The sequence below is a fragment of the Lissotriton vulgaris genome, chromosome 9, assembly GCF_964263255.1.
Source record: "Lissotriton vulgaris chromosome 9, aLisVul1.2, whole genome shotgun sequence".
NCBI lineage: Eukaryota > Metazoa > Chordata > Amphibia > Caudata > Salamandridae > Lissotriton > Lissotriton vulgaris.
In genome coordinates, this window is record NC_141697.1 from 1,102,365,295 (window position 1) to 1,102,426,242 (window position 60,948).

General features: G+C 41.7%; 1 protein-coding gene across 1 annotated transcript; it reads left to right on the forward strand.

Moving 5' to 3' along the window:
• Window positions 1-22,529: 22,529 nt before the first annotated feature.
• SNTN (sentan, cilia apical structure protein) lies at window positions 22,530-59,008 on the forward strand. The gene is made up of 4 exons (XM_086939083.1): window positions 22,530-22,682; window positions 30,418-30,458; window positions 33,410-33,549; window positions 58,757-59,008. Exons 1-4 carry the CDS (start codon window positions 22,672-22,674, stop codon window positions 58,913-58,915), a joined length of 351 nt encoding a protein of 116 aa, XP_086795209.1. The 5' UTR covers window positions 22,530-22,671; the 3' UTR covers window positions 58,916-59,008.
• The last annotated feature ends 1,940 nt before the right edge of the window (window positions 59,009-60,948 follow it).

The window sequence follows — 60,948 nt, forward strand, 5'->3', positions numbered from 1 at the left end:
AGGCAGGGTGGTCCTAAACAAATTGCAAACATGGGCAAGCGATAATAATATCCTAAGCCCTGTCCAATATGGTTTTAGGGAGGGGATGGGCACTGTGGAGAAGCTCCTTAATTTTGTGCTGATACAAGGGAAATATACCAGGGCAAAGAGAGAATGTTTATACGCCATATTTGTTGATATCACAGCCGCGTTTGACTGTGTGGATCATGCGAAGCTGTGGCAAACCCTGGAAGAAATCAGTGTGGAACCTGTTATAGTACAATTCCTCCGACAGTTGTACTCAGGTGCAACTGCCAAGGTGAGACATGGGCTGAAGGGAAAATGTACTGCGCCTTTTCACATAGAGAAGGGTGTTAGACAGGGCTGCGTGCTGGCCCCATTCCTCTTCTCCATTTATACAAACGCCTTGGAGGGGGAATTGGAGGCCAGTACAGTTGATTCTCCTAGATATGGTAATAAGCAGGCTGTCTCCCTCCTCTCTGCGGATGGCGCAGTGTTTATGGCCCGAACTAGGATAGGCGCCCAAAGGGCACTCTCGAAATATAAGGACTTTATGGTAACAAGGGGTCTAAAAATGAATGCCAAGAAATCATTTATTATGATGTGTGGGAAAGGACGGGCTAAATGTAGGGCTATCCAGGTGGATGGCCTTTTAATAGAACATACTAAAGCCTTTTCCTACTTGGGGGTTTTGCTTGATGGCTCTGGTTCATGGGCTCCAGCAGTTAAGAGTAGGACTTTACTATTTAAACGCTCTATAGCGGCACTAATGAATTTTTCCAAACAACTGGTTAAAAGACCGCCTGATATTCTTTTAAAAATATGTATGGCTAAATGTAAGAGTATTGCCCTATACGGGGCTGGCATTTGGGGCATCCAAAATGTAGCACCTATTCAAATAGTCGAAAATTGTTTTTTAAAATCTTTGTTAGCGCTTCCCCAGGGTACATCAGTATTCAATTGTCATGCAGAATTAGGCATGGAGTTTATTTCCGACCTAATAAAACTACAACCAATTTTGCTCTGGCACAGAGTTTGGACTGTAGAAGCCTTGGGCCTTAACCGGGATATTATAAAGGATGTAATGGCCCTGGATAATGTAAAACACATCCCATGGCTGGCATATGTTAGGAAAACCTTTACTGATTTGCAAAGACCAGAACTGTATAATGTCCCGGAATCAATCAGTGGGCTATCTAGAAAGGAATTAAAACGTATTTGTATGAATCATTTTGAATTGTTAACATCTTCAGGCGAATTTACCAAAATTACTGTAATTCACCACCAAATTACTTTGGCCTGTTATGAGATCCAACCCTATTTATCTATTTGCATCGTAGGTTTTGACCGTTTTATTTTGACTAGGTTTAGATTCGAATTATTTCATCGCCTAGTCACTTTTCCATTAAAAAATGATTGGTCAAGAACTATGGAATTTTGCCCATGCGATGGCTTATCCTCGCAATCCACTTTCCATGTGATTTTATTCTGTAAGTATTATGACAAGGAACGAAGAAGGTGGATTAAACAATATTTGAAACAGGGCTATTGGCGAAAATGTCGACCAGCGTATCTGAACTTACAGCAATTGGAAAATGGGAAATGTATCATGGTCATGACTGGTTTCTTACAAAGTATCCTTATGAAGCGGAATTTAATGATTATTGATGAATGACTAATGTATTGCTTAGTGAAATTCTTAATATGTAAATGCTTTACTCTGATAATGTACCTTTTTAATACTATTTTAATGCTTTTAATGATTGACTGTTATTTATTTACTATGAAATGGTGTATATATCTTTGTCGCTTTAATGATTTTATTACTGTTAAAATCGAATAAAAAATGTGCTGATTCTGATTCTGATTCTGACAAATGACAGTCATTATTCCATCATGGCAAAACTGATCAATCCATCAGGTGGCAGTTAACTATCTGCCGAATTTAGGGTTTGACCTCACAGACTGCCATCTGTCCTGACGGATGAAGGACCATCGGTGAGCTTCAGTCATCTGTTGCCAGTCACCCAGTCTGACACTGCTTTGCAAAATTTGGTATGGCTTACAGCCCTCTGCCATACTTAGAGAGGGATGGGGTATCCTCAGGATGGAGGATGGAATTGGTGGATAGCACTACGCACATGTCTATCAACACTGACGACAGGTCAGTCAACACAAACTTGCTCAGAAGCAATACAGCGGTGCAAAAGGGGGCGGTGATGAACGGAGCATCCAGTCAACAGATCTGGGTTTAATCCATCACCGCTCTTGATCCCACTCTGCAAAAACAACCCACGTCTGGGCATCCCTAGTACACTTATAGCGGAATTGCAAAAACAACAGGTGATGGACCGAATGTGGATCAATGTCACACATTCAACCCAGTCAAAAGATCTGGGTCCTAATCCATCGTTTTTTTGCACTCCACACCACCCTGGGTAAGACAATGGCGATATGCAAATCAGCTCTGACCCTGTGCCCCATGGGAACAGTCCAGTCCGAACTACGAAAGCCATGTCCATCCCAGAACGGAATCAAGCATCCGAGGACCGGACCGGTTTCGAGGTAACACCTCTCATCAGCCCGGCTAGCTTGACTCCAGTGGTGTGGAGTGCCTGGGACCCACGTCTGGGCATCCCCAGTACACTTATAGCGGAATTGCAAAAACAACAGGTGATGGACCGAATGTGGATCAATGTCACACATTCAACCCAGTCAAAAGATCTGGGTCCAAATCCATCGTTTTTTTGCACTCCACACCACCCTGGGTTAGACAATGGCGATATGCAAATCAGCTCTGACCCTGTGCCCCATGGGAACAGTCCAGTCCGAACTACAAAAGCCATGTCCTTCCCAGAACGGAATCAAGCATCCGAGGACCGGACCGGTTTCGAGGTAACACCTCTCATCAGCCCGGCTAGCTTGACTCCAGTGTTGTGGAGTGCCTGGGACCCACGTCTGGGCATCCCCAGTACACTTATAGCAGAATTGCAAAAACAACAGGTGATGGACCGAATGTGGATCAATGTCACACATTCAACCCAGTCAAAAGATCTGGGTCCTAATCCATCGTTTTTTTTGCACTCCACACCACCCTGGGTTAGACAATGGCGATATGCAAATCAGCTGTGACCCTGTGCCCCATGGGAACAGTCCAGTCCGAACTACAAAAGCCATGTCCTTCCCAGAACGGAATCAAGCATCCGAGGACCGGACTGGTTTCGAGGTAACACCTCTCATCAGCCCGGCTAGCTTGACTCCAGTGGTGTGGAGTGCCTGGGACCCACGTCTGGACATCCCCAGTACACTTATAGCGGAATTGCAAAAACAACAGGTGATGGACCGAATGTGGATCAATGTCACACATTCAACCCAGTCAAAAGATCTGGGTCCTAATTCATCGTTTTTTTGCACTCCACACCACCCTGGGTTAGACAATGGTGATATGCAAATCAGCTCTGACCCTGTGCCCCATGGGAACAGTCCAGTCCGAACTACAAAAGCCATGTCCTTCCCAGAACGGAATCAAGCATCCGAGGACCGGACCGGTTTCGAGGTAATACCTCTCATCAGCCCGGCTAGCTTGACTCCAGTGGTGTGGAGTGCCTGGGACCCACGTCTGGGCATCCCCAGTACACTTATAGCGGAATTGCAAAAACAACAGGTGATGGACCGAATGTGGATCAATGTCACACATTCAACCCAGTCAAAAGATCTGGGTCCTAATCCATCGTTTTTTTGCACTCCACACCACCCTGGGTTAGACAATGGTGATATGCAAATCAGCTCTGACCCTGTGCCCCATGGGAACAGTCCAGTCCGAACTACAAAAGCCATGTCCTTCCCAGAACGGAATCAAGCATCCGAGGACCGGACCGGTTTCGAGGTAACACCTCTCATCAGCCCGGCTAGCTTGACTCCAGTGGTGTGGAGTTCCTGGGACCCACGTCTGGGCATCCCCAGTACACTTATAGCGGAATTGCAAAAACAACAGGTGATGGACCGAATGTGGATCAATGTCACACATTCAACCCAGTCAAAAGATCTGGGTCCTAATCCATCATTTTTTTGCACTCCACACCACCCTGGGTTAGACAATGGCGATATGCAAATCAGCTCTGACCCTGTGACCCATGGGAACAGTCCAGTCCGAACTACAAAAGCCATGTCCTTCCCAGGCACTCCACACCACTGGAGTCAAGCTAGCCGGGCTGATGAGAGGTGTTACCTCGAAACCGGTCCGGTCCTCGGATGCTTGATTCCGTTCTGGGAAGGACATGGCTTTTGTAGTTCGGACGGAACTGTTCCCATGGGGCAAAGGGTCAGAGCTGATTTGCATATCGCCATTGTCTAACCCAGGGTGGTGTGGAGTGCAAAAAAACGATGGATTAGGACCCAGATCTTTTGACTGGGTTGAATGTGTGACATTGATCCTCATTCGGTCCATCACCTGTTGTTTTTGCAATCTCGCTACAAGTGTACGGGGGATGCCCAGACGTGGGTCCCAGGCACTCCACACCACTGGAGTCAAGCTAGCCGGGCTGATGAGAGGTGTTACCTCGAAACCGGTCCGGTCCTCGGATGCTTGATTCCGTTCTGGGAAGGACATGGCTTTTGTAGTTCGGACTGAACTGTTCCCATGGGGCACAGGGTCAGAGCTGATTTGCATATCGCCATTGTCTAACCCAGGGTGGTGTGGAGTGCAAAAAAACGATGGATTAGGACCCAGATCTTTTGACTGGGTTGAATGTGTGACATTGATCCTCATTCGGTCCATCACCTGTTGTTTTTGCAATCTCGCTACAAGTGTACTGGGGATGCCCAGACGTGGGTCCCAGGCACTCCACACCCCTGGAGTCAAGCTAGCCGGGCTGATGAGAGGTGTCACCTCGAAACCGGTCCGGTCCTTGGATGCTTGATTCCGTTCTGGGAAGGACATGGCTTTTGTAGTTCGGACTGAACTGTTCCCATGGGGCACAGGGTCAGAGCTGATTTGCATATCGCCATTGTCTAACCCAGGGTGGTGTGGAGTGCAAAAAAACGATGGATTAGGACCCAGATCTTTTGACTGGTTTGAATGTGTGACATTGATCCTCATTCGGTCCATCACCTGTTGTTTTTGCAATCCCACTCTGCCACCCCAGTTCAGACATGGCCATATGCAAATCAGTCTGACCCTATGCCTCATGGGAACAGCCCAGCCCGAACCGCCAAGCCATGCCTTCCCTGAACCGAAAACAAGCTTCCTAGGACTGGTTTCTAGCATTACAGCCGTCTTCAGCGAGGCTTGCTTTAATCCAGTGGCAAAGTGAGCAAGGGACTCACATCTTAGCATACCCTGCCAACTTATGGTGAACAAAGAGGTACAAAAGGGGGTGGTGATGGACGGAGCATCTGAACCAATCAAACACTCACACCCAGTCAACAGATCTGGGTTTAATCCATCACCGTTCTTTAGCCCACTCAGCCACCCCAGTTCAGACATGGCGATATGCAAATCAGTCTGCCCCTGTGCCTCATGGGAACAGTCCAGCCCGATGTGCCAAGCCATGCCTTCCCTGGACCGGAAACAAGCTTCCTAGGACCGGTTTCTGGCATTACAGCAGTCTTCAGCCAGGCTTGCTTGAATCCAGTGGCAAAGTGAGCAAGGGACTCACATCTGAGCATACCCTGCCAACTTATAGCGAACAAAGCGGTACAAAAGGGGGTGGTGATGGACGGAGCATCTGAACCAATCAAACAATCACACCCAGTCAACAGATCTGGGTTTAATCCATCACCGTTCTTTAGCCCACTCTGCCACCCCAGTTCAGACATGGGCTTATGCAAATCAGTCTGACCCTGTGCCTCATGGGAACAGTCCAGCCCGAACTGCCAAGCCATGCCTTCCCTGGACCAGAAACAAGCTTCCTGGGACCGGTTTCTAGCATTACAGCCGTCTTCAGCCAGGCTTGCTTGAATCCAGTGGCGAAATGAGCAAGGGACTTACGTCTGAGTATACCCTGCCAACTTATGGCGAACAAAGCAGTACAAAAGGGGGTGGTGATGGACGGAGCATCTGAATCAAACACTCACACCCAGTCAACAGATCTTGGTTTAATCCATCACCATTCTTTAGCCCACTCTGCCACCCCAGTTCAGACATGGTCATATGCAAATCAGTCTGACCCTATGCCTCATGGCAACAGTCCAGCCCGAACTGCCAAGCCATGCCTTCCCTGGACCGGAAACAAGCTTCCTAGGACCGGTTTCTGGCATTACAGCTGTCTTCAGCCAGGCTTGCTTGAATCCAGTGGCAAAGTGAGCAAGGGACTCACGTCTGAGCATACCCTGCCAACTTATGGCGAACAAAGCTGTACAAAAGGGGTTGGTGATAGACGGAGCATCTGAACCAATCAAACACTCACACCCAGTCAACAGATCTGGGTTTAATCCATCACCGTTCTTTAGCCCACTCTTCCACCCCAGTTCAGACATGGCCATATGCAAATCAGTCTGACCCTGTGCCTCATGGGAACAGTCTGGCCCGAACTGCCAAGCCAAGCCTTCCCTGGACCAGAAACAAGCTTCCTAGGACCGGTTTCTGGCATTATAGCTGTCTTCAGCCAGGCTTGCTTGAATACAGTGGCAAAGTGAGCATGGGACTCACGTCTGAGCATACCCTGCCAACTTATGGCGAACAAAGCGGTACAAAAGGGGGTGGTTATGGACGGAGCATCTGAACCAATCAAACACTCACACCCAGTACAAGATCTGGGTTTAATCCATCACCGTTCTTTAGCCCACTCTGACACCCCAGTTCAGACATGGCCATATGCAAATCAGTCTGACCCTGTGCCACTGGATTCCTTTCACTATGCATTCCTTTCACTATGAATCAATACTTACTGTTTAAAATGCACAAGTTATTCTACTCAGACGTCACATAAAACATGAGAAAATAGAAAGTTCAGGACATTTAATTATCAAAATGTTGCTTATAAGATAATATATTTGCTAAACTGGAATATTCTGAAGTTAAGACAACATTTCTATGTCAATTTGTTGTCAAGCTTCCAATTCCTGTTGTGCACATTTCAGGAATATTAGGTTTGCTTCTAGTCAAAGGGAAATCCCTTCATAGCTTTTCTATTGCCTACACGGGTAACTATGACTGCATATTGTAAATTAGCAAATTTCAAATGGGTGCGTTTTCTACATTACATTTTATAGTTATCATTGCAGAGGCAAATATTAGATTAATTTATTTTTATGTAAGTAATTTGCCTTCTCAATTCAGATTTTTGACTTACCCATCACATTATCATGGTTTCACATGAGTTCTGTTCAAAGGGCACTCTCATTGTCTGTTCAATCACTTCTGTTTCTTTTTACACTATGACATTTCAGTGACTTCCTATAGATATCATTCTTTTCCCTTTTTTGTATATGTAACATCTACAGCCTTTAAATTAAAAAAACAAGCATAACAAACTAAGCCCCATTATTAGTACTGGTATGCGTATAGCCTATAAAATACCTCCCAATAAACAAAAGAAGAGTGTCTGGGAGGAAAATGAACCAATCTCGGAGCACAATAACAACCACACTAGGATGTTTAGGAAGGCCCTCACTCACCACCTAGTTATGACATGCTTCATCATCGGGCCCCACCAAAGAGACCGAATGTCTCTTTGGTGTGCTGCAACGCCAGGATTACTGCGGAGCTGGTTGGTGAGTTTAGGGCGTGTTGAGTGAAAATGAACATATAGTGAGTGATGAGGGTATTTTAAAATTGTCAGTAGTGTATCTGAAGTAGTTTTATTAAATGATCACTAAAGACAAAAGGTATAAAATGTATGTGAGGATCCAGTCCACTATTAATTGAATGGTGGGATCCTAGAGAGTAGTCAACATGTTTCTTGCCATCGAAACGGTGTTAATTTACCCGGCAATTCGTCAGGACTGGGTGTGATAAACCCTGGCGGTATGGGCACTCTAAGGCCCACCCTTACCTAGGGACGTGAGATGTGAAAATTATAAAAAAGTGGGTGAAAAAAGTGCAAAAAAATTAGGAATATTAGATTAATTCCTAATTACTCCTGGTTTAGGAGGCTTCTACTGATCGTTTCTGCACTTTTAAGGTGTTAGGAATAAACACCATAGGTCTCAGGAGGGGGGTGGGAGCGTATTCGGCATACCGCCCTCGACGCTCGGCACCCGTAGTGTACCTACGTCGCCCTCGAACCGGACCCCGAAGTGCAGAAACCCAGTCCTGACGAATTGCCGGGTAAATTAACACCGTTTCGATGGCAAGAAACATGTTGACTACTCTCTAGGATCCCACCATTCAATTAATAGTGGACTGGATCCTCACATACATTTTATACCTTTTGTCTTTAGTGATCATTTAATACAACTACTTCAGATACACTACGGACAATTTTAAAATACCCTCATCACTCACTATATGTTCATTTTCACTCAACACGCCCTAAACTCACCAACCAGCTCCGCAGTAATCCTGGCGTTGCAGCACACCAAAGAGACATTCGGTCTCTTTGGTGGGGCCCGATGATGAAGCATGTCATCACTAGGTGGTGAGTGAGGGCCTTCCTAAACATCCTAGTGTGGTTGTTATTGTGTTCCGAGATTGGTTCATTTTCCTCCCAGACACTCTTCTTTTGTTTATTGATACTTGACCGGGGAACAAGAGTGTCAGATACTCTCCCTACCTCTCTCCTTGATATTTCTTTTAAAATACCTCCTCCTGCTGTCACAATCCAATTCCCAATTGTGTGAATTTCTTTTTCAAACATTTCTAAGATACTAAGGGCGTCATTAGGATGGCTGGCAGACTTAGTCCGCCCACCATCCTATCGGTCATTGGGCCATAAGGGTGGGGGTCCCGTGGGGGGCATTAGGATGCGCCCGCCACTGTGGCAGGCGTATCCTGCATATTTAGCATTGTGGTGGGCTGGGCTCTCAGCCTTGACCGCCACAATGCTAAACATGCACGAATGCATTTGCATTAGCAAAGCGGCAGGCACCGCGCGGTGCCTGGCGCTATGTTAATGCAAATGCAGGGGGATACCACATGTACCCCCCCCTGTGTACACCCCACCTCTCCTTCACTCCGGAGGCCCGCAGGGGCCCCCCGAAGTGAAGACCGCATGCCTTTGCCGCCACGGAAATGCATCTATCCTGGGCCATCCTAATATGGCTGGCGGTGTCAAATAGAGACGGCCACCATGTTAGACCGTTTCCGCCCCTCGTGGAAAAGTGGAGGACGGTCTTTCCTTACTAATATGGCGGGGGCATTTAGCTGAGGATGACGGGCGGATTGCCCCAGCCAGGCCGGCGGAGGCTACCGCCAGCCTGGCAGGGGCAATCCGCCCACCATCCTAATGGGCCCCTTGGTGTTTCCAACTCTTCAAACTCAGGTTTCAGTCTGAAATGTTCTTTGCAAAATCCTCTACTTTCTTATGCTTATCAGGTATGTATGAACAACAATGGGTTAATTTAAGCATCTTGCAGACTCCGCCTTATTTGGTGAGTAATATGTCTAAAGCTAAGCGATCTTGCAAAACCATTGAACATATAGCAATCATCTCAGTATTTACAACTAGGAAAGCTCCCGGAGTACTGGTTGACAGCTTGTGGACAACAGTTGACAGTTTTCTAATCTATTCATCATTTAATATGACTCCTACAGGTATAATGATTGCTCCAAATATGTCTCTCCCTAATTGAGCTCCCTTCACTGCACTACAGGTTTCTCTGTGTGCTGGCGCTATGGTCAATGCATCTATACTAATTACTACTAGTGGTACTACTAAGTACCACTCCAAAATAACAGATTCCCTCCCAGTCAGCAGGTAACAGGAAATAAAAATTCTGCCCACAAACAAAATAAACTCCTAGAATTGCAGATTCTTCTCCCTGTACATTTTGCCATGTCCCTCCCATTAATCCAACTGTGTGTTCACAACTACTAATTCCCACATGTCTGGTTCATTTGGATGCCCTTCTTCTGTAAATGCAAACTTTACCTTTGTGTTGACTGCCTAATCTTCATTTCGGATATACCATTTTCATTCTAAATTCATCTTCCTCTTTCTTCCAAACATTTTCCGGACATCATTATGTTGTCTTAAGTACATGACATTTTAGTGTTTCCCTCTTATGATGACATAATACAAACTTGTTTTAATCATTGTATCAAACAGGTTAAATTATTCTGATAAGCTTGAACACTATCTATAGGTCTATGTGGCATAAAATAATATCAAGCTTTGTCCGTTCCTTTTCTTTGTGAGTGTAAATTCATGCTTTCTATCAAAGGCCCTCTAGAAAGTATTGAGGCATTGTAAGAATAGAAATATTCAAAGTGTTCTTGTCTATATGCAACTGTAAGTAATATACTAAATGAGATTCCATAAGATAACAGCATGTGGTAATATGTTACTTCTTCTATGTGCTGATGACAGTAAATGAGTGCAAACGTAACAGTCTTTGGCTCCCATGTCGTGTGTGTATCCATGTAGTATTCTAGAGTAAACTTTTGTTTAGTAATACTCCCTGTTGTAGGTGACAAATTAAGCTTTCAGTTGCTCTTCATCATTCAGACACATTTATTTTTGTTGTGTTTGTAGTTCTAAAATCTTTCTCCAGTGTTAAATAAAATACTACTAACACTGTGGTAATCATAATTACTATAATTACTGTAATTATGAAGATGTACACATAATATATTTGAATCTAGTTCTCTGGAAGCAGACTTATTGTAGTCAAGACAAAGTTCAATATGCAGACTTTGCAAATAGCTTCTTTAAAAGATTACTTTTCAAAAAAGCAATCTTCCTCTTAAACACTCCTTAATCCTATTCCTTGTTCATCTAAGAATGCTACCTCTACTCTTTTACTGCAGACTGGAGCCTAGGTTGATCATCTGTTAAATAAAAAAATTGGAATTTATCAGTGTCAGTGTTTTGTCTTTCGTATATCATCCTTTAAACTTTACAGAATATTTTGTAAATGCACAGTTTGCTTTTGTAAATTATCCTTTATCCAGCAGTGCTTATTGTAATGATGTCATGGGGGTTCAAACAATTCAGATCTCACATCACACAGGTCATCAATTGTGACATTGAGTACCCTGTCCAAATAGTAAAACCACTCAGGTGCTGAATACCCCCAACAAGGCTCTCCTATTCTTTTTGATCTTCTCAGTTTTTGTTGATTTTCTTCTGAATCACTTTCATCACTTGTCTCTGTTTCTTCTGGAATTGTAAATGAAATGCGATCAATTGATAAGATTTGTTTCAGTCTTCTTTGATTACAAGTCTGAGGCCATTTAACCTCATGGGTGACTACTCTCAGGCATTGTTTGTTCCTTCACATGAATCTTTTTGCTGTACTGGAACTGGTTCAGTCAGGTTTCCAACTTAAGGTTCAGCCTCTGCTTCTACTTCATTAGAGACTTCAATGCCACTTAGTGCAACAATAGGTACTTGAGTTGGTTCTATTTACTGCAGTTCTTCACCCCTTTCTTCTTCCTGCTGGTGTGATCCTGGTACCACTGCTCCACATTATCTCAGAGCTTGTGCAGTCACCAGTGCTCTTGGCTGATTGAAAGAGCTCAATTTCTTCTTCGGGATTTCTCACTTTCTTGGTGTGTGAAGCATGCACCAAGTTTAGAAGTCTGCCACACTTCACAGCAGTATAAGTCATTGAAATGACTTGGAAAAGGCTTCAGCTCCACTTTGGCTCAAAACAATTCATGGGAACAACCCAATCACAATGATTGAGGTTGTGGCGCTGTTCTGGGTGTGGATCTTTATTTGTATCTGGTAAGATGCAGAATGCACCACATCAGCCAATCCTTTGCAGTAGTTGTATATCATTTCAACTGTGATGTTCAATAATACAACTACAGGTAAAGCAGGCAACCTCATTTCCAGAACTGTGGTGGTGAAGTGATCTAAATAACGATGATGGATTCAACCCAGATCAGGGGGTGATTATCTGGAAAGTTTCAGTGATCCGTCCATCATCTCCCTGTGTTTGCTTTGTTCACCCTCATTGCCCATCCCATCAGTATTTCATAGGCAAAAGACCAGTCTTTCTATCAGGGATATTACGAATACACATCCGCACCAATAGTACAGTGTCTGGCCATTTCAGTGATGTTGAAGCACAAACATTTGCTAAACGAAACTTGATAGTCCCATTCATTCGCTTAACTATGACAGAATCCTCAAGTTGGTAGGTGCAATGTCGTCTTTGCTCAATTTGCAATGCTGTGCAAATCATCTTCAGGTCCTCATTATAGAAGTGGGGCCCCTATCTGATTCCAAAATAGGCAGCATGCTATATATACCTGTGTTTCAATTTGTGCAATAATAGTTTTGCTACCGTGAGACTGTCATTCATTTGGTTGGGCAGGCTTCCACCCATCTCGAAAACATACATATAAAATATATCTCAGCCGATTACAAACAGGCATTTTTATAAAGTCCATCTGCATGTTGTTGAAATGACGTGATCTCCCTATGTGACTCAGTGTGATGTGTGTGTTCTTTTTCCTGCATTCATTTGTTTACATGCCACACATTTATGACATGTTCCGCTAGTATCCGGAATCTGGGATTAAACCAGTTCTAATAAAAAAAGTATAGTCCATGGCATCCCTCCTAAGTGTGTGTATCCATGCAAATATCTAGTCATTGGACAACAAATTAACAGATAACACTGGCCTCGCATCAGCTGACATCCAAATGTCATTGGTGTGTTTTACACAACCTGTTTTAATCCAACTCTATTGTTCTGCTTCTGAAATATTGTATTGTACCCTTTTCAACTCATCCCAAGTGTATGTCAATTAGCATAGAAAATGAAGTGTCATCCTCAGACTCACATGTGAAAGCTCCATTACATGTGCAGGCCAACAAAGCGCAATAATATGCTACTGAGTCAGTATACCTATTTCCCATGGCTATGTAACCATTCCTACTCTGATGAGCTCAACATTTAACAACTGCAATTTTAACTGGCAACTGAAGAGCATTCAACAAATCTTTCACTTGCACCCCGTTTCTAATTGGCGTTCCAGAGGAGGTAATGAAACCTTTTTCTTACCATAATTAGCCAAAATCATGGATATCGCCAATGCCATACTGACCATCCATAATATAATTACTCTCAATGAGCAGTTAAACTGCATGCTCTTGTAAGGGCAATCAATTCTGCAACTTGTGCTGAGGTGACCCTTTTTACCCATGAAGCTTAAAAAACATAATTTATTGAACATACAGCATGAGCTGCTCTCGGGGTACCTTTGTTATTTCTCAAACATGATATGGATATTAATTGAAAACAGGAGAGTAATTAGGGATGCAAATTTGATTTGAATTGGAAAGTTCGATGTGAATGAGGAAATTAGGTTGCCCTCCTATCAATGAGTCAATTTTCTCTATTAGTTCCCTCAAAATTCCTTTCTGTATCATGTTTTCTATTGCAGGTGTAATTCCTGCAATTGTTTCTAGGGACAGATGATATTGTGGTATTCTTGCAAACAGCATGTTTGCTTTTACGGTAATCTGATCTGGTTCAACTCTTTTTTACTAATAAAATGTATTTTTCTGTGAAATCACACACTTATGGGTTCACAGTTTCTGTCAAGTCAGCAGGTAATTGTTCAATTGTCATTAATGGGAACAAACCAACATCTGTCTTTTGTTGAATCATTTTGAGTACCACATCTTCATCTTGTGTCTGTAATGTCACACTATCTGGTGTACAGTAGATTGAACAATCTAACTTGCACAACCTTGCATACCTCCTTGATTTCCTGCAAAAGTAGAATTCTGGAAACCTTTTTGAGCCAACCTCGTTTGAGCCAATATAAATTTCTCTTTAATCATTTTCTGCTTCATTTCTATTTTGTCAGTGTAATGCTTTGCATATTGCTGGATCTCATCAAGCGATATATTCAGCTAACAAATGACACTTTGTGCATATGGGAACTGTTCTGAGGTCTGAATCCAAAAAACAAACTGGGATACAAAAATCCCCATGTCCTTTTCTTCAGGATAGCCTCTTCCACCTGCAACAAATGTTCATAATACTTAGAACTGATCCTTTTGCATCTTGGGTGGTTTCATTCATTTTCCACCAATCTAAGGGGTAGATTAGGATTGCGGTTTTCCCGCATCCTCCGGGCCGGCGGACGCCACCGCCGGCCCGGAGGATGCGGGAAAACTGCTGCTGAGCCACAAAAGACCCACCGCCATATTAGGATGGCGGTGGGTCTGGAAATCTGTCCGCAGCTCTTCCGCAGCGGTCACCTTCCGACCACGGCGGAAAAGCTTTAACATGGTTGGCCATGTCTATCAGACACCACCAGCCATATTAGCATGGTGTAAGATGTATGCTTTTCCGCGGCAGCTTTTCCGCCATGGAAAAGCATACGGAGCTTCACTTCGGGGGCCTGTTGCGGGCCCCCTGGGTGAAGGGGGGGTGGGGGATGCACATGGGGGGTACCTATGGTACCCCACTGCATTTGCGTGAACAAAGCAGCAGGCACCGCGCGGCGCCTGCCGCTTTGTGCATGCAAATGCACAACTTACATTTTTAACATTGCGGCGGGCGCTGCTTGAAGCAGCACCCGCCGCAATGTTAAATATACAGGATGTGACCGTCAGGGTTGCGGTCACATCCTAACACCTTTGACATTTTCACAAATCGATCAATTTGTGCGTACCTCTGCACAGGTTTGTCTCTTAATTTTGGGAAATTGTTCATAAAGCTGCAAGGTCCCCTCTGCTCCAATGCACATGAACATACACTCCTCCCGCTGCTTCCCTAAGTGGATGCGTTAAGGAAAGACAGGGTTCAACCCACTAAAGTCATTGGGACCTGGGTAAGTTACAGTATGAAAGGAAGGGGTCCAAGACCAAAACAAATGATGCAAACTTAAATTACAATTAATATACAATAAACTCGGAGAGCAAAGCTATTGGATGCAAATTAAGGTATTTAGGTCCGACAAAGACAGGCATGTCCGACATTGACAAGCTAGTCTTCTTTCTATTTCCGATATCTCGGTTACGTAGCCACGCCCCCATGTTTAAATACGAACCAGGAAGTAACTGGAGATGACGCGGTCGGCGACATTACTCACTTTTGGACGCGGATTAAAACCGAGACGGGTGAAAACGCCCAGGTAAAACAATACTATATTTCCTTTTTCCCCTTGTCTCACCGCATTGAACGCGGCGCAAATGTGGCGCCCTAAACCAAAACCTGAATCGCCTTACCCTTTTTTTACAGGAGGCAGTCTAACCCATTTATGACCGTGCCCTCCTCCTAACAAATGACTACGTGGGTAGGTAAGCGACCCTACACAGTCGGCCTTATCCTTCCCGGAGCCCCCCGCCCCCTATTTTCTTTTAATCAAAACCGGCATGAATACTTACAATGCCTCCCTTGTTCTCTCTAGGCTTAACTTTAAAAATCACTTCCTTTTCAACTTGAGAACTGGCGATTTATTCCTCTCATGAAAGGTAATCGACAACAAGGTTGACTGCTAAGCTTTTTTGATATAAAATAATCGTAGACAATATGTAAATTTCTCCAAAAAATCTAAGTCTGTTTCTGTTTTATGTCCTTCATGTGCAGGCAAACCTATGTCACAATCCATTTTGAAACGTATGGTAATAAATATTCAAGCGCAAATATTGTGCTACATAAGAAGATCCCACCTTGTTTTATTTGTTAATAAGAATATTAGTGGTAAGTTCATATAACAGAAGTACGTTTTAACACCTAGAACCAATTTGTATATAATGTACCAATGATAATATCCTGTTTTCCTAGCTTAAGCGACCTGAACCATACGGTAAAAATTTCAAAGCACACTGTATGTGCTATATGAGAAGAAGCTACTCTGCCATTCTTGTTCAATAAGAGTATTAGTGGTAAGTCCACATAACAGGACTACGCTTTGCTATCTAGAATCAATATATATGCATCAATGCTAATACTCTGTTTCCCTATTTAAGGTGACAGTATTCATAAAGTTTTTATGAACCCAGTATTGAATTCCTCCAGTCCGTCCAGCTTTATCTCTAAAAGTACAAGTGGTAAGGCCTCGGATATACACTGCCTGTGTTGATTGTAATCATGTATCCGATGTATAACAACAAAGTTAAGAATATAGGCTAATAACCTGTCTGATTACTTTAGGTGATCGATCCACCACCTCCATGGTTTGGCTACTGGACCTCATGGGTGCTTGAGAACTTTCTGGGAACAGGGTGCAACATTGATCTGATGACTAATCAATTTCCATCATCCACCATCTCCCGACTCTTGAGATAGGTGAGCCTAAGACCAGATTCTGTACAATCTTTGACGTATAGGTACGTGCTTTAGGCACGACTTCACAACACGTTTTTAATTGATGAACTGTTTCTTCATCTTCCCCCCCTCCTTGTAATTAACTGACAGGTGGGGTGTTTTCTCTAATTTGGTTCTTCAACTATTCCCTAGGAGAAGCCCACCCACAACTTTCTCCGTCCTGACGAAGACCCGACCTGTAAGGAACACTATCCTACGTCTATTCCGGGTCGAAGCGTAGACCACGTAATCCTTGACCTACTCCGATCCCAAGCAAGACATTTACAGCTCCAACGGAGTTAGGCCTTTGTTTATCAGTAACACTCTCGGACTCTTTTTGAGCCTTCTGTGTGGCCTTCTATCTAAAGGACCACATGTACGCAGTTTTGAAAATTTAGAATGATGATTTGTCACTGAATGACACTGATTGCCCTTACCCTTTTGACACTCTCCTCACTCACACCCCTCCCCCTTCCTGTTGTGTATGTGGGCACGAACATTTAAACCTGTAATGTTTATAATATGATGTATTATGAATTATAACCTTTGATTAAGATGTACATGCAAATCCGAATTAAATTCATTTGCATCCAATAGCTTTGCTCCCTAAGTGGATAAGCCAAAGCTCCTTTCTCATCTGACTCCCTATTTTCCTTTCCTATTTCTGGCTGTTTCTTTTCCTTTTTATGTTTCTTTGTCCATTTGCTCTATATTTTTTCAAAATCACTCCATTTATTAATACATTTTATGAATTTGGTAATGTCAGCTCAAGTCAATCAGCTTTATTTGCATAAATGTAATAATCATAAAAGCACAATAAGACTTTATAGCACAATATAAACACACATCATAATATTCGTATAATAAAAGTACAGTCCAAATCCAGTAAAATGTGGGGGTTATAATTACACCATGATTGAATTCCTATAGGATGCCTGTTTTCAATTGCAACATCATCTAACTGTACCCTATAACTCTTCTAGTAAGAGAGCTTTTTAGAATATCAACATCATATTTCTGGCCAATTCAGTCAATTTCTCACGTGTAATTGCTGCTCATCTTGTAATTTCTTTACATAGGCAGATCAATTATTTTCTTGATATGTACTCAAAAATTCTAAATCCGATCATCCTCACATAATTTCCTCTAATTTAATTTATAATTTTACATTTTAAATGCCCTTTCTTTCTCAGGTTCGGGCTAGTCACTTGCAATGTGCTTTCTGTCTTTTTAATACCTACAGCTTCCTAAACCATGGTGGAAAAATTCCATCCTCAATCAAGTTCGTTTCCTCCTGGGTCACTGGTATCGTAAATGCAATTGTTCCCCCATCTCTTAGTGCTTGAACTGTTTGAGATGGTCTCCACACAACAATCTGTGACTTTTGACAAGGCTGGATGAACCCTATCACAGGCAAACCTCCTTAAGCTCCTTGTGTCTCTGGGGTCAAATTAAAATGTATTGGGGTGCTTCTGTACAGTTACTGTTTGCGGTGCTTGCACCAGTACATGCATAGCAGGTGGATTTACCACAGGTGGAGGAACAATCTGTCTCTCAGCAACTTGCGGTAGGGCAATCTCCAACATTTGAAGTGGTCTCTCAACTTGTACCACTCTAGTTTCTACAGGAGCTGTTGCTACTGTACTGCTTGCGGTGGCATTACTTCACGGACTACCAGCTGTAGTTGCATAAGGTTAGGGGTTGCGCAACTAACTTCCCTTCTAATATATCATCTCTTGAATCACTCTCTATCTTATTTTCATCCTCTTTTCCAGTCTTGTCTTTTTCTTTAGTATGTTTCTTCTTTCGTTTTTCCAGCATTTTGGGAGAAATTGCTGGACATAACCTAGTGCCTTCAACTATGACTTTCCACTATCTACGTTATTCTTCATCCCATCGATCATCTGCATAAATATGCATTGCTCTTTTGTCCTTTTTTGGTATTTTTCTCTCTCTTTGTCTCTTGCAGCCTTTTCCCACATGCTAAAAGCTTCAAATGATGTGGGTGCAGGTGGTGACTTCATCTCACATAATATTTCCCTTAATTTGTCAATAATTCTTGTTTCAAAATTTCCATATTTTGAAAACATGAATGGATCCTCTTTCTCAGTAATCTTGCACCATTGATAAGGTCATACACACATATTTAATCCCACTTCAGATAACATTAAATATGCAGGGATACTCTAGTAGGTGCCTCTTCACCTTTCAGTATTGGAACTGTAACTTCTCCTCTCAGAAAAGATGATGGCTCATTCAAGTGTCTTCCACCCTGGTCTCAATATCTATTAATATCGTAGGATCTTAGACTACACCAAGTCTGAAGTCATTAATCTCTTCACATAGAAACAGTAAACATCCCTCCACTCTCAACTCACTAATACAACAGTAAACATAATTACCATAGATATTGCATCCCCCTGTTAGTACTCACGTCTCCAAACAGCAACTACCTTCGAAAATCGCACCTTGTCAGCTCCTCAAGCTCTGGGCATTGGATTCCAGGATTCTGGTACTTTATTCTAACTTAGGTCATTATTTATAGCGCCTTGCTCCTAACATTAAACCCCACTCTACTACCAGAAAGTGATAGCCTTGGACTTGGCCCCAATCTTTTGAAAATGTTCGCTTAAACCCCATTGTATAGCTGTTCTTCTTCCTTCTGATGGATCTTGGAATGTTGTATTAGAAGTCAAGAAGAAAATTCAGCATCTCAAATTTCAATAGCATATACAGTTTTAAGTTCAGTCAATGAAGAGAGTTGGGATCATTTTCTAAAACGTTTATTCTCATTAAGAGATTAATAAAGCTATTTTCTTTATTTTATCTTTATTTCCGTTAGTTCATAAATGAAATAAGTTTACAGAAATCTCATCACATGAATGGTTAGAACAAAGCATCAAATATATCTTACATTAAGAGTGTACCATAAAGGAATAAACTCCCTATCCTAAAAAATCAGGGTTAGAATTTTAGATTTCAGGAACCCGAGAAAAGAGTGAGATCAGAGGAGCATAAAGCTTCAAAGCCAAATTAGAGTTGCAGAACTTCCCATAAAGAGTAGTTCATAAGACTCAGCCGAGTCTCAACAAATCCAAATTAATCAGCATAAGGTTGCAGAAGCAATCTGTCAATGATCAAATAGCAAAGGTAAGGCCAGAGAGGGAAAACAGTAGCAGCAGTAGTCACAACCGTAAAGGGTCTGGCGGCAATTCTGTTCTCAAATCCTCTAAAAACTAACTGGGAACATGCACTGATATAAAAGTCAAGATAACATGTCAAAAATATTGCATCAGGCTTCCTCCTTCGAGAACCAATAGAATCGCAGCCTTCCTCTGTAAGCAGATCAGCTCCTCATTTTCCATGAAAATACAGGTGGCTTTTACACTCTAGCTACAGTCAGTCTTCCGTAGTTATATACAGGAAACATTAGACTTGCATTAAAACATAGATCGACCTTCTCAATTTGTTTGACTGTGAGAACAAAGAACTATTAAATAAAAGCGATTAACCATTAGGTAATGTATTCCTTTTACTAACAATCAAACATTATTGTTTAAAATACACAAGTTATTTTATTAAAATGTTATATAAAACATGAGAAAATAGGAAGTTCTTGATGTTTATGTTGCTTATAAGATCATATTATTTGTTAAACCGAAACATTCTGCAGTTATGACAACATTTTTAAGCATGTCAATTTAAGGTCAAGCTTCTAATTCACACTGTGCACATTTCAGCAATGTTAGGTTTGCTTCTACTTAAAATTGCTTTGTACCTTTTAAATGGTCTACACGGTTAACTATGACATCCTATTATAAATCAGTACATTTCAAATGCATGTCTTTTCTGCATTAATTTTTACTTTTATCATAGCATATTCAACTACTAGATGAATTTATTTTTATATGAATTAATTTGCTTTATTGACTCCGTATCTGATCGCAATCGGCCAATACAAACATTACAAACTGCTGCATTCCTTCATATGTTCAAAAAGTAAAGCAATGCTTTTTTAAACTTTACAAGCTGCTTCGAGCGGTATGCCCACGCTATGATTCTCTTCTAATTTTCGTACCTACAAATGGGAAGCCATATATCTAACCGAACTGTGAGTCACTGTCAAAACTTTTTTCCTGACTTGCTGATGAAGATGTGTGCAATTGGTGAAGCGTGATAGCAAAACCTTTTTTTATGTTTGAGGACTGATTACTGGAATAACAAGTGTTTCAGTGTTGTTTAATTTAGTGGGTTAATTGAGGGGCTAATGAGTTCTGATAATATGTACGTGTTTGCTGCATCCTTACAATTACATGTAATTTCTATTCATCTGTTAGTCACAAGGACAGCACAAGAGCACTGAGACAGCTTAAGCATCTTCAAAAGACCGTGAATTATCTGACTAATGACAACTTGAAGTGGCAAATTAAAGACTGTCTGTTTTTTCTGGCATTGGTAATCCAAGAACAGCAAGATGGTGCGCATCATTACTTATCACCCTGCAATAAACTTGGCCTTGGTTAGATCAGGCTGCACTTTCTTCATGCCATCTGTTTGCAGCTCGTTTGAGCCCACTTGTTTATGTACATACTGTATTACATGTGCTATGTAGTTGTGAAATAAACACTCGGAGCAAAAGCACAATACCCTTAACAGAGTTAAATCATGTTTGAAAGCTACTAAAAATACACGTGTTGAATATGAAGCAGAATAAAAGAGACGTTTTACTCAGAGGTACAACAATAAATGTAAGTATATGTATTCAATCTCGTAAAAAACAAGGACCCCCTGAACAATAAATGAGTAGACTCCTAGGTCAGGGAAAATAATTTGAGAAAATAACAACCTAGGCAGTTTATAAGTGACATATTATTATTATTATAATTAATAAAAATGGAGGAGTTATATATAACTCCTCCTTTTTATTAATTATATGGTTTTTGTAATAATTGTCTTGTCTATGTTTACACTCGTTCTTTTATGAATACATTATTGTATGTTTTTTATTTAAACTTGTAATAAAAAGATGAGTTTTTAACCTATTTGTGTTTATGTTTTGACAATTTGAATACTGTGCCCTTTTATTTGTTCCCCTTTTTTGGTCCCTTATCTGTCTATTATAGACTAGACAAGCACTTATAAACTGCCTAGGTTGTTATTTTCTCAAACAGTATATGTATTCAAACTATTCACAAAATTAGGCTCTTTTCTAAACACGCATTGACAAAGCCAATAAGTCTATATTTGGCCAGCTTATAATGGTTATTTTGTGTTTGTGTATACCAATGCAATAAGCTGAGAATGGGATAAATATAAAACTAGAGAAGTGGTCCTGCAATCCAGGTACACCAGCCCTGCAATGAAGTTCACTCCTTTTCAGGCAGCTGTGCGGATATGTCACTCATGAGACATGTCGACTGCCAATGGATGTAGCAGGCTGTCCCATTACACTCTTCTTCATATTGTGGATGGCGGAAGCAAAAGGTGAATCACCCATGAATAGACCAATATTATACATGAAAAAGTGGTGACTGAAAGCCCCTGTACATATGTCGGTACATTTATTGCGAATTTTGGGAAAACATGAGGCAAGCAAGAGGCTAAAGCTCTCTCTAGACCAGACCTAAAAATGATTAAGAACAGCTGCAAAAGGCATCAATGTTGCTTACAAAATTATAGTTTATGCGCTAATACATTTAGAAGAACAATATTAATATGAAAGAATTATTGCAATGTGGAGTTTATTTAAAAAAGCATTTGCTCCTAATAGGAAAGTCACCACAAAGAAACTGTTCCTCTGTACAGAGAAATCCACCTTGTGACATTTCCTTTAACAAGACTCACTTCAGAATGAACATTAAGGCATTGCAGAGGTCGCTGTAGAAGCTGTGCTGATATTGAAAAAGCAAGCTCGGTGAGAAAGAAAGGCCTTGCTTCCTAGGTAAACACCGTGGCCTCCAGTGCTTGCCTGCCAAGTGCTCTGTTACGGTACATTATGTACTTTTCTTTCATATCTTGAGAGTTGTGCAATCAAAGGTGGCAGTTATGCATTTGTCAAAAAAAAAGGATGCTGCTTGATGTTTACTGTTTGTACAGCACAAAAGATCGAGCCGAGCTGTTTGCACTAACCTAAGTTGCCTAGAGACATTCTTAAACCGACTTGAAAGATATGAAGAAGAAAAAAAACATGCCTTAAGTGAATCTAACAACCAACGAGTAGAAAAGGCGCAACACTCTAGAAAGTTCGCTGCTCCTGTAGGCAAAGGAGGATCAAACATTCTTTCTCTCAATATGCCTAAAAGGTATGAATATTTTTTCTTCATTTGATGTTGATATCAGCATTTCTTGCACCAGTTTTTAATTTTCGCCCCATCCTCCTAAATCTGTTGGAGTGATTTATATCGATTGATCTTGTCTCTTGTTTTAAAACACGTTTTGGATTTAATAAGGTCACCGAAAATGCTGGGTGCTTACTTTAACATCCTGAAGAACTGTATTTGCTCTTTAAACTTCCAAGGATAACTGGTTTACCTGTTTTCACTTAATGATGGCGTCATTTTAGGGTCTGTTAAAATTTGTAGAACAACCGAAATGTGTCTTGCTGGAAGACATTTAATTACACACAAAAAATATTATTATATCAATATTGTAATCGTTTTTAGATAAACATGAGGGGCCTCATTTATGAAAAGTGACGCATCGCTGTGTGAAAACAGCAATGCGTCACTTTTCACTGCGCTCTCCCTGCGACATGATTAATGCGTCATATTTATAATATGAAGCATCATGTCGCAAGGAGTTACAGATACGTCAGTATTTCTGACGTATCTGTAGGCGCAAAAGTGACGTATTGCTGGAGTGTGTCACAAAAGTGACGCAACTCCAGCAATGCTTCCTTTCACATGGGGAAAGCCCCGTGTGAAAGGGCTTGCGTCTGTCTTACGCCTGCTGTGAGGCAGGCGCAAGATTTTGACGCAACAGCGTCCTAAAAGTGACGCAGTGAAATCTCATAGATTTCACTGCGTCACTATTACGAGGCTTTTTGCGGGTGAACGCCCCCTCTGCATACGTTATACCTGACACAGGTATAATGTAGCGCAGGGGTTTACAAAGTGACGCCTCTGCTTAGATGCGTCACTTTGTAAATAGTGCGCATCAGGAGGCATGTTTTACGCCGCCGATGCGTCACAAAAAGTGATGCACCGGCGGCGTAAAAGTGACGCACAGCCTCGTAAATGAGGCCCGATATCTTTTTGTAATGAATTGGCGCACAATTTGCTTTTATTCAACATCCTATGAGATCCAACTGTAGTGGAACGTGTATTAATGGACTCACTGTGACCTAATTACGTTTTTTTAGTATACAACCAGTGTGGGGGCGCCGAAGATGATGGGCATTTTATATGTTTCCAATAGATGTGTTTTTATTTTTATAATAAATTGAACTTTTTCTGCAATACCAGTAGGTTTGTGCTTTGCTGTGCCATACGGGGCTGTAGTACTTAACAATTATTTGTGCGAGTGATATTGGAATTTATTGGCAATATTCAGTGTCAGCTAAACCAATTACTATCTATGGTATTTGGGATTGTGAACAGTGAAAGACGTTTGTAGTATTTTAATCAGGTAACACTTAATTATACAAAGCCATATCCACGAAAAAAATAGGAAAGTATGGCCGAAGATTTAAGCCTCCACCTAATTGCACTTTTCTTTTTTTCCTGTTTACAAATAATCTCAGAAATGCGCTTGCAATTCTGCCCAAGCTGATTCTCTATAGGGGAGAGGGGTGGAGCATCCAGTACAAATGCACATTTCTCTTTTTATTTTGTTTTTTTCAGCTGGGAAAACATATTTCCCCATGTAGCATGCCCTTCTCTTACACCGCCCATCAAACCCGGGTGTCATCCATTCCCTTTCCATTCTAGCAGGACAGTTACTCCAGCCTTGACTGAAATAAACCACTGACAATGTCCAGCTTTGAATGGGGACGAAGAGGAGAGAGGTAATGCCCATATACATATATGTTTGGGCGTGTTCCCAAGCTAGCAAGTCAAAAAACACCTTAGAATGCTCGATTCCCAAACCTTGAGTGGAAATTACTTGTGGTGGACAAATCCACAATTATAAACTCAATTTTGCCTGCCAGAAATGAATTTGCGAATTCCATGGAATTATAATAAATGTAAATAGAGTTGTAAACATTATGTTTACATATTAATTTACCTAGGTCAATCAGCACCATAGTGCATTATGCTAGCCCCACGTTGCACCGTGTAAGGTAGTTTTTGTTGTTGCCATTGCAATTAAATAAATAGCGTTGTGCACAGCAAATTAAAATTCTGCCAACAGATTTTAATGCCTCAGAATTTGAATACTGCAGACACAAAGCCGTTTATGTAATACAGTCAATACCACTGATAAATTAAATGATTGCTCTCAGAAATTAGGTTAATAATTTAGTAGTAGGTGGCACCTGCCAACTTAATAAACACAATTTGGTTAGGTCAAAACACAGTTCTCAGGAAATCTCTGCTCTGCCGCTAGAGCTATGGTACAAGCAGAAGGTAACCACTGGATAAATGTGTGGTAAGTTCAACAGTATCAACAATTTCAGAGTGCATAACACAATACAATTACTAAACCAACCTAGAAAATTAGAGAAAAAAAAATGAAAGAGCAAAAATGCACAAAGGATGAAGGCACAGGCTGACTGAGGGAGGGTAGGGTGGATGCACCTAGCAGGTCATTTGGTCAAAGTTGTAACCTTCTAACGTAGTCTGTCTCTATTAATTCTCTGAAACAGATGTAAAATCCTTCAGTAGTTCAAGGCTGTGGGCTGAGACAGTCCCCCAAACTCTGATGCATCGTCATCGAGTTTCTATTGAAACCATTGGTTTTGGCCCTAAAACCTCTGAGTAAACAAAACTGGATTTTGTTGCCACCACAGTTGCCTTACAGGTCAGCTACGTTTGTCACCTCGCCCCGATCCAAGGTTTTACCTTTGGACTTAATAGATTTTGGGATTTTGAAATCCTCCAGGGGGGCAAGACTGGAAGCTGCAGCCAGGCGGCCTGCCAGGAGGACTGAAACGTTAACTCTGAGGTCCTGCAGAAACTGTTTTCAGGTTTCCTCGTTTTCTTGTCAGTTCTTCAGCCATCAGGTCCTTTGGTAGACATCTAGGAAGTAGATCTCTCCCCAGCCAGGGCTTCTTCAGGGTTCAATACTCTATGGTCAGATGGTTCCACTTAGAGTCAGGAGTGTTTCTGTTATTTGTGTCCCAGGAGCAGGTAAACAGGAGGCCAAACACTTAACTCTAGGAGAGCAGTTATCGTTCTTGTAACCCAACAGGAATCCATGCATTCGCCTCTTTCAGCTGGAACCTTCTTTCTTCCAGCATGGCCTTCTTGTTTAGGTGTAATATCCCTATGTTTAGGAATGTTCTGAGGAGCTGGAGGTGAGGCACCAGTCTTATCCTGTGAACTAGCCAGTAATCGAAAAATGTCCCTGTGCCCATCTAGGAATGAACATAAGTACATTTCTGTCAGCTCCATTTGAAATAAGCAAGTCAAAAGAAGTGTTAAACCTGTCCTTTTTTTCTGCCGGCTGTCCTGCACCCCTCCCATTTGGTTAATCCCTGCTTAGTGGTCATTTCTTAACCACACTTCATTTCTGAGTTTAGAGGCCTGAATATTGTCCTCTGTCAGTTTTAATCAAGAGGGGGGAGGAAGATGCATGATAGGGTCCACTTAGATTCCAATTATAGTCTAATGTAAATCAAGGGGGAGGGAACCTCACCAGTCTGCAGACCAGAGTCTTGAAGAAATTGTTTCGAAGACCCTCAATCACATTGTCACCTCCAACAGTGTATGTTCTCTCCTTTAGAGTGATGTGATGGATAGTGTCTTCATCTGGTCTATTTACTTGAGTGTTAGGTTCTACAAGGGCCAGATATACGACAGATTTTTGCACACGCAAATGAGTTTTAGACCCTTTTGCACATGCAAAACACCTATGGTCCTTGTACAAAACCTATTTTGGGCGCTGCAAATTGATTTGCGACTCGCAAAATAGGTTTCGCAACTCGCTATTAGGAAGGGGCGTCCCTTCCTAATAGTGACTCGTGAACCTATGTAATTGCGATCGCAAAACAGTTGTAGTTTACCACCCTTCACAGAAGGGTGGTAAACCACTCCCAAATGGGAAGGGGTCCTCAGGGATCCCATTCCTCTTTGTGAATGCATGCAAAATAATTTTTTAGTGGCAAGCTTTGGTCCCAGGGACCACTGCTTGCCCTTGAAAAATTAAACAAAAACGTTTCATTTTTCTTTTTTTAAATGCATCCCATTTTTCTTTAAGGAAAACAGGCAGCATTTTAAAAACAATGCTTTATTTAAAAGCAGTCCCAGACATGGAGGTCTGCTGAGCCCAGCAGGCCACTGCCCCTGGAAGGGCCAGCCCTTCCCAATGGGGTAGCAAATTGTGACTGCCTCATTAATATTCATGAGGCATGCAATTTGTGACCCATTCCCCTTTGTGAATTCATGTGAAATAATTTTTTAGGGGCAAGCAGTGGTCCCTGGGACCACAGCCTGCCCTTAAAAAAATTAAATAAAAACGTTTCATTTTTCTTTTTTTAAATGCATCACGTTTTCCTTTAAGGAAAACGGGCTGCATGTTTAAAAAGAAAACTGCTTTATTTAAAAGCAGTCCCAGACATGGAGGTCTTCTGAGCCCAGAAGGCCACCAGCCCTGGGAGGGGCAGCCATTCCCAATGAGGTCACAAATTGTGACTGTCTCATTAATATTCATGATGCATGCAGTTTGCGACCCCATTGGGAATTGCAGTGTCTCAAACACTGTTGTACATTGGAAATTGCGATTAGCAAATTGCGACTTGCAATTTGGCGCACATTGCGAGTTGCAATTGCCAATGCTCGTACATCTTGCCCCAAGTGAATCAAACCTCCACCAGGTGGGAGATTCTCTGGGGCTTATTTACAAGCCCCTTGCGCCACCCGTGCGTCACTTTTCCAATGTTAGAAATGACGCAAAAGTGGCGCACACACATTTCTTTCTAGCGGTTGCACATTTATTTTTGGTGTCTTACATTTTGACAGCCACGTTTACTTACCATCTTGCACTGAACTATGGGCATGGTAGTTCCTTCATGCTCGCACATTTAAAGCATGAATCTTTCACCGTCTTCGTCATGTAGATTGTTAGGATCACCTCACTTTTATGTTTTTGGCTTGCACAGTTTTATTTTTTGTTCACCTCATGCAGACTTAACTACCAGAGGCTTTTGCTCCTATGGATAACCTTGTCACAGAAACTCTTGATGTTGCATGCTATTAGCTCTCTAGAATCATCTTCAAGTAGGTTCCCTCACTGTATTTCATTTCCTTCATTTTATAGCATTGTTCCATGATGAAGGGCGGCCCGTCCAAAATGCATTGGAACACATTAATTAAGTAAAAATTACTTGTCGTGTATTGACCTTTGATAAATTCTGATAACACCAGTTTGCGTTGAATTACCATGGATTGAATTTAAATTAATGTATTACGAATAAGATATCTGAACCATTCAATTCGGCTACGCAGCTTTTCTTAATTTGGAATTTTGAACTGATTGAAGATTACAAAACTATATAGGGCTTCGATTGTGCCTAGGGGGACTCACTCAATTCTTGGCTGCGCAACCTTGGACTTTTAGAAAGTGGTCATTTTCTTGTTTAACCATTCTCTGTGCCTCTGCTTGTTTGTGGATTGACTGTCTGGTTTTGGAGTGACAGGGGCTTGGGAAGTGCATTCACTGTAGAGAGCTACGGTGCGGGCTTGAGGTGTGCCTGGCCCTTCCTGGATGACTCAGACCTGAGCTGGATGGGGCTTGGCGCATTTAGAGTAGTGGGAGGTGTTTTTCTTGCACCTGGATAGGGTCTTCCTCCCTTGCACAATCCTGTATCTACCCCCTGTGGTCATACTGTACCAGAGAGGACAGAACTAGTTTTTGACTGGGCTCAGAGACCATGGCACAAAGAGAATAAAGACAAAATAGGGCCTAAGTAGTGAACCCTAAACCCCAGAACTTTAGATTACTTCTAGATAGAAGGACCTTTACCAAGGAGAAGAGCTAAAGAACTGTGAGGAGTACTCACCCTTTAATGTGTGCTGTGAGGGGTTGGCCTGCAGTTGCCGTTTCTGCCAAGGAAAGGACAAAGACTGGAACTTTGCTATAATCCTGCTTGCTAAAGAATCTCCAGGGGACTGTGTAAGGTGGTCTCCTGTTCTGAACTCTCAGGGACACAAAGACTTCACCCCCAGCTCCCCTGAACTCTGCTGCTGAGAGTTCTGGCCTGCCAGGAGGTGCCTATTCGAGTTTGGGGCCCCTGCATGCTATTCCTGCTGTTGGGAGCTGGAAGAAACCTGAAGAGCTGAGAAAATCAACGCATTGTCCTTTTTATGGCCGTTTTTCTCAACGCAGCACCGCTGTGTGAAAAGATTCTCCATGCGTTGAGGCAGAGACAACACATTGCCTATCACAGCTGCAAGAACTGACACATCGTGGGATCATGGCTGGAGAATCCAACACATGGCTACTTGCCTTCACCTCATCGATCGCCAGCGCATCCCTGATTTCTACACATCACACTTGTGCGGCAAGTTTTCCTGATGCAAAAACCGTGGACCAGAACCATCTTGGAGTCGATGCATCACTTCCCCCTACAGTCCAGATTCGACACATCACTTCTCCTGCATGTAGCAGAACTGATGAAGGCTAAAGCATTTTAGAGATTAGCTCGGAGATGTTCATTGATTCCTGGTGAGGGTTCAATGACACAGTATTAGGAACATTAATACTGAGTGGCACAAATATTGTGTCAAAATAGTTGGCAAAAATATCGTGGCCCTACACTTACAGTGAACACTACAAAAACACAAACTTACAGAACATGTCAGAAGCTAGGAGTCAGAACAAATGTAAATTCTGAAAGCCTGTGACAAGAAGCCAAGGCTACAAAAAATATATGCAACCTACAGTAAGATGGATCAACTGACTTACCCGATTCCTTAAGTCCCTTCTCAGCTACAGCTTCCAACCTCGTCCCTCTGACGCTGTTCAACATCTAGAGAAGTTTCAAAGGACTCGGACAGACCAACAACTTTTATCCAGCTTTGGCCCATCAATAGGTGGCTGTCTAAAACCCAGTCTGACACAGTCATAGACTAATATTTAATTTTCAGTTTCCTATTATTGCTAATGAAGAAGTTTATATTTTTGATACTTGATCTCAACATGCTTTTACATTTTGCTCTATGTTACTCCTTACACGTCTCCCTTTTTATCTATCTTGCTTGGAATTTGTAAGTTATTTTTTTAGCGTATGGCTGTTTTTTCTTTGTAGTACATGTACTACATCACTTTCTCCGAAGAAACCCTTGTTGCTTGAGTGGCGGTAATAAGGATGAGTCAAGTATTCCTCACAGATCCAGCTTCTTGTAGGCGCGTATTTATTTGGCCTTTGTGGGGCCTCAGTCACAACTCACTTCTAGGCCGTGGTCTTCATCACCCATAGTTTAATACATTTGTTTCGTGCATATGGTAGTAGGGTTACTATACATTTATTGTGTTACCAGAGGACTCTAAAGCAAGGCCTATGTGTGCACCTGTAAATTCATCCAGTGACAAAAGGAACTGAAGTCTGAACATTGCTTTTCCATCAATCTGCCTCCCAATTTATGTAGAAACCTATAAGGTACAGAAACATTTGCGTCCACTTTGCTCTTCGAATGCTAGAACTGAAATTAAAACGTTTGCATAAGTAAATATGAGAATCTTGAAATCAAAGTTGTTTTTCAAACAAAACATAAATTGAAGTACTTATTTACAAAGACAGAGTGAACCTGTACATTCCATCATGTTTGGTGGGGATATATAATCGCAAAGAGCATCTTTTCTCCTCCTGCTTAAGTATTGTATAATCTAATGTATGTGAGAAGTAATTACAATGTATATATATTTTTTCCATTTTAGCAATACTTTACCAATCGCAAAGCAACTGGCTTCTGTAAAAGGTATGTTTCAGTACACAAGAAAAGTGAAGTTTTCTTAAGTAAAGCCTCTCTCTCCATCCTATTCTTGGAAGAGAAAAGTCTATCAGTTCAATACACGTCCATCCTGGTCCTTTTCAATTAATTATGAACTGGCTTCTTATTCCATGCTCCTTGCTTCTCTAGATAACAAGTTAAATGACTGACAAAGAAGGCCTAGTAGGATTTTGACATGTTAGGAGTCAGGTTGCTCTCGTGTAATCACACACCCTGGAAGCTAATGAGCACAAGTTATTGTGTTGTCTGTCGAGTTGGGATATCATCGTGATCACAACCGCTGGGTGCCTAATTGTGTTGCTTTTATGCTATTGACAGTGACTAATGATCAGCTTGCAGAGTGGTGGATAAACAGGAGAGTAAAGAATGCTTGCTGGCTTTTATGAAATGTGATATGAGGTTTTAGACAAAAGTTGCTACTTCCCATACATTTATAATTGTATCCATTAACTATGAGAGCGGTGAGGTTTAAAGCTACTTCAGGATATTAACATTAGTCGAATATGTGATAAACAACCTAGAATAATGTTTAGAAACAGGATAAGAGACCTTTACCAAGTAGGTACCCAGAGCTTTTAAAAAACAATCAAAACAGGAAACTACGCAGTGAAATTAACAGTGCACAGATGTCTCGCGAATGTGACAGTACATTGTCTGTGATGCAATACATTGAAACAGCATGGTTTGTGAGAAAATGTTGAGTTATATTTCAGGTGTGCATATTGGGCTACTTTACCCACACCCACATGGATGTGCGTACCTGTCCACCCTTCCTACAATATATTGATATACCAGGTAATCCTGCTCCCACAAAAATGAGGTTCTGAATTCACACCTGTTTTGCTTGGCAACACTGCCCCCCTCCTGGACGATCAAATGCATACATATCAGTCCTTTCCCACACACACACACACAAATCTTTTGGCTCCTTGGTGTTGATACCTGGCAGCATTTTCTGCTCATTGAAAGTCCTGGTCCTTCAGGCAACTCATGGGGAATTGGGCGAGGTGCTGCTATTGCTCTCTGTCCATTTGGGCTAAACAGTGGTGGCCGGCATGACTCACAGGTGGCGGGTGAGGGCAGGCGCAGGTGAGGGAGGGGCGCGAGCGGTAGCGCAATGGAAAACAAAGATTTTTTTTAAATGTACACACTTACCTTGCCACCAGTCCCGCCACCGCATCTTAGCACCTTGCTCCTGCTCTCCTCGTGGGAGAGGAAGAAAGGTTGCCCGGACTAATCAAAATGCTGAATTAAAGCGTTGTGATTGGTTTAGAGCATCCTGGTTCAACGCTCAACCAGGGAATGGGGGCCTGGACTTGTTCTTCATGCAGTCTGTAAAGCAGCCTGCATGGAGAACAGTTAAAGTACCCATGACTGGTTTGGGAGGCCAGAGAAGTTATTATCATTTTATATTTCCTTACTTTTACACTGCTCAAAGCAGTGAGGCGTTGCTCCTCCGCCATAGCGGAGGAGCCGCCACTGTAGCAAAAGGTAAACCTGGGCACATTGGAGAAAACCAGGCCATGACTTCCTGCAGCCTGGGGCCTAGCCTTCTTGGGGAGATGTACCACTTTCGATAAAGGTGAATCCTTGCCTTGTAAAAGTAAAACGATATCCAACCTTTGTGAAAGGTTTTATGACGAAGCAAAACTTCTCTGGCAATGTTAAAAGTTTGAACACTTCTAGTTCTAGGGGTAGACTGACTGGGTGTACTAACAACACACCCTGTCCCTGAAAAATGCTGTACACAGGTAAAGGATATTTGCAACTGATTCTGTGGGCAAAGGGGCTGGGCAGCTTGACTTGGACATTGGCCACAAATTTGCCCAGATCCCATTGTGTACACCCAAATACCACAACACAAGGTCAATAGCTGTGCATAGCGATTTGTTAAAATGACTGGAAAAAAGTTATGATTCTTTCATAAGTGGAGAAAATAATGCTTTTATAAAGCACATGTACGTTCCACAATAAAACCTTTGTTGAGGAAATGTTATGGTTAAGCAAAATAACATAATCATAAGCACTCAAATCACAGCTCATGGCCCCAGGAACAATGTCACATATAGCACAGAAGATGCCACCATAAATAACATTACCAAAGCTATGGGGAGCAGGAATATAGAGCAGAGCCTGGATGACAGCATTGTTTTGTTGACAGAAAACACAATTGTAATGAAATATAAGAAAGGAGAGAAGAGGATTGGCTTGGGTCTATTGCATGTGTCCTGAGCTCACTAGGTACGACCAAAGATAATGGACAGAGGGCCCTTCGTGCAGGGGCCTTATTTGTAGGCCATGCACCCAACGAGCAGTGGATATATTTGATGGCCACATCCAGTAGAAGTTGGGAGTAGAGTTACTAACTGCGTAGACTAACCTCAGGGCGCACTACACATGGCCAAATACCATGCCCACTAATCAGACAGTGCAGTCTTGTTGAGTTCAAGTCCTGTTGAAGGCAACTGCTGAAGTTGAGTATGAGGCCAGCAAGCATTCACACTCAGGGGGCCTTCCTAAGGGCAGCCTCTGTTCTGGAGGCTTGCTTGGTACGACCAAGGGTTGAGTGCAGTTGATTCTGGGAAGTAGTGCCTTGAAAACCTTCATTTATTTTTAGGGTAAGTTTTTTTTTGTAACAAATCTTAATTCCTGAATACAGAGCTTTAACAATACACACGTTCACAATGATGTGTCCCACAGCAAGAATATTTAGGTTACCAGGAAAACCACCCTAAATGTGTCACACATATACTTTGGCTTTGTGACCTCTTGTCCTGATTTCACAAGTAAGCATCATCAAAAGATTAAGGTGGCCCTTATTAGTGTCACAATTTGTATAATGCTAATGTTTATTCAATATGCAAGGTACAGACATTTATAATCACATTCAGTTTATTTCTGTTTCAAACTGTCTCTAGCTCTCGGAAAAGGGTCAGATCTGGAAAAAGCATTTGCTACTGCGGTCCTGGTCTATAACTCCCATGCGGATGCTGATGGTAAACTTACCAAAGATGACACACAAGAACTATTGCAAACTGAGTTCACACATTTTCTACAGGTAATACATAATGATTTAAGAGTAGAATTCAGTGGCGATTGTTTGAGGTGATTAAACTTCTACCAGATTTTAAACACACAAAGTGGGAGGAATGCTTGCAAATAGTTTAAACCACTGGTAATCACTCTGGGAAGCACACCAACCCACCACTTGTCACCCTCTGTGTCACTATCAACGTAGACCCACCTTATGCAAATCAATACAAACCCTGTTCTTCATAGGAACAGTTCACCTTAAACTGCTGAAGACGATCAGCATCTGAGAAATTATCACAGTTGATGGGGATGAACAGGTTAAACATCACCTTGGAGATGTCAGATCATGTTGGGCAACTTAACCCACTTTCGTGAAGACCAGCATTTATAACATTTTCCCAATATTCCTAGAACATTTTAATCTTCACCCATCCCTAACTCTTTAATTTGAGGCCTGTATTGCTTAACTGAATTGTTAACCAAATAAAGGCACACATAACTCGAAATATTAGGGTTGATTCTTTTAAAAAGTTTGAAGTTTACTTCGTCAGACTTGTGACTTAGTTTCATGAAAATTTCAGACTTTTTGAAATTCATAGATGTACTCTTCGTAACCGTCAGACCTTCCAAGTAGTACTTTTGAGATTATTTAGTAGGTTCACTGATTGCTCCCATGTAAAAGCATTTTATCCTGTGTAATGTAGCAAATGTGGATTGTACCCGCAATAACGCAGTTGCCCATTAAAACATTTTAATTGGTTCATATTTAACAAATAAAGGTTTTCAGATGTCACGACGTTTTTATGATTAGAAAGACAGCACCAGAATATGACAACATGTACATTTGAAGTGCACCAGTATTTCCCATCCTTTTGTGTAATTGTTGAAGCCACGCATTGGACCGAAAATAAGGGATTAGGGGGCACATGCAAGGGGTGCAAGTGATCCAAAAGGATACCCTGTTGCACCCCAGAAATTCCCCATTTTCTGTATGTTGCGCCAACACTTGCCCCGAGGGAAAGTGTGTGTGTGTAAAATAAGACTTTGAAAAAAGCACTTTAGTGCATTTTTCAAAGCAACCGCAAATTACCATCAACTTTAGTCTGATGGTAATTTGCGATTCCCAATAGCGAAATCGCAATAATTTTTTGCTTAATGCAGTGCATTTAAGAAATTGCACTTTGTGATTCCTTAAATGCAATCGCAATTTAAGTAATTGCAATTTTAGTGATTCCTTGAGTTGAGATTTTAGCATTTGGGATGATGCATCCCAAATGCATAAATACCAGTCGCACAGGAGAATCTGCCCGTTTGAGACCGGTTTTTGGTTTGATGCATGGAGCCCTAGGTCCTAATCCTAATTTAAATATATTGCTAATCGGAAGCTGTACAGGAAAATATCACCTGTATTTAAAGATATTATGGATGGGGGACACTGATTGTTTAGATTCCAAATAGCCTCAATCGCAGTTGCTTGACATTTGAAAGCCAAAATATTCCTTTCTTATGTTGAGAGAAGTGGACCTAGTTCCCGACATCCAATGAATTGTACTCAAGATGTTTTTAACACTCAGATCTGCATCGCTATTGAAAAAGTGCTTCTACGATCACTACATTGGATCCCGTTCCAGCACAATTCTGAGAGTTTATTATTTTCATTGAACTAAAGTAAATGCAGATTTCTTAGAGAACTCATGAGAATTTAGGGCCATATGTACCAAGCAAATTCGCATTCGCAAAGGCCGAAATTCACAGAATTTCGGCCTTTGCGAATACGAATTTGCTAAATGGTATGTATAAAGCAATATCTGGTGCAAAACAAGGAATTGCTAAATTTGTGATTCCTTATTTTGCAATTGCATTTAGGGAATCGCAAATTTTGCGATTCTTTCCATGCAATGTGTTAGACCTGGCATCTTTGGAGTGGTTACCCCTATCTTTTTGCCTCTACCTCCTGTATTTTTGATGCTGTGCTGGATTTCGTTTTTGCTGGTTTAGATGCTTTGGATACGCCGCCACTGCTGATCAGTGCCAGAGTGTAAGTGCTCCCGGTGTAAATTGTTATTATGATTGGATATACATGATTGGCATATTTGTATTGCCACAAAGTCCCTTGTAAAGTGCACTGGGTGTGCCAGGGTTGGTGATGACAAATGCTACTAGTGGGCCTGCTGCACGGATTGTGCCACCCACACAAGTAGCCCTAAAACGGTGTCTCAGGCCTGCCATCGCAGTGCCTGTGTGCAGTCTGTGAACTGCCATGTCCTCCTGGCCAGTGTCCTCACTGACCGGGCCTAACCCTTCCCTTTCTGTGCACATTGGTCACCCCTATGGAAGGCCCGGGTACCCCCTTGGGCAGGGTGCAGTGTATGTGAAAGGTAGAGCATGTACTTGTGCAGCTGACATGCTCTGGTAGTGAATTACAGCCATTTTCGTTTTTCACTGCTGCAAGGCTATCTTGCTCCATAGGCTATCATGGGGGATGCTGGCTACAGTGGCTAGCGGCATATCTTCCCATAGGAACAAGATAGGACATAAAAGTCTGGTATCCCTGAACTCAGAATTTGATAACACATCTTTTAGGAAAGGTTGTTTTTAAATCCTGTGTTTGAGAACAGCACTTTTAGAATGTTGCTGTTCTCTTGTCTGACCTTTCTGAGTGCCTTGGCCTGTTTGTGTATTGACTGTCTGGTTTGAGAGTGACAGGGGCTGAGGATTCCCCAGGAGGCTGGCTGAGTCAGCCCAAGGCTGAATGACTGCATTTGTAACCTGAGTGGTGGGAGGAGATAGCACCTGGGCCTGAATAGGGCTGTGCCTGCCTTCAACAATGCTGGCTCCACCTCCTGCTGGGCGGCTGATGACCCTGCCCCTCACTCTGAAAGGAAAGGAGAAGCCAGAACAACAAAGTGCTCAAGGAACACCCAGAACTGGTTCAGACCGGGCTCAGGGCCCACTTGCACAAAGAGAACAAAGACTTTTAGGGGTATAAGTACAGGAACCCTGACAACAGAAAATTGGATCATCCTGGAATCAAGACGGAACCTCTGCCAAGGAGAAAGCTGAATCTGAAGAAGGAAGACTGTCCTGCTGTTGCTCTGCTGGACTGACCTGCTGTTGCGTTGCTGCCAAGGAGAGGGGAAGTACTTTGCTGTTGTGCTGTATCCCCTGTCTTGAAGGAATCTCCAAGGGCCTGAGAAGAGCTGGCTCCCTGTTTTGAAGTCCCAGGAACAAAAGGACTTCACCCCCAGCATCCCTGAACTCTGCTGAGAGAGTTCTGTCCTTCCTAGAGTGCTTGGGCCAGTTGTGGTGCCTCTGGAAGTTTTACCTGTGCTGGGAAGCTGGAAACTAATATTGAGAGACTTTTTGCAACTGAAAAGTTATCGCATCGCTCGCTGCGGAGCACATCCCCGACAGTGCGAAGAAATTCCTGCAGCTTCGGAGGTCGAGATCGTCGCAGCGCCTGTTGCTGCTACCTAAGACAACATATCCTTCGGTTGCGGGAAGATTACCCTCGCTGCGAGTGTCGTCGCAGAGCCTGTCGTCGCTGGGTGAGAAAGTCGCACCGCTTGCTTGCGGACCGCATCACGTAGCTGCGAACATCGTCGCAGATCATCGCATCGAGGAACTGCAAGAGAGAGATCGCCGCTGGATTGCGCATCGTCGCCCCGGAGATCGTGCAGCCCACACGAGATCGTCGCATCGTGCCTTTGCGAAAAAAAACTTCCTACGGAATCTACGCACCGGAATCTATACAAGTGGCCTTCCTCTCCATACAGACCAGATTTGTCGCAACACGCCCGCTGCTGCAGCGGGGCTGTAGCAAAAGCCTCCCCAAGGTCTCAGGAGCAACGCATCACTTGTTTTCCACCGCACCAGCTTCTGCTATTGGAACTTTGTCGCAACCAAAGGTACTGTAGACTCAACGTGTTGCAACTGTGAACTTTTCACGCAACTGTGGATTATTTTATCGCAACCTAAAGAACTCTTTTGCAACCATATTCTTGAACTGTGTATGTTGGGTTTTTGTTGTTTTGGTCTTGTGTAGTTTAGATTAAATACCTTTATTTTTCTAAACTGTTGTGGAGTCAGTTTGTAGTGTTTTCACTGTTTTACTGTGAGCGTTGGTACAAATACTTTACACATTGCCTTCTGATTAGCCTTGACTGCTCGTGCCAAGCTACCTGGAGAGTGAGCAGGGGTTATCTCAGAGGGTTTCCTCCCTACCCTGACTAGAAGCAAGGGTCCCTATTTGGACAGTGGTACCTACCTCTGCCAACTAGAGACCCCCAGTTCTAACACAATGTATGAAGCAAAAAACATTTGGAAAATGTCCTTAAGGAATTGCAAATTACTACCAACTTCTAGTTGGTGGTAAGTTGCGAATTCCTTGAAAAATGCAAATTTTTGCATTTTTCAAAGTGCCATGTGACGCACATACATGCCCTTAGGGCATGTATGTGCGCCACATGTGCACCCATGCATATTTCAGGGGTGCAACAGGGTGTCCTTTGGACACCCCTGCACCCTTGAAATTATTCTCAATTTGCGATTAGCAAATTGCGAATCGCAAATTGAGAATAGCTTCCCATTCATTCCTATGGGCCTCCTGGCCCATGGAAATGAATGGGAAAGTATTCCTTTATTGCGATTCGCAACTTGTTAATCGAAATTAAGGAATTTTAAGAAATCGGAAAAAAATGAGATTTTGTACATACATACCTATTTGCGATTCTCAAATAGCGATTTCTTAAAAATCGCTATTTGAGAATCGGAAATCAGGTTGATGATACATATGGCCCTTATTCAGATCAAGGGTTGAGATTAAGTTTTAATCTAACCACTCGAATATACAATATGATTAATCCAGGGCAAATCCTGAACAATACAGTATTTAGCATTAGGCTTCTGTAAACCCATAATAGGAGAGTTGCATGGACTTCCCATTATTTCTTTAAGGATTCCTTGCTTAATCAGCAAGTTAATCAAGGGAGTAATCTGTGCAATGGTTCCTGGACTCAAATTATATTGTGGAATTCATGGAAATTCAGCTTTGGGCTTCACAGTGATCGTCAGTGAATCAACTCTTTTGATCAACCCAATATCTTTTCCTGTAGAGTCCCAGACTTCTGGTGAAACAGTATGTTAGAAAGTGGGTCTCTAGTCATCCGAAGTGTGCACCTTGTCCGAGTAGGGATCCCTGCTTCTAGTCAGGATAAGAAAGTTACACATTTTAGGTAACACCTGCTCACCCCATTGGTAGCTTGGCATGAGCAGACAGGCTTATCACACAGGCAATGTGTAAAGTATTCGCACCTAGACACACAGTAACACAGTGAATCCAGTACAAATGGACACAACACCAGTTTAGAAAAATAAGGTATCTTTATCTAAACCAAACAAGACCAAAACCACACAAATCCAACCACACAGTTCAAAATATGACTTTTAAAAGGATTACTGCAAAAATACAGCTCACAGAAACATATACCTCCAACAGGGGCTATTACAACATTGTGTCAGGCAATGATCCAAAGTATGGCGCTGACCGTGAGGTGAACGGGCCAGCCACGAAATCACATGGACCCCCAAACAACAGTACCTTGGAAAACAAAGTCAAAAGACAGTGCACAGCATTGTGGAGGTGAGACATCAATGACCAAGGCAAGGCCAGCTCCTTGCAACCGCAGGGGATGCGAGCTATCGAGTCTGCGAGGAGGTGAGGTGTTGAGTCCATGCTGGCTGGGGAGATGAGGCTGTGTTGGCAGTGAGGCGTTGGTTCATTCAGCAGTGCATTGTTGAGTTCGGGAAGTCACTCATGTCGGTTAGTTTGAAGTTGGAAGTGCTGGCAGCAGCCAGCGTCGGTATCGAGCGATGTAATCGGAGAGATCGATAACTTGCAGGCGCCTGCGGGAGTTGAAGCAGCAGAGCAGGCAGGGCGGTGCTTTTGTGCACTTCACAAGGGTTGCCCACGGCCTTGGTGCAGGTCGAGGCATCACTGGCAGCGGGGCTGACTACATCTGTGTTGTTTTTCTTAGTTTGCAGCATGACCAACATGATTCGAAGCTCCCAGGAACTGGAATTGGCACTCTTTGGCAATCAGGAGTTCAGCAGAGGACTCCAGGTGCTGTTTAGCAAGGTGCAGGTGAAGTCTTTATGTCCATGAGACTTCAGAACAGGAGGTAATATCTACTTTAAGCCCTTGGAGAATCTTCTTAAGCAGGATACAACAGCAAGGGGAAAGTCCAGCCCTTTCCACTGCCCACAGACAGAAGCAGCAACTGCAGACCCACCCAGCAAAGCACTCACAGCAAAGGGGCAGTACTCCTCCTGACAGCTCTTTAGCTCTTTTTCTTGGCAGGGTCCTCTTAGTCCAGAAGTAATCTAAAGTTTTGAGGTTTCAGGTCCAATATATCAACCCCATTTTCACTTTGTTGCAAGCCTCTATGAGCTCAGTAAAAAACAGTTCTGATCTTCCTGGTCCAGCTTCACTACAGGAGGTGGAGACAGCATTGCGCAAAGGAGACACAGCCTATTCAGGTGCTAGTGAAAACTCATCCCACCACTCTGAATGCAGATCAGTCCCATTCAGCCTGGCTGAGTCACCAAGGCAAGGCAGGACATACCTCAACCCCCTTGTGACTGTCTCGATCAAATGCACATCCCCAGCTTTTGCCACTCCAAAACGAGCTAGTGAATACACAAACAGGCAGAGGCACACAGGATGGTTAAACAAGAAAATGCCCACTTTCTAAATGTGGCATTTTCAAACACACAATGTAAAACCATCATTACTAAAATATGTGTTATTAAATTCTGAGTTCAGAGAGTCTAAACTCCAAATCTCTAGCTGTTCCCAATTGAAAGTTACACATTCTAAAGTGTTACAGTGCTGCTGCAATGATAGCCTATGGGACCACCAGCCTTTCAACAGTGAAAAATAAAATACACAATATTTCACTATTAGGACATGTAACACACACCAGTACATGTCCTACCTTTCCCATACACTGCACCCTGCCCATGTGGGTATATTGGGCCTTCCCGAGAGTGACTTATATGTACAAAAAGGGAAGGTTGGGGCCTGGCAAGTAGGTTCACTTGCCAGGTCAACATGGCAGTCAAAAACTGTGTGCTCAGACACTACATTGGTAGGTCTGAGACTGATTTACAGGGCTACTCATGTGGGTGGCAAAGCCAGTGCTGCAAGCCCACTAATAGCATTTAATTTACAGGCCCTGACACACTCAGTGCACTTTACTGGAGACTTACAAGTAAACTAAATATGCCAATCATGGAAATCCAATCATAATCACAATTTACACAGGTAGCATTTTCACTTTCACACTGATTAGCAGCGGCAAAGTGCCCAAATCATCTAAGCCAGCAAAAACAAAATCCAGCACACGGTCAAAAATACAAGAGGTAGAGGCAAAAAGTCTGGCGATACCACGCCAAGGATGCAATTCTAACCCAGTATCTCTCAATTCCAGAGGTAAGTCATCTTGAATTAGCAAGGGAACAGTCTTTCGGGTTCTGAGTTCTATCAACAATAGTATGGAATTCAATTCCCTTTGGAGTACAATAGATTGAACAGTTGAGTTTGCATAGCAAATCTTGTCCCAGGAGATGGACTGGACTTAAAGCGCACACAACAAATCTGTGTAGATCTTCTAAGAAATCTATTTTTACAGGCACAGGTTTTGGTAAATGGATTTGACATTTGTTTGTTCACCACTATTACAACTTCCATTCTTTCTCTTGAGAGGGGTAGGTTTGGAACTTTTACTGATCTTACAGTAGAACAGGTAGCACCAGTGTCAATAAGAAATGAGAAGGAAGTCCCATTTACTATGCCTTCCACATAGGGACCACTCTGGTTTAACTCTAAGGATGCACCTAACGCACATTCCTCCTCCCCCCTCAGGCACCTGAAGGATTGTAAAGTAGGACCTGAGTTTGCATTATCTATTTGAATCAGAGAATATTTCTTAGACAAATTTAGTTCACATTATGCATACTCATGATTTGATTGCTACTTTTGAACTTGTCCATTCATTTGGGGCATCAGGGTTTGTGGTACATTCTGAGATTAATTTATCTATCTGTAACTCTGTTGGGTCTGTGTCATGCCATTTTCCTGCGATTGTTCATGTCCAAAATTCAGAATTTGTCCTCCAATTCCCGGATTAAATGGATTAATTCAACATTTGCGCTTCCAGTGCCCTAACTTGCCACAAATGTGACATTGATTTGACTTTTTCAAGGCTTCAATTGAAATAGGTTGACCTCTACCTTATGGCTGCATACCCAGGTTGATGAACTCCACCCACCCCTCACATTACGGGGTTCTGCTGATAACTTCCCTGCATAGCAGGCATGTGATCAATACATGATACATTCGGGTTCTTCTGAACAGCCTTCATTTTTGTAAAAATCAATTTTCCTTAAGCCTCTTGTGCTTCATTTCAATGTCATAGCCACAATATTTAGCATAGCTAAGGATTTCATCCACAGGCTTCCCTTGCCAACAAATCAAATGCTGCTGAATGTTGGTAATCTCAGGTCTCAATCCATTTACTAATTGATGAACAAAATCACCCATATCTTCCTCAGCCACATTTTCCATTCCACTACACTGCTTGAAGCCTATAAGAATTTCTCATAGTAGGCATGCACTGTCTCCTTCAATTATTGGGTTGGCCGATCTATTTTCACCCAATCCTTAGGGGAAATTTTCCCTTTCAAATAGGTGATGACCTGATTATATTTCTTCATCACCTCAGCGAATGGTGCACCTGTACGAGGATGTCTAGCTGGTTCCATTTTGGGTCAATCAACAGCAATTTGACACTGTGTCCACAGGTCACTTGGGACAATGTAAAAAAAAAATCCCAAGTCCTTCAGCAAACCGCTTGATCTGTTTGTACCATTCAACTGAATATTGTGTCAATTTTGGAAATTCACTTGTAAAAGACAATACGTCTGGCCTAGTCCAAGGAATGTGTACGTATCCTCCTCCATACACTTTTCTCTTAGGGACCATCCTTATTTCCTTACCCCCATCACCTTCCATAGCTGGGAGCATCTGCATCATGACTCTCTTTGCATTCTTTTTCTTCGCCCATCGGCCTTCCTATTGTTCTAACTCTCCTCATTGCCTAAGAACAGCAAATAAATAACTCCTTAATTTGCAATCTCATTCCTGATAGTCTCATGTTTTCAATATCTTTATCACTGAAATTGACTCTGTAGGGTTGCTGTAATGTTTTTGATCCTTGTAGGTCCACTCTGTATTTATGGGCCAATTCACACAATTATTCATGGGTGCCTCCGAACATGTCTGGTAATATCTTTGCAGATGAACAGTAATTCAGCATCCTGGTAAAGAAATATTAAGGGCTGGGCTTACTGTCAGTATAATCATTCCTCCAAATCTACCTTGAGTCACGTACATCAAAGAATCTAATTGTATTTAGTCCCAAGGTGTGTCCTCCATTATTTCCTGCATCTTGTCCATTTGCAAAATTGTCAATACCTCTAAGCCAATCATCAATTTCTTGAGAAGCAGGATATGTTTTTCTTTTACGTATTCAGAAACATATCCCCATGACAATCCTCCTTCCCTGCAATAGGTGTTGAATGTAAAAGAGACACCTCAGATTCTGGTGTTCCCATGTGGAGATTATTTCTCGTGGTGCTCTGAGTTACCCATGGAGTTTCCACATCATTCTCAGGTAGGTAGAAAGGTTTTGCTTGCCACAAACTCCCTGTGGAGGAATTAAGTCATGTGAAATGTACAATTGAACCAGGAGTCGTTCCCTTAGAAACATCAGCTGGAGTTGGGACCAATGGTTTCTGCCTCAATCTCAAGTCAACAGGAGTAGAGGTTGTTACCATTTATCCCAGTAGGGACAACTAAAGTGTGTACCTGACTTCCTCCACTGATAGAGTGGTATAAAGGGACTACATTACCTATGGGTAGTGGAACGGTTACTGCCTCTGGTGCATTATGAACAGTGTGGTTAATAGCGTTTGGCATTTCGGTATTTCCTCCCGCAGGTATGAAAACCATATGTGGAACTGGATCTATCGGTACAGTAGGTGCATCAGGAATTTTTCCAAGAACTGAGTTTGTCAAATTTGGAGGCTGACTCTCATTATAAGGTGGTGGACGATTTAGCAATAATTCATTTAGTAATTCGTCATCAAATTCACCATCACCTTCCCCAGTACGAGCTAGTGTTTTCGTCGCTTCACAGTGTTTTTTATTTTCCTTTTGCTTCCCTCCACCTTTCTCTGAAACAAGTACAGGATACATTCTAGTTCCTTCTGCTATGTCAATTCTCCAAGCTTTTTGTTGTGCATCCCATCTGGCCTCAACTTATCTATTCGGGGTATTGTTGTACCTTCTCTGATAGTTCTATTTTCCTTTTTGACACGCTACATGATTTCATTCACTAAGTGCTTCAAATTGCATGGGTCTAGGAGGTGGTTTAATCTCATACAATTGTCTCCTCAAATTTCCAAGAATTCCAACATTAAATGTTTCATATTGTGGAAAGGCTAATAGACCATCATTCTCAGTGTATTTTATCCAATTTTCAAGCCATGTACATGTATGATAACCTCTTTCTTATCACATATACAATGCTGGTATACCCTCAGGTGGTATTGGTACTCCTCCTTTGATAGGTACAAGCACATCTCAATGCATCAAGCTTTTCAAATTCTTCAGGATTGACATTTTTTTTCAATTAAATTTTGTCTTTCACAAATGATTCCCCACAAATCCTTTTATCATACACTTCACTATTTAGCTTTCAAAACCAATACCAGCGCGGTACAGTATGAAGTAGTCAACCTATCACTGCGTGGCATTGCACAGCCTGACCAATCCCAGCGCTGCACCGTTATGACATTAATCTCACTCTTCACAGTGGCTACTCCTCCTTTACAATCCCTCAAGAACATACTCCTTTCATGCAAAAATTTTCACACAATGCAAGCTATTTCAATAACCTCTGCCTGCTCCTCTAAATAAATGATAGACCCTTTCACACAAGAACTCTAGCCAGATCCAATGATCTAATCTACTTTAACATGCACTTCAAGTGAAACCTCGACCAGGACGATCTCGCTCAGGCTGATGCAATTACTCCCTGTGCACTGAGAATTGTAACAACTGCAGCCCTCAATCTCACAAAGATATTACCCTTCTTCTCTCAGTGGTACTGCTGATGACGTCTCATGAACAGCACCTTTGAAACTCAGCAGACAACTTACTGAGCGTATGCCACACTAAGACCACCGTAGGTGTATATCTCAGGATCTTAGTACACGTCGAACCCTTAAACAACTTCACCTTCTTTGCACAAAGCGCATCAATCAAATGTACTTTAACCACTTCGCATAACATCACACAGCCATTTCAAAATACCACAATCTAAGCTTAAGCATTTGTGACATGCAACCCTATTGAAACTCAAACCACTGCTTCAAATCATCTGCGCTCCATGGCAATTGGGAGGGAATGCTCAGTTTCTAAACAGGGATCTTGACAGAGATCTCAGTAACTATCTCTCAATATCCTAACATCAGTGGATAAAGCCATCCAATGTGCTACCAGATTATTGTTGCAGCTAAAATGTTGGGCCATTTGTTTTCTCCACTCTCATCATATGTTTAATTTCTTCTGATACTCACTTGATCCTCCGATGAATCTTGTATTGTGCCACTCAGGAGTTGGATATAGGAGGACTAGCTTTGGATATGCCGTGAGGATCAGGAATTGGAAACCTGATTCACAAATTGATAATTAGATTCACATATATAACACTCAATGTCAGACTATATAAATAAAGAATTATCACTGCTAGTCCGAATCTTCTAAAGAAATTTAGTTGGACTAAGATAATTCAAAACAATTGTTTAGTTAGACAGTACAGAACCATAACATTAGAACCGGATGTTTAGGAATCTCTCTATACTGGTCCTTCCCTGTCAATAATCAATAAATTGGTATGCACAATCAAATTTAGGAGACTAGTCATGACAAAACTCATAATCTATGATTTTGATAAAGGTAAAATTCATCAAAGATATTTAAAGAATAGTACATAATTAATGAATATTTAGAATCTAAAGCATGCTGGTCAAGTCATAAGGTGACAAAAAACTCTGAAAGTTCAGCAAGGATATGCGTCATAACAGCTCATGGGCAGTGTCCCATTGAGAAAAAGTCCATGAATGGCACACACAGCTTATGTGTCAATCAGAAAGGAAAGCACTTAGAAGTTTCAAAAGTTCTCAAAGGCAGTGTCTGGTTAGGAAAATTAAGTTTTATCACCTGGCTATGACTCGCTCCTTCAGATCAATGTATATGTATATTATAATCATTTAGTTTAGTTGGTGACACCTTTGGCCACCTCATCGTGTCAGACCACTCAGTCCATTGGTCAGTTGAGGTAGGATGATTGCCGTGAGACAATGAAGAAGACACATATTATAGAAAGAAGTGGTGCAAAGCACATACTTTGTCAGATCATCCGGTATACGTAAATTTCCAAACAATGATTCTTTAGCAGTAGGCACCCATAGCAAATGTTCCCAAAGTATTGACTTATTTGCAAATAGTCCTTGTAAGCACGTGAGAACTCTTCCAGTAAGACAACATTTTGCTTCTCATTGTAAGTTTATTAAATTTGTTCACAAGTGTAAGGTAGTACAGAATGGAGAATAAAGCAGGCCTGCCGTCAAATCTGTTTAATAGAAATATACATTTCCTAGAAGAAAAATCAATATTCTACAATTCTTTCAGCTTATACGCACTCAAATTATTGTGATTTTTTGGATTAGAAGATCACATCTAAGTATGGCATTTTATTGCATTTTCAAAGTACTAACGTGTAAAATATTTTCAAATCATAACATTTTTATAACATTTCATATGATATAAATTAGTACATTTACGATAGAGTAACTACATTTTCTCACATACTATTTTTTATGACAGTTTACCATGTGATTGGAGCTTGTTTATTTGTATGTTACTCAAGATATCTCATAATTGGTTTAGATATGTATTAAGAGATCTAGCCTCTTATCAGCAGCATCCCATGTATGGCCCAGCAATCTTGCAATGCGCTTTCTATTAAAGAAAACCTGTTCTGAGCTGGCCACCAATGTGCATGCATACATTTTGATGTGTGTTTAGTGACTTGTCCAGGAGTATACCCTATAACACTATAACACTTGCCAACCATTTTTAATTTACTGCTGTAACATGACATTCAGCCATGTCAGAATAGTATATTAAAATGTAAAAGAAAAGCGACAAAGCACAAAAGGAAGTGAGCACTCTGGCAGCACTGTTTAGCTGCTGGGACCTCGAAAATATAGGTCAAAGTGACATTATAGTATATAGTAAGGTACAAATTTCAGTTCAAACGTAATATTTTAACCTAAAAAACACTGAAATTCACCAGGTACAGTTAACTCAAGAAACTATAACCTGCACTCTCGCCATGCACAGTGGTTTCATCAAAGTTATTGCTTTAGTTGTCGAAAGTGTTGTTATCAATTATGTCATAGAATAGGTCATGAGCATTGTATTTATTTTTTAAACAAACTTTATTGCCTTTTATGTAGCTTACATCTAACTCCTTTAAGGTAGCAGTATACATTGGTTGTGAGTGGGCAATATAACACTTGTGACGTGCTGTTGTTGTCAGTACCCTCATCGTGCCCCATCTGTACATAGCAACTTGTAAGATCACAGTATTTCCCCACATCTATGTACTGAGTACATTGGATATACCCCCCTCCCTCGCCCCCAACAATAAGGAATCAACCACAACTACCCCCACCCCCCTCCCCCGCTGCTGTCTCCCCTTGAGAATTGTTCAGTTTGATTAGTATGCTCCCTGGTACTCCGGGCGGGGACAGTGATGATCGCCAGAACCTTCCGTTGTGACCTCCTTCGGCACCCGTGTGTGTCGATGCCATGAATCGCTCCCATTCTATCTTCTCTATTGGGGTATCCCGCCATAATCTGATCCCTGGGGATGCTCTGCGTGATGGAGTCTCTCTGGTGTTGAAGCCTCCGAGTCCCTGCCCATTCTTGTTGAGTCTGCCACCATCCCTTCCATTGCCTGGGCTCTCTCCGGCTTGCCCACTCCCCGCTGTGCAATCCGAAGCAGGTCCCTGCTCTCGCAACCCGCTCTCTTCTCCATCTCACTTTTCTATCTGAGGATATCAGGGGCCCCCGGTTTCTTCCAGCTACTAATGATTTCCCGCTTTGCCAGAATAAATGCCATGTCCTGGAATCTGGATGTGGTTTTGGTCTTAGCAGAGTGTGCAAATAAATGGAGCAGTATGTGGGCCGTCATGAGCATTGTAGTATGTGATGTCATAAACAGTTAATGGTGAGGGAACAATTTATAGTTACCTGAGCCAACTATAACTGGTGTTTTTCATATTTTTGTTTAAAATGTTACCATAGCTGCAATGTTCCTGGCGCCAAGGTAATATAATTAGTAATATTTCCTCAACGCTGCATGATTTGTCACTGAAATGTCAGTTTTGAATATAAATTAGAAATTCAGCTTTTGTTCTCCAAACATCAGTTCATGAGATCTGATTATATTTACATTTTCCTTTACATTACATGCTTTTCAATTTTGGTATTAATGTAATAATTCAAGTAAGCAAAAACTTTTACTGTAGTATGGTCACCTGTATCCTCCTAGATGTGCTCTACAAATCTGCACAACATAACATGGTCGGTAAATATAATCCCATGCTGTGCCATACATGCAACTTGAACTTTTTCTGCTGTCAGAGGACACTTCAGACAGCAGGATGCTTAAAAGGCATTTATTTAACGGAATCAGGCATTCACAGTTGGATGCCTAGCCACAGAGGACACGCCACTACGGTATTATGTAGCAATGGGCCAGAGACTCTAAAAATGTCACGACGCATGCATGGAACAGCATGGGATTATACTTACCAACTTTCCTGGTTGGAGGCCCACTGTGGAGAAGAATTAAGATCAGTGCTTGTCGGACGGAAACCCACTGGGGTAAGACTACGCTTGATGGTGAGTCCCTTGCTCATTGCACCATCAGGATTCAAGCAAGCCGGGCCGAAGACGGCTGAAATGCCAGAAACCGGTCCTCGGAAGCATGTTTCCTTCCCAGTATAAGAATTGGCTTGGTAGTTTGGTCTGCCCTGTTCCCATGATGCACTGGGTCAAGGTCAGACTAATTTGCATATAGCCAAGTTCTGAGCTGGGATGGTGCAGTGAGCTAAAAAACGGTGATGGATCAAGCCCTGATCTTTGGACTGGCCCACTGTGGAGAAGAATAAGATCAGTGCTTGCCGGACGGAAACCCACTGGGGTAAGACTACGCTTGATGGTTTAAAAACTAGAGTCACCAGCATGCAATTCGCATTACGTCACTTGTAAGCCTAAACATGTATAAATAACGCATGTGTGATGGTGCTCGCAAACAGTTCAGCTGAAAGCAGTTGTTCCTCTGACGAAGGAGCTCCCTGGCTCTGAAACGCGTTAGGATCTTATAGACATCCAACTGTGAACGCTGGATTTAGTTAAATAAATGCCTTTGAAGCATCCTTCTGTCGGTAGTGCCCTCGATCCAGGGCAAACTTTGGATGGGATATTGTGCAGCAGCCTGGCCGCAGAGGACATGCCACTACGGTATTTTGCAGCTTGGGGGCAGAGACTCGAAAAATTTCAAATTACATGGATGGCACAGCATGGGATTATACTACCGACTTTCCTGGTTGGAGGCCCATTGTGGAGAAGTTTTTGAATTAAGATCAGTGCTTGTCAGACTGAAACCCACTGGGGTAAGACTACGCCTGATGGTTTAAAGACTACAGTCACCAGCATGCATTACGTCACTTGTAAGCCTAAACAGGTATAAATAATGCATGTGTGATAGTGCTCGCAAGCAGTTCAGCTGACAACAGTTTTTCCTCTGAGGAAGAAGCCTCCCAGCTCTGAAACGCGTTAGGATCTTATTGACAAATAAATGCCTTTTAAGCATCCTGCTGTAGGAAGTGTCCTCGCCTCAGTGCAAACTTTGGATGTATATATACATATACATATATATATATATATATATATATATATATATATATATATATATATATATATATATATATATATATATATATATATATATATATATAAATATTATTTTTTTGCGTTTAAATATGTCAATTTTTCGGGAGAAAAAACACTAGAGTTAGTAAAATAATTTTCTGTTGATGTGCAGGAGTATAATTTCTTTCTATTTTCAAGGGAGTTTTGTGTGACTCTAATAAAATACTTAACTGTGGATCAAATGTTGCACGTTAACATTTGTCGAAATATATATATTTGATTGGCTTTGTTTACTGGTAGCATTTCACATTTTGCTAGTTGCATCTATTAGGAACTTGTGGGCCAAGGAAATTAGAAAGCAGTACATTAAATAAATTCAGATACTAGATCCATTGGAAGACACTGAACATTTCAGACACAATGAACAGAAGGTAGGCGTGTTACTCTTTGCACCTCCACTGAATAATTTACACCTGTGTTTATTATAGACTTGACTTTCTAATTCACTGTTGAAATGAAGTTTGGAAAAAAGATACATAGTTCAAATTACAGTTAAACAATAGTTTTTTTGTTATAAATTAGGGAAGCTGGGGTAGTATTTCTTACTATTTCTGCTCAGTGAAGTTGACTTCTATTTCGCGCTAATTCAAACCAATTGGCGTGTTTTCACAGGGGAAACACACATATGTTTTTGAATTAACACTGGTGCCTGAGGTCATAAACCACACAATGTTTGTCACCCGCTGACGAGCTTTTGCTAAAGGTGGCACTTCATCAAGCAATGGTTCGCCTTTCGGGATAGCAGCAAAGAATATAGAACTAGCAAACCCACATTGTTTTCGACAAACTTTACTTCTATAAACTTACATAAACTGATTTCATTTACCTTGGACATATGAGCTTAAACATTTTCCCAGTGTTTATTTATTTATTTATTTAAAGATTTGTAAAGCGCCTGGTGACCCGGAGGCGTCCCCGCGCTGTGAGAGCTTGAAGTTGGCCAAGAGGGGAGAAAAAACTTATTTAGGGAAAAGCAGAGTTTTGAGCTGCTTGCGAAAACGCAAGTAGCAGGGTTCCAACCGCACACTGCGGGGGAGCGAATTCCAGCGTGTAGCTGCCTTTACGGAGAAGCGACGGCCTCCAGTACGTACCCTCCTGAACTTGGGGACATTTGCCAGTCGCTCATTGTTCGAGCGCAAAGATCTCGAGGCTTTGTACGGGGTACAGTGTATATCACATTCCTCATTTATAATAACATGCATATACATGTTCAAATACATAGTGAAACAGAGAACTAGTATAGGGCAGGCAACTGCCTTTCCTATCCCCTTTGCCCTCTGACCAGTAAGAGATTCAACATTGAGATTTTCTTTACTCTCTTGGTTGGTGACCCTAAAGGAACAACATAGCCATTTTGACTTGGACACTTCATTGGACACTTTGACTGACAAGTTGAGACATTTGAAAAACACCAATAAGTGTTTCTCGACCCTTCCCAACCCTAATAGAGATGCCTACCATATGCAGAGTACTTTTCTTATTTGACAAAGGAGACGGACTGGGTCCCACAGCACCACTGCTTCCCCCTTTCACCCCTATAGCGGACCAGAGGATGTAGCTAGCACATACCATTTCATCTCCATGGACCTGCTGGTTATTGTGAACAGAGGTGTATCCATTCTCATTGGTTTATTTGATGCATGCCTGTCATCTTAAGTTCTTTTTTACTTTCCAAAAGGCCCTTAGACACGTGAACAATAAAATGATTGCCTGCATGCATCACATTCCAGACAAAATTGCAGACCTCTATGTATCAAAATCAGTGTTAGTACCACTGTGGTATCACAATGGATTATGCAAACATGAGTTTCCCTCAATCTCTTGTAATACAACAATCCTATTTTCATATATTAAATAAAGCAGCTAACTGACACTGCATCTGGTTGTCTGAGAGACCAAAAAAAATAATGCACCAACCCTCCATGGCAGGAGAAGTATGGCCAGCAACTGTTCACCCACCACCTGGAACCCCTGCAGTACAGTAATTGATCATTGTACAGGTTGAAGACCTTGACACTCTTTCCTGTGATCCATGAGAAGTGTGTGGTAGATCCTGAAGCTTACTCTTTCAGATAATAGGGATCACAAAGATAGACTCATGTTTGCTGTACCATCCAAAATGTAACTCGCAATAGTGGTCACATCAATGGCTGACCTATCATCATTGTTATCCTAAAGATTTATATTTTGCAGTGGGACATATGGAGAGTGTTAGAAATTGGGTTTCTGGTTGGCAGAGGTATACCCCCTGTCCAAGCAGGAACCACAATCCTAGTCAGGGTAAGTCAGATACCCACCATAAATCAACCTGTGCTCACTCTCTGGGAGCTTGCCACAGACCAGGCAGGCTTAACTTAAGAGACAATGTTTAAGGTATTTGTGCATCACTCCAAACACTAACACAGTAAAAACACCACAAAAAGACCACACCAGTTTAGAACAATAGATTGATATTTTATTTTAAAAATAAGACCAAAACAACAAGAATCTAGTAAGTATAAGTCAAGATATGAATTTGCTAAGAATAAAAGTGAAACTTGCGCTTAGAAGCAATAAGTGTCTGTGGGGGTGATCTAGTCATGTTGGACTGGGACAAAGTCAAGAGCTCAGGCTGACTGTGATGAAGCATGGGTCGGATACAAGACCCACACAGGGCCTGCTGAGCAAATCCTTAAACCTGGTCGCAAATATGAAATGCTGGGTTCAGCCTACCGATGCATTGGTGTAGATCCGGCAGCCGAGGAGATTTGTTGATTTTCTCAATGCAATAATGGCAATACGCTGGTCCCGAAGATGAAGCACTGGTTCCGCTATTCACTGGTTCTGAGTAATAATATACCCCTGGTTTCTCCCTGAGGGAATTTGTTGATAGTCTCTCCTGCAGAGGTGGCAATGCGGTAGTTCCAATGCGTCGGTTCCGATGGTGATGCACTGGTTCCAAGTGCGATGCAACGGTCCTGTTCCTGCAACAGCGTCAATGCTTTGATTCTGCCTGATGCAGGAGAAGAATCTTCGGTTCCACTAGAGCAAGACCTGGATCCACTTCCAATGGACCAGGCACAAGAACACGGTTAACGACTTTGATGCCCCTGAGTATTTAAAGAACAGGAGGCTAGCTGGCTAACCCTTGGAGTCACTCTGTGTCAAGTGATGAAGGTCCAGTCAGACAGAGCAGCAGGCAACAGGGCAACACAGCAAGGCAGCAGTGTTCCAGAGCAGCTGCCTAGCAGAGTGGCAGTCCTTAGCACAACAGTTCTGTTTCTTGGCAAGTTGTGTTCAGGTCCAGAAGTGAACTGAATTGGTAGGGTCAGAGGTCCAGTACGTATACCAGTTGTGCCTTTGAAGTGGGTTTGACTTCAATGAAGGGACTTTGAGGTGCCTACAGGTCCTTTCTTCCTGCTCTTGGTCCAGATTCACTACCAGGGTGTATGCAGCCCTTTGAGTGAGGACAGAGCATAGACTATTAAGGTGTGTCAACTCCTCCCTCCCATCTTACCCAAGATGGCCCATCAGCATGTGGATGGCCACACAGTCACATCTAAACTCCCCTTGTTTATGACTGTCTAGGGAGAATACACAAAGTGCAACTGTAACCCACCACAGACATGTATAGGAGACAGGCCGCAGGCACACAGGGTAAAGAGCAGATAAATGCCATCTTTATAAAAGTGATCCAAAAGGCATGCATTTTTCGCGGCACCCTCTTGCACTGCTTTTAGATGTCTGTCCCTGTCTTTTTCAGTGAAGAGACCGAAATGCATTGGGTGGAATTGTGTGCGGTTCTGGAGTATGAACTATTTACCTACATGCTTAAGTTGAAGCCCGGATGGGCACGCTTCAGGCAGTTGAATATTACGTAATAAAATACCTATGAGAAGTGCACTGTCCTCGCAGTGGTCTTGAGTGTCTTCGAGTGATTACATTAAATGTTTGGATGAATAATGTATTAACTGTTTAACATGGAGAATGATATATTGGCTAAATGATTAGGGGACAATCCCTTACTTTAAGCAGTGCGACGGGGTGGCGCGAAAAGGACGTGCCTTTTGGATGACTTTAAGTATCTGACTGGGATAGTTCACGACACGCACGCATCTATTTTGAGACAAAGTAAAATTGAAAATTAAAGATAAGGAAAGGAGTGCATCTTACTTCATAGAAATCTTTCTAAAAGTGGCATTGTTAAAATTGCAATGATACATTTGACTTTACCATTAAAGAGACGTTATCATTACAAGTCCATAGGTATTTAATAGGACAGCCCTACCTCTTTCCAATTGGGAATTACACGTGTTAGATCTAACAAAGAATCCCCAATGTTAACCTATCGGAGGGTATGCCTCACAGTAGTGAGGCATGTTCTCCCATAGGAGTGTAAGGCTTGGCAAAGGGTTTTACATGCCAAGTCAACATGGCAATGTAAACTGCACACATAGGCTCTGCAGTGGCAATCCTGGGACATGGGTAAGGGGCTTCTTAAGTGGGTGGTTTAATCAGTGCTCCAGACCTACTAGTATCATTTCATTTACAGGCACTGGCACATGTAGTGCACTTTACTAGAGACTTATAAGTACATTAAATATGCCAATTGGGTCCGAGCCAATGTTACCATGTTTAGAGGGGAGAGCACATGCACTTTAGCACTGCTAAAGTGATCATAGGTCCAAAAAAGAGGAGAAACGCAAAATGTTTGGGGTTACCCTTCAGAGAGGGCCATTTTCCCCCAGAGAGTAAGACTACAATTTAAAAAAGCACCTTAACTCATCATACTCAGAAGGGTATCTTGGTGACAATACTTTATTATTATTATTATTATATTATTATATAGCGCCAGATTCGACCCCCGAAGGGGTATCTCCGCGCTTGCCTTGGGAACCCGTCCTGGCTTTTCCCTGTGAGATAGCCCCTACAGGGCATCTCCAAGGTGAAAACCAGGCATCCCGCCGCGGGGGGGCCGTTGTGGAGATTAAGCAAGCTTAATGCCCAGAGTTGCAGAGTGTGAACCCATGATTAGGTCAGGCACCGAAGCGAGAATTATCGAGTCCATGGACATTTGAGCTCAAGACCCTGCCGCGTCGGGAATTGAACCCTGGTCCCGGGTCTGACCTCTGCTTCAGGGTCTGCCTGCTCTAACCAGTGAGCCACACTTCTATCTAAAGAACACCTAGAAGACTAGAGATGGGATTTCCCTACAACCGGACATACCAAATACAACAGGAGAGAGAGTGTGCAGAAACATCTTTTTAACCCTATTGATTTAGCCACATGGGAGACTGGATTCCCACCAACCACTTTAAGCCATATAAAGTTGAATCTTTTAACATATTCTCCTATGGAGAAATCACATAGGACCACATGTCTCAGAACAGCATTTTCAGGTATCTGACTCCTGGTACAACATAAGCATCAATTAGCAATGCCCAAGACACAAATTGAACTAATTTATACCCTCTCGTAGTTAATATCACTTTAAGCCTGCTCATGCTCTGCCTCTGCGTCACACACCCTACCAGACAAGTTCTCTTTTGCATTGCACTAAGCTATACCATGGCCCCAAATAAGACCAACTCACAATCTGGCAACTCCTGTCATTTAGCTTAAATCAATCCCCACTACCCAAAGGACACATACAGAGAGATGCACATTCATTGACAGGTAATTTAGATACAGTTTCCCAAAAAAACATTCCCACTCGTGGAATGGAGGAATAGCCACTTACCAAAGCAGTTAAAGACAAGCTACTCCAGAATCGTGAATAGTAATCATACAACAATTATGAAAGCATGTGTCCATTGCCTTTATCACTCATAACCACAAACAGTATCCTCAATATGTGTAACAGGAAACGGTTTCCTAATAAATTCATCTATTTTTACCACATTGGGCAGTCATCAGTCATTTTGTGGAACATACCTGATTGAGATCAGTCCCACATTTTGTTAATATCTGAGGCTCATTCCAATTACACTTCACTTACTCAACAATGAGTAACCAGATAGATAGATACCACATAGATAATCAGGAAAGACAGATTAACATGCATACTACGTGCATCCTTTTGGCCATTTACTACTTCACATGGAGGAATTAGAGGTGAGCAGGTGGTAAGCAGGAGGTGACCCGACTAATCATTCTTTTTAGGAAAGATCTGGGGTCACTTATTCTAGACACTACACTTTTGGTGGCTTAAAAGGCATTGCTTCAGGGTTAAACTATCTCCAAGATATTGGCAAAGAGGATAATTGTTATTCAGAGGGTTGGCAAATTGGAAGAGGTGACCATTAAGATAGATGATTTTCGGACTCCCCTATTCTAAATTATAGCATGGTTTTGTGGTTATAAGGGGTTTGTAAAGAGTACATGGTGCTGCCAAGGCATGCTATTTGATATGTTAGTGAGACATCTGTGAGATTGGCCATATAACTGGCAAACTGGATTATCCTCGATCTCAGTGGCCTCTTGGCCAAGTTGTATAAGAGGACTGCCAGCAGGTTTGTTAAACCCATTTTTAGTCTGTTTATGCTTCCAAGACAATACACTTACTCACCAGATGCAATTCAAATGGCTACAGTATTAGTAATACATAAGACCAGGAAACCATTTGTTCACTGTGGCTCATAAATATATATATCTCTGCTTAACATAAAATTGAAACTCCTCACCAACATTCAGGCAAACTGTCTGTACGAGGCCATGGAATCTGCTGTCCATCTTCATCAATTCTCTTTTATGCTTCATAGATCCACAAGGCTTATTTATGTCATTTACCCTGGTATCTGGAAGATACTTACAGGCTTGCGGAATCAGCAGGGATTCTTTCTTTCAATACCATTGAAAGGCCATTTATGTTCTTAGTTGTCAAGAATACTGGTTTGGGAATGGGCTTCCTATGATGGGGCGTTGTCCCAGCACTTGATTTGAAAAGTGGAACAAGTCAAGGTTATCCTTTGCCCCGCTACTCTGTACATTGTACACTGTAGACACAGACCTGCTGGGTTACTTGGATGCTCAGTTTAGGGGATTCAGAAAAGGCAGTGTATCTTTATTCGTAGATGAGCTTCATCTGTACAAGGCTGATTCAAACATTTCTGTGGGGAGACATTTGGAGGTATTTTGAGCTTCTACTCTGCCTTTAAGATTAATTGGAAGCTGTGCTCTCCCTTTACTTGAGTGGTGTCCTTCAGCTGGTGTGATGTGTCCATCTGTGCCACTAGTGAGGTCCCCCAATACCTGGGCTTCATCTTTCGTATGGAAAGAAATTCGGTGCCTGAGCTTGCCAGTTTTAAGAAGGATGTTTTCAATTTTTTAGCTGGCTAGAAAAAACTAGATGCAAGCATTGCCCTAATTAAGTTTATAAATATCCTAATTTTCATTGCTAGTTGACTTGCTGAACTCAAAGCAGTACTTTCTACCCTGTTATAAGATGGGTGCACTTAATGGATATTGTTGGTGGCGATATGCAGTGTAGTGTATAATGAGGTTAGTGTTATTCCAGACATAATGAAGTATCAATGGGCATCACACCAACTACCCCTGAATGACTTAGCATTTTCATTGCAGCTGTAGATGTCTTTTGTGACTGATAGAGATGCCATGGGGAAGAGAGGATATCCCAGAATTATTTTAATGAGGAGAGAGTGCCAGCTCAGTTTATCCCATGTGCTAGTTAGTTAGGAATGTCCCGTAGGGATGCCGCAGTTGGATGAAAAAGGGCTGATTATTCTAGAGATTATATTGTGGAACTCTGTAATATGAAATCATCAACAGACTTTGATTAGATTTTATAGGTGAGATCATATTGAAATTTCAAAGGTGGAAGATGTATGGGTGGACATCGCATGACATCTGTCACAGTCCTTCATTAGCAGTTCTCCCTAGCCCACTTACAACAGCTTATATATATCCAACTGAAACATTCCTTATACAAGTATGCTGACTAGCTTTATATAAAACAAAACTCCTCCCCATTGGACCATCACGTATTACCAATACCACTTTTAAAAAGGACATTTCTGCTATATATGATACATAGGTTGATGATACACCTGGTACACTAGCTATGTTACAAGATAACGGATAGACTGATGAGGGCCAAATGGCCACCGCGAAATGTGATCAAGGAAAATTGTGCCCATACAATTGTGGCTACACAATCTGGTTTTAGCAACAAAACAACACACAATTGTGGGGTAGTCATACATCCCCTAAAATAGATACCTGGGGCATAGTTCCCAAGGACTGTAATGGCCTATTCCTCCACTTTGTATTCCCCCAAGGCACTGTGGTTTAACTCGTTAACCGCGGCGGTAATTCCGCCGCGGTGCGGGCGTTTTTGTGCGCGGGTGGAATGCCGTCGGCCAATGGCCGACGGCAGCACTGGGGAGGTAACGTTGGCCGACGGCAGCGCTTAAGGGGTTAACAGATGAATCTGCAAATGGTTATGCAGCTCCTTCTGTATTAATGATAGCACTGCTGCTCATGTAGCACCAGTGCTGCTATGAGAGGGTGTTTCCTCATTTGCTTGGAGGCATGGAAAGATGTACTATGGCGCCTACTGGGGCAGCGCAATCATTGTATAATACAGGCCCGGGTGTACAGATATTGAACTGTTGTATGATGGTAGAGAAAGTGGTTTATGCCAGCCGTGGATGTCATTTATTACAGACTAAAATGTAATATTCAAAGATGTTACTTCTATAACGAAATATGATAATGTTTCTTTCAAATGAACTTCGAGTAAATGACTGAATTCGGAGCCCATTTATCAATTAGAGCAGTTTTAAAACCCTTGTTTGGTGTGTTTACTTGTTAAATTGTCATTAGTGATAGTAAAGATTTTTAGGAGACATCATTTTAGCAGAATGTTTATTTCTGTCACGTGATCTGTTGTTTACTTAGAAGGTCAAATAATTTAACTTTCAGTTTATATTTAAATAAGTAGTCAAACAGAAATAGGTTGACAAATGTGAGCTATGAAGGAAACAAAAACAAAAATTGAATACATGAAAAAAAATTAATAATAGCGTTCCTATTTTCACAGGGGCAAGAGGAAAAACCCAAATACAAGGAGTTAATGGCAAACCTCAAAGAAGACAAAGACAACAAGATAGATTTTGAAGATTTTATGATCCTTTTACTAAGTTTTACTCTTTTATCTGATCTGTTTTTTGATCTTAAAAAAGTGAAAAATACTAAATAAGTTCATGCAGACATTACATGCGTATATGTTTATGTGTAAAATATCCTGTAATTTACTGCATTCCGGAAAATATACATTGAGATCTGTCACACAACAGAAGAGAATTTCTTCTAGTATGTAAAACTGACTAATTTATAAGAAGTATATTGCACTTCCTGAGTATATTATCAAATTTGTGGTCTCGATTTACCAACACAATTGTGATTCATAATTGGCAACAATACGGATTCGCAGTTTATGAATTACAAAGTCATATGTACGATGTATCTCCATTGCCAGCTTGCAATACTTTAGAAATCTTACTTAATATTGTTATTCTCTAAATGCGATTCTCAAGGTTTCGAAATTGAACTCATTGGTCTCGTATTGCAAGAGGCTTTAAATGGGAATGATCTAACCAGGAAATCCTTCTCATGTAGCACACTGCTGACCTAGTAAGCGTAGAGAAAATGTACGCTGTGCTGGTGAGAGCCATTACACAACTGGCAAGTCAAAATAAGCACAAACAAATTAGACACATAAAGCAGACAGCAGAAACAAACGTTTCCGGATGTTGTGTGGGAAATGTTTTCTAAGGAGTATCTTTGAAACACTGATGAGTTGTTTGGCAAACAGTTCCTCTGTTCTGAGACCACCAAAAGGGAAATCTGTCAAGGTATGCAGAAAAACAAACAGCGTGTGCATAATACCCAGTGCAGCACTGAGGCGATAAGGAAGCCCTGGTTTAACCCTGGTGCAAAAAGAAAAGAGGAAAGAATGAATAAAGAAATAAGAAGAGAGAGGAAAGAGGAAAGAAGCTGACACGACTCAGGGAGGGTCCTCCAACAAACCACATCCAACCCTAGTTGCAAGGCCCCCTAAAACCATTTACCAGTTTTGCTCTGTGGGTCACCTGTCAGAGCGCAAACCTGTGTCTCATTTACTTCCCAAATTAGTGACAACTTCTTGGATCTGGAGTGGTGTAGTCCCTAGAGGACTTTGGTGCTCCCAGATAGACCTATCTTCATTAAATCTCATACATTAGAGTGAAGCTGTGAATATTCTCAATAAAAATGACAGATGAGGGCTTAAGTTTAAAACTTTATTCGAATAATATAAGTACAGAAATACATAAACTGGACCATCCATCAATTAAACAAAAAGGCATATATATCATAAAATCCAAGAAGATCTCAGTAAACTTCTTCAGAAAATCCAGCATAGATTTGACTTCTAAGAAAGGGAAAAGGTGAGAGCTCACAAGCAGAATAAACAGCTCTTTTTACAGAAATTTAGACAAAGGATTTCATACATTGATCCACCAATATATGATGCTGAGGGTATCCACCAATGGGAAACGAGCAAGAAGAAACATTTGACTACAGAATACATTTGAACGTTCTCTCACAATTCTACTATATTAGATTCAGATGTTCGCAAGTTCTTACCGGTGACATGACTTGATACATAGTGTCTTTTAGGTCTGGGGCGCTAGGTTTTGTTCTTTATTAGATACATTGTGTTCAATGCGACAAGGAAAATCGCAGTCTTTCAGTGTAAAGTCCACAATTTTTTTATTACAGTGATAAACAACAGCAACAATTATCACATGATACATTAAGATGTCACATACAAAATGGAAGAAAGAAAATGTGATTGTTATTGTGAGATTGTTTTTTTTTTGCATTAGGCACACAAATAAAAACAGATCCAACAACCATAGTCCCAGAAGGCAAATGATGAGGAGAGGCTATAAACCCCCATTCAACATACACAACAGATGGTAAACAAAGAATCCAGGTCTTCCTTATGAAATACAGATTAAATGGCTTATAGGAATTGGAGTTCTATGTAACACCTGCAAGTAATTGATACTAGTTTGGTAATGTTGCCAATTATGCCTAACTTCTTCCAATTGTTTAAATATCATGCATGCTTGTTCTATAATGTGATAGGAATATCTTTGTCATTAATGAATGACAGGGATTCCTATGATATTGTAGAACAACCATGCATGATATTCAAACATTTGTAAGAAACTATGCAAGATTGGT

Bases quoted from the DNA above. Each gene is read 5' to 3' on its own strand.
- SNTN (XM_086939083.1), top strand. The intron at 30,459-33,409 runs GTATGTTTCAGT...AACTGTCTCTAG, and splicing joins GCAACTGGCTTCTGTAAAAG to CTCTCGGAAAAGGGTCAGAT. The intron at 33,550-58,756 runs GTAATACATAAT...CTATTTTCACAG, and splicing joins AGTTCACACATTTTCTACAG to GGGCAAGAGGAAAAACCCAA.